The 71,711-nt window shown below is 49.8% G+C and overlaps 1 pseudogene; it reads left to right on the plus strand.

Moving 5' to 3' along the window:
* The first annotated feature begins 8,716 nt into the window (after nucleotides 1–8,716).
* Nucleotides 8,717–52,972, plus strand: LOC129138670 (small ribosomal subunit protein uS17-like; annotated as a pseudogene).
* The last annotated feature ends 18,739 nt before the right edge of the window (nucleotides 52,973–71,711 follow it).

A 71,711-nucleotide genomic window follows, 5' to 3' on the forward strand; every position in this document is an offset into this window, starting at 1 on the left:
GCCCACCCTCCAGGCCACAGTTTGCACACTGTTTGTCTCCCCAAGAAGAGCTACCCCTCCCTCCCTGGCTTATGCTGGGCTTTGTGCGAGATGGACCCTGAGATGGTGACTGGTGTATAGGATCCTGATTGGAGGCTGCTGTCAGGAACAATGCCTGTGAGGGAGAAAGGGCTGCAGGATGGGGCAGAGGGAGAAGCTGAACTACAGTGCAGTTGCAACAGAGGCCTCAGTCAACTCCAAGGCAAGTTCTGGGGCTGGGATGGCCCTTCAGAGATGTCCTAAATTGAGGCAAGGGGGTAAGTCCTTGCATAGTCTCCCCCGCCTATAAACCAGTCATTGAATGAGTTGCCCTCCCGGAAGGTGGCAGAGCGCTCCCTTGGACAAGGCAGCTCAGCCAGCTCCTATCAGCTAAGGACAATTCCAAGTGGGCAGCGGTCCCCACCCAAACCTTTGAAGGGGGTAGTTATATGGTGTGCTCCTGAATCCACCATCCCATCCAACAAAACTCCTGCTCATCCTTCAGTTGGCAGCTCAAGCTTGACCCATTCTTTCTGAACTCCTAGCCACTCCCTGAGCCCCTAGACTCGCCACTATTTCCATCCACAATGATGGCCCTGCTTCAGAAATGTCAGATAACTCCTTACCCTCCATCTCTAGACAGTGAGAAATGGAGATCACCTTTACCACCTGTTCCTGGAACAAAGAAGCCTCCCCTAGGTGCTGAGTAGATGGATGTTGCATGGGAGGTGCCAGTAGGCCCACGGGAATGTTCCAGCTTCCACAATTTCCTCTCTATCAGTGACTCAAAGTGTCTACGTTGTTTCTGCCGATGACATACAAGCACAGAGAAAGCTTGCTCCCACAGCCAACCTGGCAACCTCTCTTGGGCTCAGGCCAAGAAAGTCCTGTCCTTGTTCCCTTCCCTGTCCAGTGTTCTGCTGTAAGTCCACTTCCTAGCTAAGAGGGCCAAGCACATTTAGAAGCCTCCGTGCCAGGGAAAGCCCAATGCCATTGCCAACTGCACTACATCGCCGTTCTTCTGAAGGAAATTACTATTGATCCCACAGCTCTCCTCCCCATGCTGTTTGCCGGGGACAGCCAAGGATTCCCGTGCCAGCTGGGCTCCCACACGGCTCGACTGTTCCTGCACCAGATGGCCAGACCAACACCCTCTGGCTGCCGCACGCTCCCTGGGAGACGAGGCTCTGACGTCTATCAGCCTGGCTTTTTGTGCACAGGGACGCCGGGGTCAGGGATTACAGGGCCAATCACATTACACTAAAAATCTCTGCACAGCGTAAAGATTTCCAAATCCCAGTGGTTATCAGTGTAACCAACAAGGCAGGGAAACTGTTTCTATAGCCTTAACTTTCACTGCTCTTTTCACAAATATCAGTTGAATGCCTCCGTGGTCTGAGGGATGCAATGGTAAACAAGACAGTCCCTACCCTCAAGCTAGTTATAGTCTACTGGGGTATAGGTTAGGTAACCATATCATTTATTGTTCAAACTAGGACACTTTTGAGAAAGTAAAAGGGGTGTTTTTATCGTTAAACCAGGGTAGTAGGCATAAATAAGGAGGTGTTCCAGGCAAACCAGGATGTTTGGGCACCCCAGATAGAGACACAGCATGACCAAAATGGGGGGGAGTTCAGGTCATGGGGGCATAGTACTGTTAGGTGGCGCCACAAGGTGGCGCAATTGAAATACTCGTAGCTTTTCTTTGTTTTTGTTTTCTCTCTTGAAAACTAATTTTTCTTTCCATTGCCACAGAGCCAGTAGAACCCTTCCATGGTGTGCTGGAGCCAAAGGGTACTGGTTTGTGAGATCAGATCATCAAATTTTCAGGAATTTTTGCCAATTGGTTACTAAGCATAGCCATTAATAAAAATTAAAAGAAGTAAAATAAAAAATAGAATTATAATTAAAATAATTAAAATTTAAAATGGAGTAAGTCATATTAAAAACAAAGGTAATAAATACTGAAAACTCACACCTTCCTGACTGCTTTGCTACAGTTTACTATTATTTACTCTCATGAGGTTATTTACCCTTTCATGACTGTGTGGTAGAAATACTATGTAAAAGGCAGGGCATGGTGGCTCACGCCTGTAATCACAGCACTTTGGAAAGCTGAGGCAGGTGGATCACGAGGTCAGGAGTTCGAGACCAGCCTGGCCAACATAATGAAACCCCGTCTCTACTAAAAATACAAAAATTAGCCAGGTGTGGTGGCGGGCACCTGTAGTCCCAGCTACTCTGGAGGCTGAGGCAGGCGAATCGCTTGAACCCGGGAGGCGGAGGTTGTAGTGAGCTGAGACCACACCATTGCACTCCAGCCTGGGTGAGAGGGTGAGACTCTGTGTCAAAAAAAAAAAAAAAGAAAGAAAGAAATACTATGTAATGCTGTGTCCGTGTCTTTTCAACTCCATGGTCAGCACCATCACGTGGGCAGCTTGAGACTGGCTGTGGTGGGAGTATTTGCATCATGGAAATCAGCAGATACTACAAGTCAGGGCTTGGGGGGCAGGGAGCCAGTTGTTAAACATTTACTAGCACATCACCGGAACCATCATTTAAGTTCAATAATTTATGTGGCTGATTTCATGTACTCTGGGCAGTTCTATCACATTCCCCAAAATTATAATGTCCGCTCTCACCCAAAACAACACAGAAAGTTGGGGGAGGAAGGGGTTATGTTCTTCCCATAACCTAATCTGAACACTGAGGAAGGAGGAGCCCACACAGTTTAGTGCTAAGTGCCACAGTGCAGATAGGTGAATCAGGGAGTCCACCGCCAGGCTCTAGACTGCTGTGGAAAGCTTACCCCCAGGGACAGATGCCTAACATTTGCATATTCAAATTGACCAGTGGGGAACTCAGGATATCTTGTCTGTGATTGGTGGGATGACTTAGGGACTGCCCATGGGTACCACTTGTGCTGTGAGTCAGTGCCCCGGTAGCAATGGATGGCAGACTCAGCAAGAGGGTTAATTGACAAGAGTTTGTAAAGGGACTATTTACAGAGTTGTGGGCAGATTACAGAAACCACAAGGGATAGGGAAGTACCTTGGGACTAGCAACAATGGGAAGCTGCCACCACTCCCTGGACTGAGGGGGCCAGGAGTGGGGGCTGTTAGCAGAACCTGGAAAGAGCTGTAGGTGAGGGCTGCTATGGGACAAGGAATGCAGCCACCACCAAAAGGGCAGCCCAGCTGTGGAAATAAATACCCAACCTCTGACTCCTCCTACCTGCCTCCCATTGGCCAAGCCAACCAGAAGCCAGTGGTCAAGGCAGCCCAAGGGATCCAGTCCCCAAGGATCAAGGATCAGCCTCCTGGGCACAGAAAGTGGATGGGGTGAGGGGAGGGCAAATAGATCTGCCCAGCCAATATGTTGCTGCCCCTACCAGTCTGCTGGCTTGAAGAGGAAGTGCCAGAGACCACTCACCTGCATGGCTGGCCCAGTAGAACAAACCACAGGCTGGCTGTGGGCCTAGAGGCAGGCAGGCCAGCCGGAGCCTGGCAGAGATATACCAGAGTCAAAGGAGGGCCATCCAAGACCGTCCAGTTGACCTAAACGTGATGTGGAGAGGGATGTGTCTTAGCTACACCTAAGTCCAGAATTAAGCCTCTGCACAGGTGTGGATTTTACCTCGACGCTAATAAAGCTTAAAGTTCAGGGCCTTGACTCTCACAGTCCCCTTCCAAGGCCCTGGTAGGGTCCTAGCAGTTATCATTTGTACCTCTGCACTGTTTTTCTTCAAGAAGGCCCCAAAATTCACGTAACTTTTAGGCCCCCAAACTTGGATCTGACCCTGCAGCTGCATTAAGAAGAGATTGGGCTGCTATTCTGGTTTCTCCTTCCAGGGGGTAAGTTTATCCGCAGGGTACAGGAGGGCAGAAGGGACTGTACCTCCCCACAAGAGGGGTTTTGCCTCCGCTCTGCTTCTCTTGGAGGAGCATTTCCCAAGCTCCTCCTCCTCACCTCGTTCTGGGAGAGGGTTAATAGACGTGGGGGTAGGAGGCCTCTTGGGGCCAAATACTTCTGGAAAGATTGGCGGCCTCTCCACTGCCCCCCACCCACCAACCTCCGGAAGATTCACAATGTACATTAGCATAGTAAAGGCTCCAGATAAAGAAAACGTTTGGCTTTGTTTACTGTGGGGGTTGCCCATACTTCCTGGAGCTTAAGCTGAAAGCGAAAGGATGAGTAGGAGTCAGATAGTTGTAGGAGTCAGATAGTTTTAGGAGTCAGAGGGTTTTAGGCTTGAGGGTACAGCCCCAGCAAAAGCCTCGCAAAGCCCGGAGAACTGGAAGAAGTTGCTGCTGGAAGGCAGAGTTTGAGGTGGTGGAGCCGGGAGGGATGGACTAGAGGAGCCCCCCAAGCAGGCCTTTCATCCTGAGGACACCGGGCGACAACGCGCTCAGAGCTCTGAATCAGAGCTTCCCTGAATCACAGGCAGAGCTCCCAGCTCTCTGAAGGCTTGGCATGCTGCTGTTTGCATCCTTCCATCTGTTAGCGATGTTTCAGGCTGGGCAGGCGTTGTCCTCATAGAGTTTCTCCCCCATTGTCTCTGCCTCTGCTCACCCCAAAGCTGGCAGAACCACAGCGCCCAGTGGCCTCTGGCTGCAGAGGGCATGAGGACTTCAGGCTGGTTTCCCAGAAACAGGAGGGTTTGTAGATAACCCTGATACCCTATGACCAAAGGCACCGTTCCCGAAACCCCTGCCCATGGAGCTATAGCCTAGTGCTGCCAAGTAAAGTTTGGTTCTGGAAAAAACAATTAGCCTACAGGGGTAGCACTAGCTGTTTCTGAAGTTCTACAGCCCAGGCCACCACTGGGTGCTGGCCTCAGTCCCATGAACCTTCAGCCCTGCCAATGAGAAGAATTCACAGATTTATTGTCTTCTAGAAAGGTTGGGGGACACATTCCTCCATGCCACTCTCCGCTAGTTGAGGGCCTGTCCTTTCTCCCCAGGGAATAGTATCTCCCTGGCCAGAGAGGCAGCGGACCAGGCTTTGCTTTCCAGCCTCACATAACCACCCTCCCGATGTCAAATATGACACATTCTTCAAGCTAATGACCTCTGCCCCCGCCTTAAAAATAACAGCCCTCCACTTCATCCATCTTTGGGCTGATGACTGCTTTTTCTCGAGCAGGCACGGACTCTAGCAGTTCCTTTGTTTTCCAGTGATGCTTTTTATCCTCCATCTGATTTCGTGTCATCTGTGTCTGTGACTGAGCAGGGCTCCCCCGTCTCCTGGCTCACCCCGCCCATGCACCTTTGGACGTGAGTCTGGAGAGCCTCTGATTCCATGTACAGATTTGCAGGGCTGGCATTTGCCTCTCACATTGGTGCTCAGAGTGGCCGTGTGAAAAGAGGGCGGTCTGGCCGTGGGACTGACTTCCCAGAGCAACAGGGCAAGCTGGTGGGTAAGAACCAGCCTTTTTGCTGGCAAGGGACCTGGGCAGAGATGGGCCCTAATATACCCAGGAGCAACTTGAAGAATAAATACAAGTCATGAGCAGCATCACTGCCAGAGTGTGACAGCTGGCCACCTAGCCCTAGATGGGTACAGGGGAGTGTCTAGAGCCTGGAACCTTCTGGAACGGGGTAAAGGAGTAGCTGAGGGCTCCTAGCTCCACCCTTGGCTCTTTACATGCTCCTGAACACACAAGGGTCCCGCCTAAAATACCGGAGGGCATGGGAGTCTACGTGTTAGTCCCTGTGGCAATTTGAGTCCTCCAGGTAGAGGACACCAAGAGAGAGTAAGTGTGAGAGATGTATTGGGGGAGATTTCTAAGAAGGATAAAGGGGGAGGGAGGGGGGGGGACTTCGGACCAGGAGGCAGCTCTGACCCCTGCAGAAGGAGAGGGGAAGGAAGGAGGGGTGGGTAGGGAGAGCCTCAGCCGGCAGCGCAGCTCTGAGAAAGTCTCAGCCAGGCCGATGGGGAGCCCCAGAGCACAGACTGCCCATCAGAAACTTCCTGTGTCAGGCAGTAATGACCCAGCTCTAGTCCCCCTGCTATGCTCTGTCATCGGGCGGGAACAGCCTGGGGAGGGTGGCCTCAGCAAGAATGCTGCAGCAGATCCCGAAGGTGCCACAGCCAGAGGCTAGCAGACCATGACACTTCTTCCAGAAACTTTTCCGCTGAAGGGAGGTCTGGGCAGTGCCCTTGCATGGCTGCCACTGTCCTTTTGTGTGGGGGTAAGGGGGTATCAGTGAGGGGAACTCTGAACCCTGGTCTCATGACCTCAGTCAAGCTTTTCTCTGTCGTAGCTTCTTAGTGTGTGGATGAGGGGAATGAACTATACCACATCAGTCCCCATCTCTATGGGGATGCTTGACACCCTGGATTCTGGTTATTTCAGTCTTTGAGCTCCTAGAAGGTAGACATGGAATCAAAAAAGATACCGAAGGGCCTCCACCACCAGAGACAGACACATTGCAGTTGGAAAGGGTCCAGAGTCCTTTTCTACTTGCAAGTACAGAAGGGATGTGGGCCTGGCCCAAGACCACTGAGCTATCCAGTCATTGATTCCATTATTCCACAAAGATGTGGTAGCCACCTACTCCGTGCAGATGGCTACTGTGTGCCCAAGGGGGCCATGGGTCTCCTGAGGACCAGACGGGCTTCAGCAGGAAGACCTTGCTGCCCATCTCTCCCACCCAGCCTTGGTGATTCTCAAAACCGAGGGGCAACATTCCAGATCAACCCCACTTGGTCCTGAGGAAGAGAGAAATGGTCAGGGGCGGAGGGTGGGGGAGGTCTCAGGACAAATAATATAATCCCAGTGACTCCCCCGACACTTCTCCTGCACTATCACCTCACAAATACGTGCACTCACACGTGCACACACGCACAACCACACAGCCATCTTTGGCATCATTAATAATTTATCTTTGAAGAAGCCTGTACAGTTTACAAATATTAAAGCATTATCTCACTATTTTAATCACGACTGCTTTGGGGTATTCTCGTTCTTTCTGATAATGAAGCTAGGCTCCGAGATCAAACTTCAACAAGGTCAAAGGGATGGCAGGTGGTTCTTAACCTTTGGGACTGTCTCAGATCCCTTTAAGAACTCTCCCCTCGGTAAAATGCATCTACCCAGAATTTTGCCCACTCTTTCAGGGGTTTGCAGTCCCTACTTCAAGCCCTTGCAGGGCTCCGCCTCCCCACCCCAGTCCCGGTGCGGCTGAGTTGGACCGGGCAGCCGCAGGATAAAATCCAGAGAGGAGTCCGTGTGACGGCGCAGCAGGATTAAGAAATCTCCCAGACCAGGATGGGCACAGAAATGGTTAAGGGGGTGGAGGGTTTTGTTTTTCACCTCTGAGGACTCTGTTATGGGTCATTAAGAACACAAGACCGAACGAGCATTCCATTTGCTGGGCCTGCCTCTAGCGCACAGCTCTGCTTCCCGACAAGATAAGTCCTGTGCAGGAAGGAAATCCTGGGCCCAGGGAGGCAGATGGGAAATCACCCCAGATAAGGCGGCTGCTCCGAGTGCTGGAGTCACACAGGGCCTTTCTGCTGCAAGAATGGCACTGCCGAGAGTCTGCGTTTCTTGCCAGCTAAGGAGGAGGAGGCTCTTCGGAGGCGTCTCCTAACACATTGCCGTTCTAGGCAGCTCTGCAAGGGGAACCCCCCAACGGGGGTGCAGCACCGTGCCTCCAAGTGAAGGAGAGGCCCTCGGGTTCCCGGAGTCTGGAGAGGTGGCCTCCAGCGGTGCCCCGGCCGCCTCCGGCTAGGCCCGCACACAGTTTACCCCCACCCAGGCCTCCTGGCACCCCCGCCCCGCATCCACCACCCAGGTGGTACCTGTGCCCGCGCAGGTGAGGAAAAAGGCCTGTGGAAAACATCATTACTGATAAATAACAGTTCCTTTCAGGTTTAATGACACGTTGCATCCATCCTAAATCTCTCAAAAAAAAAAAAAAAAGAAGAAGAAGAAGAAAAGAAAAAAAAGAAAGAAAAAGATAAAAGCCCTCTCGAGGGACTGCGCCTCGCGCCTGTAAATAGGAACGACAGGCCGGGGCGCGCGCCGAGGCGGGCGCACGGCTTGGAGCGGGCGTGTAAATTAACCGGGGGCCGCAGAGTGAATACATTGCACGCGGTATTTATTATGCGGCCGGACCTCCGAGGGGTTCTCCGGCTCCCGGACGTGGCAAATCTTGTCCGGAGCGCCGCTGGCCGCGCTGCCAAGGGCTAGGACGAGAGGACCCGTGGCGGGGGGCGGGGGGCTTCTCCTCCAGTCCCCGGGAGCCCCGGGGCAGCCCCCTTACAGCAGCGGCAGTGGGGAGGGTTTAGGCGAGGAGAGACGCGGCCCCGGGCGCCGCTCGGGCTAGGGGCCGGGCGGGGAGGGCGGGGCGGTGGGAGCGGGCGGCGCGCCCGGCCCCTTAGCATTCCGCCGGCGCGCCCGCCATCGCCGCGTGCGCCCCCGCGCCCCACTGTAATTACCCCGATTACCAAATGAATCTCGCGCTTTTGTGCTCGCCGGGCGGTGGGTGCGGGGAGGCAGTTCTAATAGTTGTCATTAGGGCCGGGGGAGGCGGGGCGCCGGGGGCTGAGGGTGGGAGCGCGGGGGTGGGGGAGGCCCGCCATTCCCTCGCTGGCTCGCTTGTTCGCAGGCGGTCCCAGGCGGCGCGCAGGCCGCTGCTGGCTGCTGAGTAATGATTTTTTTTCTAATTGGAGGCGAACAGCGGCCCTAATGGATGGAGCCGCTCTCGGCGCGTTCGCTGCGCCCGCCCTTCGATCAATACGGCTCGCTGAGACCGCCGGGCCGCGCTCCCCGGCCCTTTGTGGTCAGAGATGCCTCGGGGGCCCCAATCCCCGCCACCACCACCGGCCCCCCATGCTGCCTCAGCCTCGCCCGGGGAGTTCCCAGCCCCGCCACTCCGAGACACCACCCCTCCTCCGGCCTACCCCCACCCCGGATACTCCAACCCCAGGCTCCTTCCCGCACCCCCGCGCCCGAGTTCCCCTCTCGGAACACTCTTACTCCAGCTCCCCCAACACTGCCCCCGCGTGTCCCCGCCGTCCCGAGCCCTCCATCCCTTCTTGTCCTCACACTATGCCCAGTAGCCTGGTCCCCGTGGCCTTTCAGACAGGGTGGGTTAGCAGGGAGGTGTACGGGAGGGCAGACCCGGGATTGCCACCCTCACCCCTTCTCCGTGACCGCGTTTCTGCCAAGCGCCCCAGGCCGGGAGGAGAGCCGGGCACAGGCGACAGCCTCCGAGAGTTTACGCCGGCTGGTCCGGGAAGGGTTCGCTGAGTCCAATTAAATCCCCACGTTCTTTCCTTCTTGAGCCCGCTCCATCTCGGACTGGCTCCAACTGGGACCCTTCGGCTTTTTGAAGGTACAGAAACTTGCGAGCACAGACACACTCCCTGGGGGCACCAGTTTCCAAGAAGCCCTCTGGAATGTTTAGCTCAGAAACCGGACAGCATGCACAAGTCCTCCTAGGTCAGGGGTCAAATGTGCCCTCTGTTTTGCAGGCCCTTCGTGCACTGCTTCTAACTAGCTGGTGACCTTGGACAACGACTCAGTGCCTGAGGGACTCTTTTTCTTACACCTTACAGAAGTTTATCCAGCTCTACAAGCTAGGCGGCTGGGATACAACATTAAAAGGAATGGTCAAACCTTCCCACTCCTTCCTGCAGTTTACAGACTTTCCTCCTTCCACCCTGCGGAGAGCGGCTCCTAGGAGGCCCAAGCTGCTCCACCTACCCTCCTTCCTTCATCTGCTCACTTTCTGTTGCTGGCTGTGATTCCTGCATAACATTTAGCATCACCTAACATAATAAACACTTGCTTGGTTTTTTTCTTTGTTTGTTTTTTGAGACGGAGTTTTGCTCTTGTCGCTCAGGCTGGAGTGCAATGGCGCGATTTCAGCTCACTGCCACCTCCTTCTCCCAGATTCAAGCAATTCTCCTGCCTTGGCTGGGATTACAGGAGCGCCCCCCCACCGCCCCACCACCACCACGCCAGGCTAATTTTTGTATTTGTAGTAGAGATAGGGTTTCTCCATGTTGTCCAGGCTGGTCTCAAACTCCTGACCTCAGGTGATCCACCCACCTTGGCCTCCCAAAGTGCTGAGATTACAGGCGTGAGCCACCGCACCCAGCCAACACTTGCTTGTTTGTTTATTGTGATTCTTCCCCCACTACTATGTCATCTCCACAAGGACTGGGATTTTTATCCATTTTGTATCCTCAGCACCTAAAACAGAGCTTGGAACATAATAGGTATTCAGTAAATATTAGCTGCATGAACAAATTGAAACAATTTGAACCTGGTGAAACCTCTTCCTCTCCTGCCCTGAGAAAGGATAAGACTTCGGCTTTTCACTTCTTGGACTCTGTGGCATATTGTGTTTTCCAAATAATGGCCACAGCAATGTTTCTGGTCCCACATGCTATTCCAGCACCGTGCCTCTACCCCCTTCAAGAGAAGTCTCTTTCCCCTCCACTTGAACCTGGGTGGGTCTTTGTGACTGTCTCCACGAATAGAATGTAGCCACATACATCCTAGTCTAAGTCATAAATGATTGCATGGCTTCCTTCTCTCTTTTTCTCTTGGGACTGTCACCCTTGCAACCCATCCACCATGTTGTAAGGGAGCCCAGACCACATGAAGAGGTCAAGTGTAGGTGTTCCAGCCAATAGCCCTAGCTAATGTCCTAGCCACCACCTAGCACCAGCCACCAGATAGGTGAAAGAGCAAGCCTTCGAATGATTCCAATCCCGGCCTTTGAGCCACCCCAGTTGATGCCAAGTTGCATCACCATTCAAGCTACCCAGCTGACACTGAGTGAAGCACAAATTATCCCTGCTGAGTACAGCCAAGTAGCAGATTCATGAACAAACTAAATGTTGATATAAGTCACTAAGTTTTGGGGTAGTTTGCTACCCAATAGATAGCTGAATCCCCCATTCCACTGACTTCTCTCCAGTCCTCTATTACCTAGGCACACCACAAACCTCCTTGTCACAGTACACAGAGTGAACTCTCTTCTGAGGCCCTAAGCTCTGTGCTCCATCCCTGCAGCCACCTTTTTGAGGATCCTCAGCTCCCCTGTCCCAGTAGCACAGCCTGGATAAACATCAGCCCACTATAAATCCAACAGGCCCTCCTGCCCTCCTCTAGGCTTGCTCCCAGGAGGCCCAGCCCAGCAGGAGGAAATCACTCAGCCTTGCTAAGCAGTAGCACCACCACCAGCCCTGCGAATCCTGCATCTTCCTGCTCAGCTCTCGACACACAGTTACTTCCCTCATTCTCCACTCAGCTGACTTCAGCCCCACACTCCACTTCACAGAGACCATGACCTCCCCCACCCCAGCATGTTGCCATCACACGTCTGTCCACAGCATCCTGTCTGCCTACCCTCTGGTTCCAGGTGTCTTTCCACCCATCTAGAGGCCAATCCCACTCTTGGGCTGTGGATGCTAGCTGCTCCAACTCTAGGGCAGCGCTGCACAACAGTTGCAGTGATGGAACTGTTCCATCTCTGTGCTGTCCAATAGAATAGCCACTAGCCACCTGTGACTACTGAGCACTTAAAATGTGGTCAGTACCACCAAGGGGATAAATTATTTTATCTTAGTTCATTTAGGTAGCTGAACGCTGCTAGTGGCTACTGTATTGTATAGTGCAACTCCAGAGATTAGTCCTGCCCTCTCCCAGGTCCTCGGCTTCACCCTCCCCATCAGCCATTTACAAGTCCTTCTCTCTCATCTCCTGCTACCTCCCACTCCACCCCCACCCACCCCCACTGCATTTTTCTCTGGTCCTTCACAGCCAAACTTCTTCATGGATTTGTCGCCACTGCCTCTTCTCCCATACCCGCACCTTGTCCACACCCTAGGTCTTTCCGAATGTCGTTTTCTTCCCCACCTTCCCAGCCCCTCCCCACGAAATGAACTCCCCACGTAATGAAATCACCTTAGAAGCTTCAAGGTAAAAAGTTACTTTTTCCAGGAAGCCCTACCGGACACCCCCATCCCAGAAGAGATTGGTTGTCTTTGCCATGTGTCCCTGTGGTGCCCTAAACAATCTCTGGGACTGTACATGTCAGTTTCTTGCCATTGCCTATTTAATTACCAGGCTTCCCTGCAGACTGGTTGTCCCGTGAGGGTAGAAGCCAAGCTCCCATGCCCATCATCACATCCCTGTGCTTGTGCCAGGCACATGATGGGTGGTCAGTAAATATTTGTTGAAGAAATGCCCTAAGGCGGAAACTGTAGCTAAACAAGTAAGTGACAGATGCTTCAGTGGAGGACCCAGTGGGTGGGTGGGAGCACACAGGGGAGTTCGAGGTTGGTAAAGGCCTCACAAAGAAGGTGACATCTGCAGGGGATCTGAAAAGACAAAATGAGTTTGCCAGGTGAGCAAGTCAGGAGATTATTCCGGGGAGAAAGATATCATGAGCAAAAACCCAGACATGCAGTGGCAATGAGCAGGAAGAAATGCAGACTGGGCGGAAGGGGTGAGAGAAGGAGGGCTGCGAGGAACCAGGCTGGGGGCAGAGTGAGGCCCAGAGGAAAGGGGCTTGCCTTGGAGGCCGTGCATTTTATCTTCAACCTGTTGAAGTTGAACCTGTTCAGCTTTGAGGCTTTTTGTTTACCCATTTGCATGAGAAGGGAACTCTGCAAGGAAGCTTGGAAGGGACCACGGTCATCTTGGAGATCCATTGCTCAGATCTCTCTTGCACACAGAACTTTCTGCAAGTGCAATTAGTTGACAACCTCCAGCCGTGGGTGCCTTCAGGCTCTGCCTTTTAGGGCAAGGCCATGCACTTCCAGTGACTGAGTATGGCCAATCCAGGCTAGATCACTTCTCTAGGTGATCTTTACGCTAGAACTTCCCCATGGACCTGGCTGAGACTCTCTGAGCTGCACTGAGGGGTGAGGCTTTCCCTACCAGCCCCTCCTTCCTTCCCCTCTCCCTTCATAGGAGTCAGACCTGCTTCCTGGCCTGAAGGCCCTCCCCACCTCCTCCTGCTCCCTCCTCACTTCATCTTCCATAAGCATTTCCCCCAGTAAACCTCTTGCATGTCTAATTCCATCTTAGCATTTGCTTCCTGGAGGACCCAACTGACACAGTACAGAATTACTGACACACACACTTTCCCTTTACTGAGTCCCCTGTTAAATACTTGCCATACATTGTCTCATTAACCCTCCCAGCAGTCCCATAAGGTAGGCACCATTATTATCTTCACTTGCAGATGAGAACAGGGGCTCAGAGAGGACAAATTACTTGCACAAGGTCATACCATCAGGGCTTGATGGAATTCAAAATCAGGCTTAGGCATGCCTGACTCCAAAACTCAGCTGCTCAACTCCTGCACTGTGACCCTTTAGGGACTGGTTGGAACAAAGTTGTCCTGGAGACAGTGGCCAAGCAAATGAGGTGGACTGGAGCACGTCATCTCAAGAGTCCTCCAGGCCTTACTTTTTCCATCTCTGTGGCTTTGGGACATGTAGGCACACACTGGTGCCAGGATTTACCTGTGCCGAGGAACCTGCCTGCCACACTGTGACCAGGCAAGCATTGGATTGAGGGTAAACAGATTAGGATTCCAAAATGGGGGCTTTGGTCAGCACCTGAGTGATCTTAGGCAAATGACGTGGATTCACCAGGAAACTTCATTTCCACAGCTATGGTGATCATCTGATTCCCGTGATGATCTGGTGCCCCTGATGTTTGATGCTCTTCTTTGCCACAGCCTGACTTCCTGTCCAAGATGCCCAAGGCAAAAAGTAGACTTTTTCTCTGCTTGCAAAGTGATTTGTGGTCTCAGCTCAAAAGCCTGAAAACTAATGTTTGCAGCCAGGGGGTTGGAATACCTGAGGACTGCTTAGGTAAATAGTCCTACCAGACTGCCTCTGGAGAAGGTTTTTGGTGGTGAGCAGAGGGGCCCACTCGAGGTCTGCTTGACCTGTGCCTGTACCTGCACCTGTTCACGACGAAGGTGCAGTCTCAGCCCCCTTGGGGAGAGGATGCGGTCATTGGCAGTGCCCCCTCAGCTGCGCGCTGTGGGATCTAACCAGTGATAATGCTGGTAAATGTTTAACTGGCTCTCTGGGGGAAAGTCCTAATTTCTAGTTTTTGCCAATTTCCATAGAGCAAACCCTCCTACTCTAGCCAATTCCAAGCTTCAGACTTGTCATCACTGAACACAGAGGTAGGAAGAGCTGTGCACAGTTGGCTGGGCTCTTGTGCGCTGGAGCCGGCCCCAAAACACCCCTCACTGGGTCTAACCCTGTGGCTGACTGAGGAATGGCTCCTCATGTATGGCCAGAGACTCCTGAGTACACAGGGCCAGGCCAGGGAGCAGAGGAATCGAAAGGATGGGGCAGGGGTTAGGGGCTTCGACTGGCTGGGTTGGGGGCCTGGGAAGAACATGTCACGCCAGATGCCACATCACAGCTCAGCGTGTTGCTGCACAGTCTGGCCCAGCGTGTGTTCATGCATTTGCTCTGTCTCTTTCTAGAGACATTCTAGAACTCAGTGCTTACATCCGGCAGATGCTCACTACATTTCTAATTGAAAAGTGTGTGCGTGCTTAGATCCAGGCCTTTCCCCCAGAGACAATAGAGACAGAGATACCCAGAGAGACTGACTGTAAAGACTGGGCCACAGCCTCGGCAGCTCTGAGCTGTGGCAGGGATTGCAGCGTGGGAGCTGGAGGAGTAGAATCGCTCGGGGAAGAAAGACAAGGTTCCTATTGAGTTAGGATGAGAGGTTCACAAACCAAAAGTGGTTATAGGGGCTCCCCTTCTATAGAGACTCCTTGGAGCAAGACTGAGGCCCCTGGAAGCTAAAGGCCATTGCCTGGCTGCTTGCCCCCAGGCAACCTTCCCCACACCTGCCCCCTCCCCACCTCTGCCTGACTGACCCTAGATCCTTTTTCTTTTTTCTTCCTTTCCTTTGTACAAAAAGGGAAGAGCAAGTCCGGCTCAAACGTGCTACTCTCCAGGAATTGCCGAAACTTACACTGAATGACACCCAAATCCCTTCATGGGCACCTCCAATAACCACCTTGGTGGCCGTTTTTCATACCCGTGGCTCATTAGGGTTTCTGGGGCCAGGCCAAGAAATTGCCAAAGACAAGACAAGCAACGCCTGCCTGGAAATTCCGCAGAGCCCACTCCCCTCAGAGGCCCTTCCTGCAGCGTGAGTGAGGGGGTGAGTTGCGCTGAGCTAGAGCCGCGCCTGACAAGTGACACGCCTGATGAGAGACGCGATGACGAGTCCCTGGGGAGGCTGTGGAGTCTGGTTCCTGCAGACACTGTCTCCCCTGAGGCAGTCTCCGCGCTTGAGTGCTGAGTGTGTGGTGTGTGTGTGTGTGTATGCACACACATCTTGCTTCTCCAAAGAAGATTCTCTGAGCTCCACAGCAAGCTTGACAGAGGCCCCCCTGAACACTCCTGGGGTCCACGGACATCAAGAACAGGCACGGCAGGCCAGGTGCGGTGGCTCACGCCTGTAATCCCAGCACTTTGGGAGGCCGAGGCAAGCAGATCACTTGAGGTCAGGAGTTCGAGACCAGCCTGGCCAACATGGTGAAACCTGGTCTCTACTAAAAATACAAAAATTAGCTGGGCGTGGTGGCGGGTGCCTGTAATCCCAGCTACTTGGGAGGCTGAGACACAAGAATCACTTGAACCAGGGAGGCAGAGGTTGCAGTGATCCGAGATTGCGCAACTGCACTCTGGCCTGGGTGATAGAGCGAAACTCCATCTCAAAAAAAAAGAAAGAAAGAAAAGAAAAAAAAAGAAAAGAAAGAAGGAAAGAACAGGCATGAGAAGCCAGCCACAGCCTGCTGAGTTCAGGAGGTCCCTCATGGAGTTGCCCTATCCTCACGTCCCTGTTCCAAGCACATACAGGGATGGATTGATCCCCTTGGGAGCTGCTGAGCCCTGCCTGGTACAGCAAGGCTGGTAAGATCCAGCCTGCAGGTGTCTGATTCGCCTGACTCAGCCCAAACCCAGATCCTGCCTGGACCATCAGCCCTGTGCTGGGCACTGGGCCATACAGAAATGAATAAAATAGTCTCTCTTTTCAGAGTGCTTGCAATCTAGGTACTGCAGACTATGTAAGGGTCATATGTTCCAAAGAAGCCAAGGTCACAAGAAAAAATTTTTTTTCCTAGCCCTCCTCTGATATTCCCACCCCCAAAAGCTTTCTGAAGGATGTGGCATGTGATTTTGAAAAATGCCTAGGCTGACAAAAGCCCACAGAGATGGAACAAGAGGAGGAATGTCTTCCAGCAGGGTCTCGTGGTTAAAGTGAAGAGTTCCCTTTGGGGGAAGTGGATGTAATGAAATGTGGAAGATGACAAAGAACCAAAGAAGCTCAAGGCAGGACTGTATGTCAAGTATTTGGTCCCCTGGGTTCCCCTCCAGACACCAACAAGCAGCCACCATCTTTTTCTTCATGCTCTGCAGGGAGTGTTACAAAGTCATACATGGTCCCCTTCTTAGATGGATCTGAATGTCTTAGAGTTCCTACCTGTACTGAGCCAAAAGGTGCAGCTCTCTTGCTATTCACCCTGGGGCCTGCAAAAACAAGGCTCATTTCTCTTCCACCAATGACCCTTCAAATATTTGAAATAACTGTGTTTTGCTTTTCTACTCCTGCCTAAGAAGTACCACCAAAACTTAATGATTTAAAACAACAGTGTGATTATAGCTCACTGCAGCCTCCAATTCCTGTGCTCAAGTGGTCCTCCCACCTCAGCCTCCCAAGTAGATGGGACTACAGGCATGAGCCACCACACTCAGCTTAACAATTGGTTCTTTTTCTCACAATTCTACAGGGTCAGTTTGGCTCAGCTGGATGGTTCTTCTGTTCCACGTGGCAGCTGGAGCCATGCAACTGCAGTCAGCTAGGAGTTTGACAGAGTATGGGACATCCCAGATGGCCTCATTCACATTTTTGGCAGTTAGTGTTACCTATTGACTGAGTTGCTCCTGTTCTCTTTCCCTCGGCCTCTCTCTTCAGTAGCGTAGCCCAGGCTTTTTACATGGCAGTTCTATTCAAGAAAGCAAAGACAGATGCTGCCAGGTCTCTTAAGTCCTAGACTCAGAAGTCACATGGGAACACTTCCATTGCATTCTGTTGGCCAGACCAAGTCACAAGGCCAGCCTGGGCTCAAGGGGAGGGGAAACAGATTCTTGCTTCTTTTTGATGAGGAGAGTGGCATGCACACACAGGGATGGGAGAAATTGCTGGCAACCAGTTTTGCAGACAGTCTGCCAGGAGCTTCCAACAGGTCCAAAGTCCTTTCTTCCAAGCCATCCCTTCCCACTGAACCCACGCTGGTTTGGGTACACCTCTCTTAGGCTTGCTGTAGAGCCTCCTTCAGTATAGTGAGGGGAATCATTTGAGCAGTACGGAATATTGAGGACTTTCAGAGGAGACTTGGGGATATGGGCTGAGGCCAGAGCAAGCTCTAACCTTTAAGGCAGCCCCCAAATTGACTAGGGCCAGAGGAGCGGGGGTGAGGGAGAGAGGCCTCCTGATAGAGGATGTTTAGAGCTCCCCCTTGCCCAAAAAGCCCCTAGGAAAGAAAGCTTTCTGGCTGGTAAAGACTCCAGAAAACCTGTCACACAGCAGAACAAAGTGTTCTTTAAAAACCCTAAAGACTCTCCATGTCCCAGCTGGTCACTTGGAGCAAACACTGCTGGTTAGGGAACTTGTAGTGCTTAGTTGGCAATTAATCACTTGGAGCTCTGTGACGTCCCTCATATTGTCCCGGGTTGTTATTTAACTCTAGCTGTGTTTACGCTGCCAGGCAGAGTAGAGCCTCTAAGACAGACTGCAGACCAGCCTAGAACACCCTCTTCCTGGTGAGAGAGTCTCTCCTCTCTCTCTTTCTGATCATTTTAATGTTCTTCTTTATATTCTTCTGTATTTTTCCATTTTTTTTCTATAATGACTACCTTATACTTTCATAACAAGAGAAAAAGGTTAGGGGAATCCCTGACAAAGATGTTCATTGCAATATTATTTATATTAACAGAAATTTGAGGACAGAATCAATGTCCAGCAATAAGAACATTGCTAAATAAATTATGATGAATCTATGGGGTGCAAAATTCTGAAGCCATTTAAAGCGAGGCTCTATAAGAGCATTTAATGATACAGGAAAATGCTCATGGTAGAACATTAGTGAGAAAACAAGCCAGCTTCCAAATTTTTAAAGGGTTTGGTCTAAATTGTGATGTATGGTAATATGAAAATAAGAGCTAGTATTTCTTTCTTTCTTTTTTTTCTCTTTTCTTCTTGGGACGGAGTATCGCTCTGTTGTCCAGGCTGGAGTGCTGTGGCACTATCTCAGCTCACTGCAACCTCCATCCCCCAGGCTCAAGCGATTCTCTTGCCTCAGCCTACTGAGTAGCTGGGACTAAAGGCACATGCTACCACGCCCGGCTGATTTTTTGTGTTTTTAGTAGAGACAGGGTTTCACCATGTTGGCCAGGCTGGTCTTCAACTCCTGACCTCAAGTTATCCACCCACCTCGGCCTCCCAAAGTGCTGGGACTACAGACGTGAGCCACCATGCCCAGCTACTTTTTGTATTTTTAGTAGAGATAGGGTTTCATCATGTTGGCCAGACTTGTCTCAAACTCCTGACCTCAAGTGATCTGCCCACCTTGGCCTCCCAAAGTGCTGGGATTACAGGCGTGAGCCACTGTGCTTGGCCAAGAGCTAGTATTTATTGAGCACTTGCTATGTGCTGTCACTAGCAGGAATTATCTCATTCAGTCAGCACAAAATCCCCATAAGCTACGTACAGTCATCCCTCGGTACCCATGGAAGGATTGGTTCCAGGACCCCCCCACCCGCCCCCACCCCTTGGATAACAAAATCCGGGATGCTCAAGTCTCTCATATAAAATAGTATAGTATTTGCATATAACCTATGCACATTCTCCTGTACACTTTAAATCATCTCTAGATTACTTATAATACCTAATACAGGCAGGGCACGATGGTTCACACCTGTAATCCTAGCACTTTGGGAGGCCAAGGAGGGTGGATCACCTGAGGTCAGGAGTTTCAGACCAGCCTGGGTAACATGGTGAAACCCCGTCTCTACTAAAAATATAAAAATTAGCTGGGCGTGGTGGTGCGCTCCGGTAGTTTCAGCTACTCAGGAGGCTGAGGCAGGAGAATCGCTTGAGTCTGGGAGGTCGAGGCTGCAGTGAGCCATGATCATGCCACAACGCTCCACCTCCTGGGCGAGAGAGCAAAATCCTGTCTCAAAAAAAAGTAAATAAATAAATAGAAACAAAATCAAAACAAGAATAAAAGCAAATGGGACCCCTGTCCAGCAAAACTTCACATACTGGATTTAAGGTTTGAAGCCTTCCCTTTGATCCTCAGACCGGCCTTGTTCTCACTCCTGCTGGTCTGCTTCCTGGCTCTCCTCCTGGGAAAGCAGAGGGGTAAGTCCCCTGATTCATCCTTGGCAGCTTTTCATCAGTATTTGACCAGACTTCGAAGGTCCGAAATGACGGCTGGGAGGCGGCTGTTTCCCAAATACAGAGCCATCCTTCCCTCCCTCCCAACCATGTACCGCCCTGGTTTCACTGCTCCAGCATCTGGTGGATACGTTGTCTTATCCCTAACTAAATCATCCACTGCTCTTGGCACGGACCGTGACTTACACACATCTTGCCGTCACCCACGTCACCCATGGCACCTGGTGTCTTGACACAGATAACAGCCTCTGAAAACACACCTACCCATTGGCTGCTCGACACATGGAAGCCCAGAAACAGTGCAGGCAGCTCAGGAGCTTATGGTGGGAGGGAGCCTTGTGCCAGACCCAGACATCCTACCTGGGTGGAAAGGAATGGAGGGAATACAGTACGCCTCAGATGCTAGCCACCAGATGGGCCCGTTAGAGGCTGTTGAAGCAAAAAGGAGTGCCAGAAACTCAATTCTAGCAATAGAACCTGGAGATGGGGCCTTTACATTAGGAGATTATCCACAGACTCACAGACATTCAGTCCAAGCCCCAATGGGATTCACTTTGTCCCTGTGAATGTCAGTCTGTATTTATCAGTTGGTCAACAAATATTTATTGAGGCCAAGGCAGCAAATTATAAGGTACTTGAGTTGGGATAGAGGCTTGTGGGGGTTGGGGAGGGACAGTGGGCCCCTCATTTTCCCCACTCACCCTGCCCTTCGCCCAACCACCACATACACACACTTTGGAACTTAGGGACTTAGAGATTGGTTCTTGTAGATCTTGGTGGTTTTCATGAACGGTTTACAGTCTGTTGGACAGAGTGGTATGTGGACCATTGTTCCCTGATTCCTGTCCCCTCCTGCATTTGAATTATTCACCATACTCCTTGGCATTGATCTTGCAGTTTCTTGTACATTTCTCCACCCCTTAACTTTGGGCCTGGACCTGTAACTTGCTTTGATCAATGAGGTGTTAGTAGATGGGTGGCAAGCAGAGGTTTGCAACGTGCTTGTGAGGTTGGCCTAGCCCAACCTCTTATGCTTCTGCTGTGTCATGAGAACAGGGCTCAGCTCGACAGCAGGTCCAAGGGGCCGACTCAGGCTTCTCCCCATGGACTTGCCCCCACCTCTGCCTGGCTCTCTGGCTGCTACAGCAAAGGCACCAGGCTAAGTATTCAAACATCAATGGTTTCATTCAATTCACTCAACAGCTCTAGGAGGCAGGGCCCACTTGACAGAAGAGAAAACTAGAACACAGTAAAATCACTTGACCAAGGTCACACAGCCAGGAAAAGCCAAGTGAGGATTTGAACTCAGCGGTCGGCTCCAGAACCTTCAAGGTGAGCCTCCGTTGATTTCTTCTGATCCCTGGGAACCTCATCTACCAGTAGGGTCTGGGCTCCCGAGCCAAGTCCAGGCCAAGGGGAACATTCCTTACTTGTGGCAACCTGGTAGTCGTGTCTTATCTTAATCCCTAGCCGGCAAAGACTCTGGAACATTCCTGTTCACTACCACAGCTGCCACCACACTAACCTGCCTCAGAGGGCCCCATGACACCTTCGGCAGGTACCTAGGATTGACCACCTGGGGGGCCCCACTCTCTCTCACACTGGAATTTGAGCCCTCAGGCAAATAATAAGCTGAACATTTTTTCAATCTCCTGCCAGTGCCATGAGCTCCCTCAGTTACAGCCACCATTGGCAAGCCCTGGACCCTTATCTGCAAACCCCTAGGTTCATCACAAGAGTCTCAGAGCAAAGCTCTCTCAGCCAAGAGCTGCAAACATGATGTCCTGAGCTTAAATTAGAAGGCAAGGTCCTCTGGCCAGGTGCAGTGGCTCACACCTGTAATCCCAGCACTTTGGGAGGCAGAAGCAGGCAGATCGCTTGAGCCCAGTAGTTCAAGACTAGCCTGGGCAACATGGCGAAACCCCATCTCTACAAAAAAATACAAAAATTAACTAGGTGAGGTGGTACATGCCTGTAGTCCCAGCTACTTAGGAGGCTGAGGTGGGAGGATCAATTCAGCCCAGGAAGTCGAGGTTGCAGAGAGCCATGATCGTGCCAGCCTAGGTGACAGAGCAAGACCCTGTCTCAAAAAAAGAAAAAAGGAAAGTGAGGTCCCTCTTGTCTATCACCCCTGAAATGTCCCTATAGTTTTCTGACACACATACATTGATACAGATAATGTATACACAGGTGTCATCTTAATTTTGGCCTCAAGGTCTTGAAGGGCTCAGCAGGGCCGTGGGTGTGGGGACTTATTAGTACTGTCCATTATCATTAGAATAGGAGAGTTATTTTAGGCAAACACTAACTCACACTAAGTCCAGAGGCTGGTGAAATAGTCCTTCACCTTTCTCATCAAGTCCTTTAAAGTCTATACAAAGCAGATCTCTGTGAGTTAGCACAGGGTTTAACTCTGAGTAACAAAGACCAGAAATGAAAGTGCCTTAAATGAGTCAAAAGTGTATTTCTCACCCAAATTCCCAAGCTAGGTGGTCTGGGGCTGGTGTGGCAGCTGTGGCTGTGCTCCATGAACCCTCAGGGACTATGGCAGGTAGAATTTTCCAGAACTGGCTACAACAGTATCTCCTGTCCCTCACGCTCTTCTGTATCATGAGCTTCATAGCCCACAGTGGAGAAGGGGCGTCTGATTCCCCTCTTAGGTTGAATCTAAGCCAGCTTGTGACTGTTTCGGCCAGTAGAATTTGGTAGAGTGATACTGCAAGATTTTTGGGTGGATCATAAAAGGTCATATGTTCTCCACCTTGTTCACTGGAATATTCTTGCTTGGGGCTCAGAGCCACCATGTAAGAGATCCAACTACCCTGAGGTTACTATGCTGTGATGACATCAAGCCACATGGAGAGGCCATGCATAGGTGCCCTGGTTGACAGTCCTAATCTTTGAGCCATCCTCATTCCAGGCTCCAGATGTGTAAGTGAAGCTGTGTTGGATCTTCCAGACCAGCCATTCAGTCAGCTGAGTACCACTGAGTGACGCCAGTCAACACCACTAGGAACAAAAGCATTGCCCAGCCAAGCCCTGCCCAGAGTCCTTTCCCACAGAATCTACGAGCACAATAAAATGGTTGTTTGGGATTTTTGAGACAGAGGCTCACTCTGTTCCCCCAGGCTGGATTGCAGTAGCATGATCTCGGCTCACTGCAACCTCCGCCTCCCATGTTGAAGTGATTCTTGTGCCTCAGCCTCCCGAGTAGCTGAGACTACAGGTGTGTGCCACCATGCCTGGCTAATTTTTGTATTTTTGGTACAGATGGGGTTTCACCATGTTAACCAAGCTGGTCTCAAACTGGCCTTAAGTGATCTGCCCGCCTTAGCTTCCCAAAGTGCTGGGATTACAGGCGTGAGCTATCATGCCCAGCCCTAAAATGGTTGTTTTAAGCCACCAACTCTGCAGTAGTTTGTTACACACCAAAAGTAACTGGGACAGAAATTCTGGTTCCATCCAGCTCATTGTTCTGCCACAGCTAGGGAGTGACCTTGTCCTCATTATCCAAAATGGTGTCTGGAGCTTCAGCCATTACATCTGCATTCCAGATGGTAGGATATTGGGAGGGATGAAGGAAAAGGGCAAAGGGCGTGACACAGCTCTCTCTTAAGGAAGTTCCTGGAGGATGCCTCAGGACATGAAATAAAATTGGCTAGTATTTAGTCATGTAGCCATACCTAGCAATAAGAGAAGCTGGGAAACATTGTCTTTATTCCAGATGACTGTATGCCCAACTAAAAATCAGGGGTTCTATTACATAAGAAGATGAAGAAAATAAACACAATAGTCTGCCACAGCATCCCCAAATGCCCTTGCTCTCTCCCTCCTCTCCCAGAGCCCCCGTATTTATTTATATACACTGTCAGCCTAGCCCAGGGTCCTAACATGAATATCAAGAAGTGAGTATCTAAAAGACAAATGAGTGTTTCTCCAGCTAATACTGAAGATCCCTCTCAAAGCATAATTTCTGATGCTAACAAAGTCTTTCTCTTTTCTTTTTTTTTTTTTTTTTTTTTACAGAGTCTTGCTCTGTCCCCTAGGCTGGAATGCAGTGGCACAATCTTGGCTCACTGCAACCTCCACCTCCCGGGTTCAAGCAATTCTCCTGCCTCAGCCTCCCAAGTAGCTGGGATTACAGGCGAGTGCCACCATGACCAGCTAATTTTTGTATTTTTAGTAGAGACAGGGTTTCACCATGTTGGCCAGGTTGGTCTCCAACTCCTGACCTCAGGTGATCTCCCAAAGTGCTGGGATTACAGGCATGAGCCACCGTGCCCGACCTTGTCTCTTTTCTTTCTAAAGGCCCCTTCCCAGTAAGGATGAGGAAAGATGGTAAGAGTCCGGGGCCAGGGGGAATAGGGATCCTGGCCAGCCCCATATATTAATTAATGAAGCAACTGTTAGTGTGTCCAACACTGGCTCATCTAATCCTTGCCCGAAAACATGGCACTACGATTACATTCAGTTAGCAGATGGGGAAAAAAAAACAGACTCAGAAAGCTTAAGTGACTCACCCCAAGTCACACAGCTAGAAGTGGCAAGGACAGCAGGGCTGGTGTGGCAGCTGTCACAGCTCACCCCTGAGCACAAGGTCAGGTGCCAAGTTCCTGGTGGTGGCTCTTTAAACAGCAAGTCCCAGCACGTCCCCCGTCACCGGGTCTGGCTGTGGTCTGCAGCCTCCCCTGTGGAGACCCTGCTTGTCTGTCTTCCCTGCACCCACAGGAACAGGATCGTTAGTGAGCATGCCTGAGGGAAGCCAGGGTTGTGTTAAACTGTGGCTACAGCCGAGACCTGTGGACATTGTTCTCTTTCAGTTTGGAACTGGGCCTCACTCCAGAGCTCGGTGCCTGAGCCTGAGCCTCCACTCAGAGACAAGCTCATCAGCTGCAAGACAGTCAGGGAGGTGCAGGCAGCCCCCGCAGCTTGTGAATCAGTGAGTGAGCTTAGATATAGAAAGAACCCCGGCAAATGATGAAAAACTTCTGCAGATGGCTGGTGGTGATGGTAGCACAATGTGAATGTACTGAATGCCACTCAACTGTACGTTTAAAAATGGTTAAAATAGTAAATGCTATGTTATGCATATTTTATCACAATAAAAAAACACCCCAAAACTTAGTGGCTTAAAAGAGCAATCATTTATCAGCCCATGATTCTGCAGATCTGCAATTTGGGCTGGGCTGGGTTGGGCAGTTCTTCTGCTGGACTCACCTGTGACCAGCTGGCAGGTCACCTGGGAACCGAATGGTCTAGGATGGCCTCATGCAGTGTGTCTGGTGGTTGGTGCTGGTTGTCAGCTGGGTGGCAGTGGTGACTGGGCCACATACCTCCACCTGCCTAACCCAGGCACATTCACATGTTGGCAGTTGTAAGGGTCCCAAGAACAGCGTGAGAGGGCAAATCTCAATGCACAAGCACTTTTCAAACCTCTGCTAATCATGGCTGATGGTGTCCCATTGGCCAAAGCAAGTCACCTGGCCAAACCCACAGTCAGTGTGGGAGGGAACTACACCAGGGAGTGAATCCAAGGAGGTGTGAGCAAATGGAGTCACTACCACCAGTCACACAACTTGTCCATGAGTTATTGTTGCAACTATCAAGCCTGGGTGACTACACAGGTGCATTAATTTTCAAAACAGAAAAGAAAGCTGGTTGCCCAAATCAGCATCTACTTTAGCCATTGAAGACATGAGATGGCCCCAGGCAGGAGTGCAGTTTTCAAAAATGAAGGGAACATTCTAGCATGACGTCGTTTCTTGGAGATCCAGAACAGAACCCACATCCCCAGCTCTTGGGGATTTCTGTGAAGTTTCGGAGAGCAAGCAGGGTGCCCCCAGCTCTTCCTGGTTGGTGGAAGCGCCAGCCTCTCCAAGTGCATCCACTTCTTAAAGGCAAATCATGATTCCCAGGCCCCGCCCCATCAACACAGATATGCTAAAAGCAGGGTTTGAACTAGAGATGGGTGGTGAGAACCAGGCCAAAAAATGACTCCTTCCGCAGTGTACTGGATTTCCTTTCTGCCCTGTCCCCGGATAGAGCCCCAGAGGAGAACGGCTGTTTGCTTTCTTTCCAAAATGAGCTCAACTTTCCTTTGGGAAGAAGGAGGTGGAGTTGTCCTGCCCCCATTACTGAGCAAATCAAGAATGGAGGGCCAGCCTCTATACCCCGCCGGCTGACAAGGAGGGCAGCCATACCCACACAAGAGTCAGACAGTCTGGGTGACCCCATCAATCACCCCTGTGTGACCTTGAGCAAGTTACTTGGCCTCACATGGTCAGTTTCCTCATAGAAGTGCAACAACGACAAGATTAACCCCTCTTGAAGGGCCATCATGAGGATCCTATGCCCTAGCTCTTGCATGAGACAGTCCAGAGCACATAGAAGATGCTTACTAGCCACAGCTTGTCTTTTACGGTGGCTCTCTCCCAAGCCACAGGAGAAGAAAGCTTCTATGAGCTAGGCCAGGGTAACAGACCAACAAGGTCATTTGCAAACCCACATCTGGGCAGCAAATCTCACAGCCCACCTTTCATCCAAAGGGCTTGATCATGGCAGCGGTGCTTCCACCCCCCTGACGCAAGAGAGACTCCCTCTGCCTTCCCCAGAAGCCATCACTAAGTCTCCACCTAACATTGTGTAAGGATGTCCCAACCATCCCTCCAAACCCTACTTCCACTGGCTGTGACAGGTGGCCAGACAGGAAGGAGGTATTACCTTGGTGTGAGAGTGGAGGGTTACAAGCTACCTTCAGGGTGCTACCTTGCAGGTTTCAGAAAACAGGCCAAGCCGCAACCCCATACACCACCTCTCCAGCATGCAGAAGCCGTGCTGCTGAAAGCATTTTGATTTTCCTCTTCCCTTGGCTTATCCTTTCCCCCTCAAATGCCATCTGGGGGGGAAATAGAAACAAGAGAGCATTTTAAAGACTTCTTGCGGTCTAAAAGCAGCAGTCCTCCAGGATGAAGCATCCTTAGGAAACCAATGACTCTGATTCTTTCAACCCTATTCCATGAAGCAGAACCCCCAAATCGTCCCCCTCTGATTTTACATCCCCTTGGGTTTGCCAGATTTTACCACCCAGCATCCTCCAGTGTCCCAAGCAGACCCGCAGCACACACCTGATTAAGCAGGTGCCAGACCCCCCCACCCTCACCCCGGGGCAGGTTTTGCGTGTTGACTCTCTCGGAAAGCTGCCCCTACCTGGTTCAGCTGGTTTATTGCAAGTTAATTGGTCTCATCCCTCCCCACTCCCCAACTCCATCACCTTTGGTTATTTATTGCTATGTACAAGTTACATAATGTTTTCTCTTTCGTTCATGAGGTAACAAAAATGTCTCTGCCTTTTGATTTTTTCTTAGACAGGGCTGGAGGGAGGAAAACAAGGGGTGACCCAGAAGTCTGCATGTCACCCTGGCCCTGAGGAACACTTAGAGATTCCCTCGCTTGGGTTCTGCCCCAGAGGATGGAAGAGATGAACTGCCACCTTTACCAGTCAAGCTGAGAAGCCTGCAGGCCCTCTGAGGTTCTGGGTGGGCTCCCGGCCTCCCCCTGGCTAGGGAAATATGGCCATTGGTAAATTGGGGAGAGAGGTACATGGACACAGGGCTGGGGTGAGGGGGCAGTAAAGGACCCTGATAAATCTGTCCTGGCTTTAAAGCTCCAAATAGGAGCTTGCCTTCATGGGCTCCTTCCTCCAGGTTCAGAAACCTGGACAAATAGCTCCCCACTTCCCAGGGTCAATGACCAAATCTGGATGGAGGGGGAGGGGAGAGCAGGCTGGGGGTGTGGGGGGTGGCGGTGCTGCTACTGCTGCTGCTGCAGCCCCCTGTGTATAAAACTCCCTTTGTATGCAGGTCGCCGGCTGCTCCCCATGCCAGGTGCAGCTGCCAGGATTCTCAATGCGGTTTGAACACAATTTGCCAGTGTTGGTTCAGCTCCGCTGGCTTCCAGTTGGGGGGCCATATGCTGTCTTTAATCTGCCTGTGCGATTCTCACCGATGTCAATAGGCGCGGGCGGGTGGGTGGTTCAAATGGCCCGAGAGCTGGGACTGGGGTGGTGCTCTCCCTGCTACCAGGCGGCCTAGCTCTCCACCCCACCAAGGACCACCAGCGGGTCCTTGCAGGAGGCCATGGCAGCAGGCGGCAGGGACAGGCAGGGCCCAGTCACTGGCAGCTGCCCCTGTGTTTGGCTATGGCACGTGGGAGCCTCTCTGTTCGGCCATCCCCAGAGCCATCATTGAGCCTTCCCCTCGACAGAGATCCCTGCCAAGGAAGTCGGCCAGGGAGGTGCCAGCGCTCAGTCCAGACTTCACATTTCCCTCATTCTTTCTTTAATTGGATTTTTGGTCCTGCTGGGCAAAATAAGCTTTCCACTGGCAAAACACTCTTGCCTCTTCGGAACGCGCGGTGGTGCCCGGCGGCTCTAGGCAGACCGTCGCCTGCCTCCCCCACCAACGCATTCATTCCCTCTCCCCAGGGACACAAGAGAGCTTGGCGTGCACACACATGCACTCACACACACACACATCCCCTCTGCCACGTCCAGGCAAAGTCAGCCTCCCTCCAAGAACTTGATGTAGAGATCTTTGCAAACAGTTACTCTTGCTTACCAGGTCACGATCCCACATGGAATGGCCCGGAGTCGGGTGCTGTGGTTGGAGCTGGGGCTGTTGGGTGGGCATCAGGCCCTGGCCCAGCTGTTGGCTGCCCTCTCCGTGGCTGGGCTGCCCCCTCCCCTTGTAGTTAGTCCCTCCTTCCCTGAAGCCCTGAAAGTCCCAATTCTGTTACTCAGACACAGATTAAGGTGCCAAGAAGCAATCTTCTGTCTTTCCTTGACAATCGGACAGGCAAGCTAGGCCTTCGTGTGTGTTTGGGGTGGAAGTGTGTGGTGGCGGTGGGTTGGGGAAAGGCTGACGGAGGAGCAGGCAAGCAAGCTGGAGTCGGACTGAGAATGTCATTCAGAGAAGTGGCATTTTACTAGCAGCACTCAACATGAGATATTTAGATACTCTTACATCTTGGACTGAGCATTAGGGAAGAAAGGGAGAGGGGGAGGAGAGAGAGGGAGAGTGGAAGAAGGAGGACCAGGAAGGGAGGAGGGGAGAAGAAAGAGAAAGGAAGGAGAAGGGGGGGGGAGAACAGAGTGGGGAGGATGAAGAGGAAAAGGGGAGGAAGGAGAGGAAGAAGAGGGGAGGAAGGGCAAGAAAGAGCCACCCCCAACTCTCACCCGCCTTTACAAGAGGTGTGTTTTAAATCCTCACAGGCAGCTGTGAGGACCGGCAGAGCTAGCCCCTAGCCTCTCCCAGGTTTAGCCAGGCACGTTAAGGAAACCCTGCATCCCCAGACACTCTCAGAGCTTTCAGTGGCCAAGGGAACCCAGCAGTCCTCTCTCCATCTCTGGGATCCCGCATTCCACACCCCGTCCCCCACCCGCCACCGGCTGGGCCTTCCCATCCAGTGCCTGAGAGTATTAGAGACCTCATCCCCGGGTAGTTAAGGTGCCTATTAAAATACACCAAGCTCAGCCCCAACAGCAGGCCAGAAAGCTGCTGATGGTCAAATACATCACAATATTTCAAAGTCCCTGTTAACAAGCACCCATTAAAATTTGACAACCAGGTAGTATCGCAGAAAGCGCTCATTCTGAAAAAAACGTGAGAGCTTTCTGCTGCTTCAGCAAGAGAAGGCTGGTTTACCTGTTCCTTGCATTTTAAGCCCGGGAGCACAAGGCCTTCCTGTCGGGGTGCTGCCTGGTTAAAGGAACACTGGGTGTTTATTCGCCAGGCCACATCTGAACCCGGCTTGTTAATGAGTCTGCTGTTGTAGGCTTGCTGTCGGTCAGCCTGCCTTTTTTTAATCAAAGGATAAAACAAGTCGGTTATCAAGGATTAATGACTCTTAGAGCATCCATATGAGGCTTGTATTTATCTTTTAAAAGAAAACAGAAGGAAGAAAAATGACCAGATTTTGTTTCAGTAAGCAGTTTAAATCTGCTCTGGTAAGTTGAATTCATTCATTCATTAATTCAGTCATGTGTCTGGGAGAAGCCAGCAGGAGCCCCTTCCATCATAAGAACTTCTGACTGTGAAATAAACCCCGAGTAACCAGATTAACTATGAAGTATGTCTCCGTCAGGTTTTAGGCATTAGTTCAAGTGTAGTTTCTGTGCATTTCGGCTTACTGCAGCAAGTTGCCCATTCTGGTATTCCAGGCAGCTCTTCAGGAGGAGAAAGGGTCTCTGTTTCCCCTCTCCAGCTTCAAAACAGCTCGTGTATGCAATGACAATATTGCCCAGTGTTGTTTTAACTGGGAATATCAATATTTTAAATAAATTCCCATATGACTCATATAGCTTTGCATAGCACAGAGTGTATGAATGTCTCTTTACCTCTGAACATGCAGAGGTATATATGCACATACCGGCACGTGTGTGCGCACACACACCCATATCACATATACATATATGTGACCATGCAGAGCATATGGCTACCGAAATACTCATTTTAAACAGTTTGAGGGCTTCGTTTACAACATATATTATAAAATTGGTATCTTTTATTTAGCATCCCTAGATACAGTTTGGCCATAAAACACACACACACACACACACACACAATATTGGCCTTGCTCCCACTCGAACTGGGCCCTGCTGTTTTCTAAGTTGGCTGTCTTCATACGGGCCTCCTTTTTATTCTCCATCCTTTTCTGAAAGTCTATATGCTCTGGTGTAGGAGAGCTAGTACTCTTGCATGAGGACACTTGAAATCACAGCCAAAAATGTCAAGGCGCTCCTTCTCACATCAGCAACAATGGCACACACTCAGGTTACAATGCGGCCCATTTTGGAAAGTAAATGATGTTTCCGGTGCTGCAGCACATCATTCTCTGGCTTCAAAGAAAGGCAAATACTCATTCTGGAGTAGGCTGGGGATCAAAAACAAATTCAGAAAACCCTAGTGAGGATCTGTCTACTGTAGTTTCACCTCTTTGGGTCTCCTGGCTCTTCCTCACCGGCAACATGGTAGTATTAACATCTGATCTACCACCCCACTGGGGAGAAAAGGAAATTGGATTTAAAGGAAATGCTTCAAGGGGATTATTTCTGGGTGGGGTAACTAACAGTTCAGTTCCCATGGGAAGGATGTCACATGGAGGACCTGAAACCTGTGCTGTTGTGCCGAGATTCATGTTCTGACTCCTGTGTTAGGCAGAGAGGCTGTTGGGAGTGGGAATGTGGAGAAGAAATCCTGGTGAGAGGTTCTAGAAGCCTTGTTCTCACTAATAAAATGGTGAAGCCCCAGAAAAGCTTCTAGTCAATTTCACCAGGAGGGAGTTGGAATGCAGATGAGGGCCCATTCAGCAGGCACCGTGCCAACCATTCCTTCTAGTGAGCAAAACTTTCAAAATAGTACAGGGCTTTGCCCACCTGATAGCAATTAATTACAAAGGGAAAACTCATCACTTTACATTGGAGAAAGCTGGCAGACATCATCTTAACCCAATGATGAAGGTAACAAACTGGCATCCTTTTATGGTATTCTTGCCAAACATTCATAATCTGAGTTGAATCATAAGGAAAAATCAGGCAAACTCAAATTGAGAGACATTTTGCAAAATAACTAGCCTGTATGCTTTGAAAACGTCAAGGTCAAGACTCAAGTAAAGACTGAAGAACTAGTCGGGCGCGGTGGCTCAGGCCTGTAATACCAACACTTTGGGAGGCCAAGGTGGACGGATCACCTGAGGTCGGGAGTTTGAGATCGATCTGACCAACATGGAGAAACCCCGTCTCTACCAAAAATACAAAAAAATTAGCCAGGCGTGATGGTGCATGCCTGTAATCCCAGCTACTCGGGAGGCTGTGGCAGGAGAATGGCTTGAACCCGGGAGGTAGAGGTTGTGGTGAGCCGAGATCAGGCTATTGCACTCCAGCCTGGGCAACAAGAGCGAAACTCTGTCTCAAAAACAACAACAACAACAACAACTGAAGAACTGTTCCAGATAAAAGGAAACTAAAAAGACATGACAATGAATTGGATCTTGGGCAGAAATCTTTTTTTTTTCTTTGATATAAAAGGATAGTAGTGAGACAACTGAAGAAATGCGAATGTCTGTGCATTAGATAATAGCATTATTGCAATGTTAATTTCCTGATCTTGATAATTGCACCATGGTTATGTAAGAGAATGTCCTTGTTTCTTAAGAAATTTATATTAAAGTATCAGAGGTAAAGGGTCACCGTGTCTGCAACATACTCTCAAATAATTCAGAAATAGACATTTCAGGGTTGGGGGATAGAGGAGAGAGGAATAAAGGCGATTGGTAAAATATTAACCTTTGGAGAATCTGGGTGAAGAGTATATCAGAATTCTTTATACTGTTTTTGCAACTTTTTTGTGAGTCTGAATTTTTTTTTAAGCCAGGGGTTAATAAGTATATAAAGGACTTTGGATTTCTCTTTGGAGCAGCAAGGTAAAAAGGAGCTGGGGAATGGGCTAGAGTCAGACTTGGTGAGTGTGACGACCCACAAGGGTCAGTAGACAGAATGGCCATGACCCAGCGGAGAGGAGACAGGACAGGGCCCTGCCCTGATGCCGATCTCAGCCAAAAGTTGCCCTGGAGTTTTCCGCAATATGCACACTGATGTAGGCTGAGTAAGTGTTCTTTATGGCTCGGTGCCTATCATGGGGCTCAACACTTAGTAGCTGGTGGGTCTGTTTTGTAGCTGAGTGAATGAATGAATAAATGAATGTGATCCTCCCTCCGCATCACATGCCATGGGGCAGCATGCTCCACTGGTCCGACCAGAGCTTTAAAGGGAGGTTTGTGCCTCCATTTACTAGCCCTAGTTGGGTGAGAAGGCTTGAGTGGCAGTGGGAGTCAGGACTCCCTGCATTCATCTGAATGCTTATGTGAGATTCATTATTTAAGCGACAGTGCATCCTCCAAATAAACACGTGTGTCTTTGCAGCTTGCAGCCCGGGAGCTCTATTAAACGCACAGCGGCAAAAGGCCCAGGCCCGCGCTGCTGCGTGCAATTTCCAGCCAGCTCGCTATTCTTTTGTCACCGCCTTTTTATTGGTTTTCTCAAAGTGGTTACAATGCTGTTATTGTAAAACCTTCACACCAGAAGAGCGAGAGGCAGCAGAGATGGGGGAATGGAGCAATTTCTGCCAGGAGAGCCTTCAGACCCAGGTGGGGGAGGCTCCCTGGCAAAAGTGGGAGGAAGTAGAGTCTTTTCTTTGCTCAGGTCCACTTGACCGGCTAAGAAATCTACCGGGAGCCAGGGCAACCCTTGAATTCCCTGTAGGGTATATGGCCTTGGCGTTTTCTGCTCCTGGGGAGGCCCCTCTGCGACTCTCAGCAGCCCTTCCCCTTCCCAGTCCAGCCAGTTTCTGGGTGCACAACCAGGCCTGGCCCATGGCAGGGGACAGAAGTCACGCTCTTGGGGGCTATGACTTTGCCAGTGTCCCCATTTCTCACCTGCAGGAAGGACTCTTTTTCTCATCCCACTGGGGTATAGGTATTGAGGTATATAATTTGCATGCAATAAAATGTGCAAATTTCAAGTGTATGCCTCGATGACTTTTTACACAGCGCAGCTCAAGAAATGGAGCAGCGCTGTCCAATAGAACTTTCTGCAAAGTAGGAAATATTCTCTATCTGTCACATGTGGCTTTTGAGCATTTGAAATGTGGCTAATGCGTCTAAGCAACTGAATTTTTAATTGTATTTCATTTTAATTTCATAATCACGTGTGCCTAGCGGCTACCATATTAAACATAAATATAGAAGATTTCATCATTCCAGAAAGTCATCATTCCAGAAAGTTCCCTTCTGCCCCCTCCAGTCACTCCCCAAGAAGTAACCACTTTTCTGACTTCTATCACCATAGGCCAGAGGTTCTCCACTTGGGCACTGTTGACCTTTGGGGTGGGATGAGTCTTTGTTGTAGAGGACTGTCCTGTGCATTGTAGGATGTTTAGCAGCATCCCTGGCCTCTACCCACCAGATGCCAGTAGCATGCGTGCACACACACACACCCCAGTTATAATAACCAAAACTGTCTCCAGACATTGCCAAGTGTCCCGCAATGGGGGATGGGAGTTGTGGATTCACCCTTGATTGAGAACCCCTACCCTAAATTAGTTTTTCCTGTTCTTAAACGTCCTATTAATGGAATCATACATTATGTAATTTGTGTCCAGCTCCTTTTGCCCAACATAATGTCTGAGATTCCTCCAGGTTGTTTCGAGTATCTGAAGCTGATTCCTTTTCATTGCTGAGTACTATTCCATTGCCTAGATATACTGCAGTTTGTTTATTCATTGGTCTGTTGATAAACATTTGGGTTGTTTCCAATTTGGGGCTGTTATGCATAAAGTTACTATGAACATTCATGTACAGATCTTTGTGTGGGTGTAGGTTTTTATTTCAATGCCCAAGAGTGGAATTGCTTGGTCACAGGTACGTAGATATTTAGGTTTATCAGAAACTCTTCTCCAGAGTGGCCATTTTCCACTCCTACTGGCAATGCATGAGAGTTCCTGTTCCCAAGCACCCTTGCCTCTGTCTTTTTAATTTTAGCCATTCTAATGGATTCTAGGGCAGCCTAACAAAGCCCACAAAGCCATCCACAGGAGCCAGAGTAAAAGTGCAGCTGTAATAACAAAAGTGTGGCCAGGTGCGATAGTTTACACCTATAATCCCAGTACTTTGAGAGGCCAAGGTGAGAGGATCAATTGAGACCAGGAGTTTGTGACCAACCTGAGCAACGTAGTGAGACCCTGTCTCTACAAAAAATATAAAAAGTAGCCAGGTGTGGGGGCATGTAACTGTAATCTTGGGAGGCTGAGACAGGAGGATTGCCTGAGCCCAGGAGTTTGAGGTTACAGTGAGCTGTGATCATGCCACTGCACTCTAGCTTAGGCGACAGAGCAAGATCAAGGAAAGGAAAGGAATGGAAAGGAGAAAGGAGAGGAGAGGAGAGGGGAGGGGAGGGGAGGGAAGAAAGGAAAAAGTGTAAGCAGTGGAAGGGAACTTGGAGACCCCCAGCCTTTGGCCTTCATGAGCTCCGAAACCAGGGAGCCGAGTATGCCTTGGAGCCACTCACAGTGGGCAGTAGGGGAGGTAGGTTGCTTCCCAGCAATGTTCTTTCTGCTCCACAGCTTGTTGGAGGCAAGAGGCCTCAGCATGACCATCCCACAGGGAAAAAGAAAACACAGACAGGGAGACAGAGTTTGCATCATGAATGAGAATGACAGGAAAAAATGTATTTTATAGGAGACCCTCAACCCCTTCCCACACACACAGACATGCATGCATATGCACACACAGACACACACACACACAGACACACACACACACACACACACGCTCCCCTCCATGAGAGACATGGGACAGCAATTCCTTTGCAAAAGGTGGGGTGATGATGAAGAAGGAGAGAGGGATAAGAAGGGTTACTCAGCTGTCACATGGGGAGTTCAAAATGGTTTGGCTAAGGACTTACCAAGTTTTGGAGGGCATGCCCTGCACATGTTGTAAATTAGACACTAGAAGATGGGAAATCTGTCAAGGAAATAAATCCCGACCCCTACCTCGGTGAAGCTTCTGGTCTAATTTTCGATGGAAAATAAATAGTGCAACTCCGAAGTTGGAGATAATATAATGCCACCAGGACCTGGACACAGAGAGCTGCCTGTGTCAGGACTGACAGAGTGTGACAGGTTAATCCAGAGGGGCTTACCAGAGGAAGTCAGGAATCTGAAGGAGAGAAGCGCCCGGAATTAACCACGAGACAGAGAAAGCGCCCCACCATCCTAATAAGGATAGTGTCTTAACATGTTCTTCTGTTTGGTGCCATTTCAGAGGGCCTTCTTAGCTGCAGTGTTCCCCTAAATCTCGGGGAAATGTTATTTCCTCCTCCAAAACACTAACTTATTTTTAAAATAGTAAGGAAACTCCCAGTGATAAAGCAATCTATCTCTGTTACTAAAGTAAGTGTAGGAAGGTCCCTGCCAATGTTATCCCGTAGAGGTCAGGGTTAGTGGTAACGAACAGGGTGTGCTCTGAGGATGACGTCACCTGTTCCATCAATCACTTGGGAAGAAAACGTCTGGAAGTGGAAAGTGGCCCTACTGGTGTTCAGAAAGTGGACCTTAGCCAACTGAGAGAGAACATGGATCTAGATCTCTTGTGCCAGGACATCTTGAAGCTGGAATATATATATATATATATTTTTAGACAGAGTCTTGCTCTGTTGCCCAGGCTGGAGTGCAGTGGCGTGATCTTGGCTCACTGCAACTTCCTCCTCCCAGGTTCAAGCGATTCTCCTGCCTCAGCCTCCCCAGTAGCTGGGATTACAGGCATGAGCCACTACTCCCAACTAATTTTTGTGTCTTTTTTTTTTTTTTTTTTTTAACTAGAGATGGGGTTTTACCATGTTGGCCAGGCTGGTCTCGAACTCCTGACCTCAAGTGATCTGCCCACCTCGGCCTCCCAAAGTGCTGGGATCACAGGTGTGAGCCTTTAGGGGCACTCACCAGTGGTAGGGCTCAAAGTTAGCATCTGCTTGAGGAGAAGAGATGTCAGTTAGCCAGGAACTTGTAGCAGGAGGGACGTCAAACTGAAGATGAGTCAACTCTAAGTTGTGAGCCAAATGCTCCAGGTTCGTGTTTCTCTGTTTATTTTCTCTTTGTCCGCCTCCAAACTATTTATTAAAATGTGAGCTCCACGAAGGGCAAGGGCTTCATCTGTCTTGTTCACAGCTGTATCAGCAGCTAGAAATGTGCCTGGCACATGGCTCACTAAATATTTGGTGAACGGATGAATAACAAGACCTAATTGAATGCTTAGACCTTGGTTCAGCTGAGCTACTCAATAAATCTGGGAAGGCGACTACTACAAAACACAGAAGGCCTGATCAGGGGGCGGCAAAGAAACTCGAAGCACCTATGAAGCCGCTGTGACAGTCTCAGGGAGACCAGAGCGAGGAGCCCAGGGAAAAGGTGACTTCTCTAAAGTTTCAAGTGCCAGCCGTGTTTTCAGCCGGATATCGTTTGGATGTTTGTCCTCTCCAAATCTCATGTTGAAATGTGATCCCCAGTGTTGGAGGTGGGGCCTGGTGGGAGGTGATTGGATCATGGGAATAGCCCCTCGTGAATGGTATAGCACCATCCCTTCAGTGATAAGTGAGTTCTCGCTCAGTTAGTTCATGCAAGATGTGGTTGCTTAGGCCAGGCAGGGTGGCTCACGCCTGTAATCCCAGCACTTTAGGAGGCCGAGGCGGGTGGATCACGATGTCAGGAGTTCGAGACTAGCCTGACCAACATGGTGAAACCCTGCCTCTACTAAAAATGCAAAAATTATTCAGGCATGGTGGCACGCGCCTGTAATCGCAGCTACTCAGGAGCCTGAGGCAGGAGAATCGCTTGAACCTGGGAGGTGGAGGTTGCAGTGAGCCGAGATCACGCTACTGCACTCCAGCCTGGGCAACAGAGCAGGACTCCATCTAAAAAAAAAAAAATCTGGTTGTTTAAAAGTGTGTGGCTGCCTCCCCTCCCTCTCTCTTGCTCTCACTTTCAACATGTGAAACATTGGCTCCCCTTCGTCTTCCACCATGATTGTAAGCTCCCTGAGGCCCTCATCGGAAGCAGATGCCAGCACCATGCTTCCTGTACAACCTGCAGAATCAAGAGCCAATGAAACCTCTTTTCTTTATAAATTCCCCAATCTCAGGTATTTCTTTATACTGACACAAAAACAGCCCAATTCACAGCCTGTCTGCATCGACTCCACTTCTATCACCAGCCGCTGGGAGAGGTGGGTCCTGTTTTACTGAACAGTGTCCCTAACATGGCCTCCCTTCCTTGGATAGGCCCCGGAACCTTCCAGGGTTAAACAAAAGCAGGTTTCCAGGATGGAAAAGCTCCAGGCAGACATGAGACGCTAAACACCCAAACTTTCCTCCTGGAATTCCCCTTCCTCTTGCAGTTTGTACCTTGATACCAAAGGCCACCCCTAGGAGAAAACACCCTTCATGACTAGTCCTTCAAAGGACAGAGTCCTTTTCTTTGTTTCACCTTAGCAGAGTCGAGACAGGCAGATAAAAATGTCTTGCTTTGTTAAAGAATGAAGGAGGAGCAGAAACATAAGGGGCATAAAATCATGTTCATGAGTGAGGCACGTCTGGACACACAGGGGCAACTTTGATTCCAGACCTGCCTCCCGGAGTCAGATAAGGGAGCTGAAGTGCCAGCCAGTGGCCTCAGCTTTCTTAAGTCCTCCTACTCCAGCTTTGGACAAGCCAATGCCATCTTCCTCCAAGAGGCAGGCACCATCTCTTTTCCAGGGCCTGCGGGGAGCAGTTCCCCTCTCCTTCTGCCTCAAGGATGGCACCTCCCAGCTTCCCTAATCTCTCCCCCTTAGTGTGGGGGTGCAGCTAGTCTGTGGATGATTTGCAGGACAGTGGTGGTTGACAGCCAGCAAATAATAGAGCTCCCTGGGTCTGTGTTATCTAATCCACCTACCCCTGGAGCTTCCCTTAGCAACTCACTCCGGAAGCACCCCTCCCCCAACACCATCTGGAAGTGGTTTCAGAAAAATCTACTCATTATTGTTAAAAAGCAACATGTAGGCTTTTGCAAGATACAGTTACAACAGCAGCCCCTAGATTGTAAGTTCCCGGAAGGTAGGGATCTTTCCCTTGTTTGCTACTGTGTAACCATCACCTGGCACATAGTAGGAACTTGATAAATGACTTTCAAATAAATGCAGAATTAATAAACTCACAATCAAGGTCTTCCAATTATTTCTGCATAACAAATTACTCCAAAATTTAGCAGCTTAACAACCGTTTTATTATGCTCGAAGTTTCCATAAGTCAGGAATTTGGACGGGCCAAAGCATTGTGGATCTCTCTCTCTGCTCCACAATGTCTGGGGTCTCAGTTGAGAAGACTTGAAAAGAGCTGGGGGCTGGAATCATCCAGAAGCTTCTTCATTCACACATCTGGTACTTAGGCTGAAATGACTTGGAGACTGGGCTCAGTTGGGACTATGGATCTCTGCACCTATGTGTTGTCCCTTCATATTAATTGGGCCTCCTCTCAGCATGGCCGGCTGAGGGTAGTCAGAGTTCTTACATGACAGCTATTCAGGGCTTCAGGGCAGAAGCTGTGTGGCCTTTTATGACCTAGCCCTTTCATTCTCTTAGTTGAAGCTGTCACCAGCGTATCCAGATTCAAGGAGAGAAGGACCCCGCTTCTCATTGGAAGGAGTGTCAGGAAACTTTGGGGTCATGTTTTCGAACCACCCCAAAGGGTGAAAGATTAGAAAGCTCTAATGATGTTACATTCATTCCTTCAACAGAATTTACGTTGAGCATCTACCACATGTTAAGCTCTGGGTTGAGTGATGTGCAGGGATTTAGTGGTGAACAAAATAGACATTGTCTCTGCCCTCATTAAACAAATAGATACACAAACAAATGCATAATTACATATCATGATGAGTGCTATTAAGCTGGGGGTGGGGAGTGCCCTGAGAAAGAACAGGGAGACTTAATTTAGATTGCAAATGTCTTGCATACAAGGTTTTGTGTGCAAGCAGTTTCTTTGGGAGGTGATTCCAGGAAGTGTCAGTAGGGCAATGAGGACATGGAGAGAGAGCCAGGGGGGCAGTCAGAGGCCGTATTGATAAGTAGGCTCCCACCCATTTGTCCGCATTTGTTGGGGCAAATGGGGCTGGGTCCTGCAGGATACCCCTGGTTGACAGTGTGGAACACACCTCAGATCATCCCTCCTGAAGGATGAGGAGGCTGGAGCATTTACCTACGGAATCCTAACAGTCAGAGTTGAGGGTGTTAGGGAGGGCTGCCCACTCACGCAGCCAAAGAGAGCCTCAGGCAAAGGACACCAAGTGCTGGCAGAAGCAGCCAAGAGAATGGGGAAGGAGCCTGCCCAGGGGTCAGGGAAGCCCTCCATGAACAAGTGATCTTCTTAAAGAAGGAGTTCAAGGGTCAAGAACTTAGGATTTCTAGATGGTTCATAGATTTTTCTGTGTTATATGTGGATTTTCACCAAATGCAACCCTAATGCCAGCACTTAGCACAGTGCCTTAGATAGTAATATGGTTTTGGTTTTCTTCCTGTGTAATGATTGTCCCCACTGACCACCCTGTCCCCACCTGCCCCTCTCCTTTGTGACTAATGGGAAACATTGGCAAAATTGCCCACAGGCAGGGAGGCAGGTAGGCAAGGTGGGGAGAGAGTTTTCCCTTTGTGTGAGTTAACTGCCCGGAGTTGCGGGCGTCACACCCCACCACTCTGACCTCAGCTGAGCTTAGTGAGGCAGAGAGGCTAGCCTAGCTTAAGCTGTCACTAAACAATTCTTGGGAGAGATCTTTCATGCCTAGTCAGTTCCTCAGGAGGGGAGTCTGTGTAGAGAAATCCAGTGAGCAGTACCCTTGTTGAGGGATGGTCACATTAGCCAGACACATGGCTCTCTGGTCCCGGCAACCTGAGAGAGATTCCCAGAGACCCCTCGCAGTTCCTCAGCAAAAGCTTTGCAACAAGCTTTGCAACACCAGACTCCACGGAACAGCAGGTCTGCAGTGAACTGGGAGAGACGCTACGAAAACACTAATCAGCCACCGCAACTGGGGGAAAAAAAATCAGTGAGCAACTGGAAAAAAAGCATTTTTACAAAGACAGTATAATACTCTTTCATTTTCAAATAGCTAAATAGAATTTCTGTATAATTTTCAAACAGTGTTTGTCTTAATGACTCTTTGAAAGCCTCCTTTTTCCAATTTGACTGCTACTGAATACCAAGTAGATGCCATGCCCTGGGTGAAGCATTTTTTGTAAGGTAAAAATCATAATAATGACTGCCTGTGTAGTGACTTTCAGCGCTTGACACAGTGCGTAGCTAAAGCAGGAACATGGTCCCTAGCCACTTGTCGACATATCTCTTTTTTGTGCACTCTCCTGCCTTTGGATTCTCAGCTGCTCTCCCACCCATCCCCAGGGCTGGCCTAAGTCACCGTCACCCTGAGGACAGCAAAACAGTATGTGGGGGAGGGGCAGGAGAGGGAGAGGAGGGGGAAGAGAGAAAAAGGGAAGGGGAGAAAGGAGAGGAGACAGAAAAGGGCAGGGGAGAGGGGGGAAGAAAAGAGGGAGAGAATGGAGAAGGGGAACAAAATGGAAAGGGGGGAAGAGGAGGGTGGGGAAGGAGAGGAGAAGGGGAGAGGGATGGAAAAGCAGGCAGAGGGGAAGGGAAAAGAGGAAAGGAGAGAAGGGGGAAAGGGAGAAGAGGAAGGGAGGGGAGGGGAGAGAATTCTTCTGGGATGGAAAAGGCAGGAAGTGAAATTCCTAACCCAGTGATAAATAGAATCCCAGCTGCACCAAGAACAGAGCAGTGGTAAAATCATTCAAACTCTGAATTCCTGACAGTGGAAAATAAACTCATCTTTGCTGGTGAATGGAAATTTAGGGAAGGCAACCGGGTGTGCTCTGGATTCCACAGCCCCATCCCTGGTAGAGGGCACAGAAGCATTGGAGGGTTGAGAAAGGGCGACTGGCAGCCTTTGGGCCAAGTTGCTTTAAGTCCAGAGAGGCTGAGAAAAGCAGCTCAATGCTGCAGAAGAGAAGGTGGAAGTTGGAAGTAAGAAAATGAAAGAGCCAGGTGGCCCATGGTGGAGAGGTGCCCAGAGCTGGAGACAGAACCCAAGGAACCCTGGTTCCTGGGGTGACCTTGAGAAAAGACCCGGCCAGTCTTAGACAAGGTGATGAAAGGAAGGAAGAAGGCTGCTGAGCTGAAGAGAACAAAAATATTTCCCCAACCCCCATCCCGCTGGACAGTGAAGCATCTTCAGGGCCCCTAGCCTGGGTGCCGGACAAAAGACTTGGAGGTACTGGAATATTGGGTCTGTGCCCCAGCCCTATCCGTGCCCAGTGTTGGGCACCCCCAGAGGCTAAGCTTGGCCAAAAGCTCCTCAGGCTTCCTCATCTCACTTGTTCATGGGATGGTTCCACCCATATGAAGAGTAAGGCCTGGGTGGTGCCTCTCCTCCTGACTCCAGCCTCCTTCCCCGGCCCCAGTCCCATCCATACAGGGGTGCTGGCCTGGCCCCCTCTGGTGGGAGGACAGATAAGCAAAGGGGTGGTGGGGACACTCTAGATGCTTCACTCACATCCCCTCGGGCTCCTTCCCCCACCCCATATAGCTTCCCCTCTCCTAATTCCCACAGCCTGTGCCTGGGACTCTTTGGAGGCCTGCCCGGGGCACATCCCCCTCAGAGCCAGAGGTACCCAGGAGTTTCAATCCCCACACTCACGGTAGCTCCTAGCTGGTGCAAGGGTGCATGCAGGTACAGCGCTCTTGCCTGGAGTCAGGACAGGCTCTGAGTTGACACTTGCCCTCCAGAGCTCCTCCTTTGGGAGGTCATGAGGGTGGAGCCCTCATGAAGGGGGTCAGTGCCCTTATAAAAAGCGACCCCAGAGAGCTCTCTCTCCCTGTCTCTGCCATGTGAGGGCACAAGGAAAAGTTGGCAATCTACAGCCCAGAAGAGGGCCCTCCCCCAAACCCGACCGTGCTGGTACCCTGATCTCGGCCTCTCAGCCTCCAGAACCATGAGAAGTACGTGTCTGTGGTTTATCAGCCCCCCGGCGTGTGGTACCGTGTTACAGCAGCCTGGATGGACTAAGACCCTTCTGCAGAGGGACTTTGTCTGAAACTGGCTTCCTCCCCTTCTTGGTCCTGCCCTTCCATACCCTTCCGTGTTTCTTGGGAGCACTTCCTTAATAAATTGCTTCCACATGAATCTGCGTCTCAGAAGCTGCTTCTGAGAAAACCGAAGTGATGGGGCCCCTGGGCTGCACAGTTGTTACAGACGGCACCTCCTCCAACCCTCAGAACCAGACGGCCACAATGGTATTGACTGCATTGCACAGAGGAGGAAACGGAAACCCAGAGAGCAGAAGGGACTTGCCCAGGATGGTGGAGCTGGTGAGCAGAGCAGCCTACATTAAACCCAGCTCCAAAGCCAGCCCTGGGTCTTTGATGCCCCACAGAAAATACACGGGAGGAGCCCTGCAGCTCCTGAAAGGAGCTAACATCTCCCAAGCCCCACTTCCAGGGGCGATCTGGGGCCAGCCAGGTACTTAGATGGACAGATGACCAAGGAGAGACCACTCAAGCCCTCAGTTTGAGAATGCATTCCTCTGCGTTCACAGGCTTACCTGGAGCCAGTTCCCCAAAGCCCCACTGGACTTTTTAAGCCCCCAGAGGCCTTCAGACAGGAACCCACTGAGTCTTCAAACCCCCAGTCTCCATGGGGTTAAGACAATCCCCAAAAGGCAGGACTTACTAGGAGTCGTTCAGAAACTGGCAAAAGCACCCTCTGAATAAATGTTCAGGGTTCCATCCGGAGACGCCCACGGTGACTAATGAGTCATCAGATAGCCAGCTGTCACCACAGAGTGCTATATATAGAAGCTGGAGGGGTGCCTGGTACCTAAAGAAAGGGGAGGAGCACACACCTAGTAGGTGGGGTCTCAGCCAGGAGGCAGGCCTAGAGCACCTGGAAACTGCACCCTCAGCTCCCTCTGCCCCCCCAGCAAAACAGAATCTGGGTCAGCAATTCCCCGGCACAGAATGCCGCATGAACTGGAAGCAAGCAGCAACAGGGCCGGACGTGGGCCATGCCAGTGCATTAATGATGATTACTGCTAATGATGGTAATGGGAGAATAATGGCTCAGTGAACTTCCCGCACATCACCTCATCGTCTTCCCATCAGACATACACACTGAGGACGCGCTTGTATTGCTGCCATTTAGACAGCCGAAACAGAACTTCCAGACCTCAGGCTTGGTAGGCTGGGCCTGTGCTGTCCAGGACAGGGGCCACTAGCCACGTGTTTCTACTGAACACTTGAAATGTGGCCCGGCCAAATTGAGATCCTCTGTCAGCATAGAATGCACACCGGACTTTGAAGATTTAGTTCCAAGAAAAGAATGTCAAATACCTTGTTAATAATTTTTTCCTGGTTTCATATTGAAATGATAATATTTTAGATACATCGGGTTGATCAAAATATATGATTAAGTCAATTTCACCTGTTCCTTTTTACCTTTTTTATGTGTCTTCTCGAACATTAAAATTATTAATACATATGTGGCTCACATTTGTGGCTTGCATTATATTTCTATTGGACAGTGCCGGGTTGCAGGCTGGAGGCCAGAACCTTCAGGAAATCCTGGCTATGCCCTCTCCTGACAAATAAAGCCTGCTTCCTGGTTCAAGGCTGAGAGAGGCCAGGGCTGCTCTCCAGACAACGCCAGTGGCCAGCTGCAGCTCCATGTACCGATCACAGAAGGTCCAGGTGATGCACAAAAGCCCCTGAGGGTCTGTGAACCCCAAACTTGTCCCTTATATCTTCTGAAAATGCACAGCTTTCCGGGGGAAAGATGATGAATTCTCCCTGGCCCTGTCTTCTGCCTTCCCCACTTAACCCCCAAGAGAGCTCCATGCTGTGTGATTGCATAATGAGGCCATGGAATAAGGCCACTTCACAAATGAAGCAGCTCTTTCCCTCACATATGCAAACAGCAGAGAGAGGCAAAGGAAAGTAGGGAGATGAGAAACAGAATGAGAAATGCAGACGAGACAGGCAATTCACACCAAGAGAGAGAAACTGTATCCCAGAGACAGACACACAATGTCACACACACTCTGCTCACTGACACCTGGGGGGAGGGGGAGAAGGGTGTGTGTGTGCACGTGTGTGGCGTGTTTATGTGCATGCATGCATGTGTGTGGAGCTAGAGAGCACTAGAGGCCGGGCACGGTGGCTCATGCCTGTAATCCCAGCACTTTGGGAGGCCGAGGTGGGCAGATCACCTGAGGTCAGGAGTTTGAGACCAGCCTGCCCAGCATGGTGAAACCCTTTCTCTACTAAAAATATGAAAATTAGCCAGGTATAGTGGCGTGTGCCTGTAATCCCAGCTACTCGGGAGGCTAAGGCAGGAGAATCGCTTGAACCCGTGAGGCAGAGGTTGCGGTGAACCGAGGTCACGCCACTGCACTCCAGCCTGGGCGACACAGTGAGACTCTTTCTCAAAAAAAAAAAAAACGAAAAAACAAAAACAAGAGAGCACTAGAGAAAGGTTCTAGAACGAGGCAAATCGAACAGAACAGGGAAGAGATGAGCACAGGAGGCGAAAAGAAATGGAGGTTCGGGGAGTTGACAGCCTCCATTTTATAGCAAGGCCTGCCCTTTCTTTCTATGTCAGTTTAAATTATTTACATCAGGACAATGGAAAGAATATAGATAGCAAAATAAAAAATGCGTCGGGGCCAGGCGGGCCCAGGATTCATGTGCGGTGGAAACAGAGCCCAGGGAGGAGGAAGGGCTGCCCGCCCTGCACCCAGGAGTGGGCTGGGCTTTGGGTGGCTGCAGTCAGGGCTGCTTTTCCAGTCACTCAGTACCTACATCAACTCCAGAGTGTTGACAGAGCTGGAGCCAAACTGCACACCCCCAGGGGCAGACCTGGGACATTTAGGGAGCTGTGTGAGTCAGACAAGGCCTGGGGACACCCACAGACCACAACCCCTCTGGGGCCAGGCTGAGGGCTGCCTGGTGTTCGCCTGCTCCCAGAGAGGCTGACACTTTGTGCCAGCCTCCTGCCTATCCTGAGCTGACCCTTCACTGGCAAGTCCAGGGTCCCGTGGGTGACCATCAGTTAATCAAATCAAAGCAGCCTTCTGTGCTGCCAGGACAGGATGGGGAGAGGTTCTCCCTCCCCTTCCTAGGTAATTAGGAAGTGACTTCTGGAGGCCTGGGCCCACCTTGGTCACCTCACCTAAAGGAAGATTCTGTCACAGGGATGCAGGACGAATGTATCAGTCTCCTCAGGCTGCTGCAACAGAAGACCACAAGCTGAGTGGCTTAAACAACAGATATTTATGTTCTCACAGTTCTGATGGCTGGAAGTCCAAGATCAAGGTTTGGTTTCCCCTGAGGCCTCTCTCCTTGGCTTGCACACGGCCACCTTATTGCTGTGTCTTCACACGGTCTTTCCTCTATGCGTATACCCTGCCAGTGTCTCTCGTGGGTCCAAATTTTCTTCTAGGGACACCAGTTGTATTGGATTAAGCCCACCCTAATGGCCTCATTTTAACTTAATCACCTCTTTAAAGGCCCTAACTCTAAATATAGCCACATTCTGAGGTCCTGGGAGTTAGGGCTTCGATAGATGAATGGGGTGTGGGGCACAGTTCAACCCATAGCAATGAAGTACCAAGAAAGAGAAGGCCAGGTTCACACCAGGATGGGGAGAACAGTTCAGGGCCATGACCCTCTCAACGTCTGATAATCCCACTGTCTCCCTGCCTGTGCTTAGGGCCTCCTCCCGGTAAAGCTTATAGAAACCAGAGGCAACATTTCTGCAGGACAGGGGTTTGGGAGAATGTTGTTCCCATGGCTGGTAGTTGCTGTCTTGCCCAGGAGCAGGAGTTGTGTATCCCCAAGTCCCAGTTCAATGCCTGGCCCAGCAGGGAAACTCTGATGGGGGCAGAACAGAGGCCATTAGGCAAGGCTCTGTGTCCTTACTCATTTAGAGTCTTATTGTCAATGGAAGTGACTCCAGAATAAATTTGGGCTTCATTCACAGAGAGTTGAGGCCCTCGCAGATTTAAAAATAATAAAAGAAAAAGGCCGGGTGCAGTGGTTCATGCCTGTAATTCTAGCACTTTGGGAGGCAGAGGCGGGCGGATCACTTGAGGTCAGGAGTTTGAGACGACCAGCCTGGCCAACATGGCGAAACCCTGTCTCTACTAAAAATACAAAAATTAGCTGGGCATGGTGGCAGGTGCCTGTAGTCCCAGCTACTCGAGAGGCTGAGGCAGGAGAATCGCTTGAACCCAGGAGGTGGGAGCTGCAATGAGCCAAGATCATGCCACTGCACTCTAGCCTGGGCGACAGAGGGAGACTCTGTCTCAAAAAAAAAAAATAAAATAAAATAAAATAAAGAAGGAAGGAAGGAAAGAGAGAAAGAGAGAAAGAAAGAAAGAAAGAAAGAAAGAAAGAAAGAAAGAAAGAAAGAAAGAAGCCAGGTGCAGTTGCTTACACCTGTAATCCCAGCACTTAAGGAGGCCAAGGCAGGTGGATCACTTGAGGCCAGGAGTTCAAGACCAGCCTGGCCAGCATGGCGAAACTCCATCTCTACTAAAAATACAAAAATTGGCTGGGCGTGGTGGTGGGTGCCTGTAATCCCAGCTACTAGAGAGGCTGAGGCAGGTGAATCGCTTGAACCCAGGAGGTGGAGGTTGCAGTGAGCCGGGATCACACCATTGCACTCCAACCTGGGTGACAGAGCGAGACTCTTTCTCAAAAAAAAATTTAAAAATAAAAATAAAAGTTTAAAAAATATATGACTTCAGCCCCAGGTATAGTCTGGAGGCAACTGCATGAGACAGAGAAAGAGACAGAGAGAGAGACAAAGATACAGACAGACAAAAACAGAGACAGAGAGAAAAAAAAAAACTAGCTAAGAGCAGTCAACCCCCAGAAGAGTGAGAGATAATAATAACATGGTAGTCGTGTTTTTTGTCACTACGTTTTGGAGTGATTCATTATGCAGCAATAGATAACTGGAACACAGGCCAAAACACAATTGCGTGGGCACACGCACACACACAAGGTACACAAAAATCCTCCTTCACAGGACCTGTTTTGAGGCTCCTGGCAGCCAGCCTGGGTGCTGGTGCTCACGCCACAGACTCTGGGGCCAGCCTGCCAGGATTCACACCCCTTTCCCACCACTTCTTAGCTGTCCAGCCTTGGATGGGGAAACCAACACCTCTGCCTCAGTTTCCTCATCTCTGAACTGGAAACCATACTGGAGCCCTCCATCTGGGATGGCTGGGAGGATTAAATATGCTAACCCACATCAAATGCACGGGGCCATGCCAGGCATGCAGTTGGCACTTGATAACTGTTTGCTGGAATGATATGACTCAACATCTGCCTTTCTGCTTCCTAACAGGTGGGCTGAGAAACACGCCATTTCCGGCAGACACGCCGCTGACCATCTTTTTCCATCACACTGAGGTCACCAGCACAGCCTCACACTTATTTGTTTTGTAAAAATGTCAGCAGCTGGGCCAGGTCCCCTCCCCCAGCCCCTGTGGAAAGTCAGCTCCCTCTCCCTCTGCAGGCGCTTGAGATCTGTCCCTGCCACTGTCATCTCCCGCCTTTGCCTTGCAAACCACAGATTAGCAGAAGACAAAACGCTGGCTAAGGGCTGACCTCAATACCTGCTTTTAAAGTCCCTTGGCCTGGCCCAGCCACAGAGCTGTGGGACACAGGATGAGCAGGAAGCAGACAATAACAGTTGGCTGGGCTTGCAACATCCTCTTGCCTCTCCTTTTGTGGGATGGCTAAATGGTGCAGCTTTCGGGATGCCCTGGTGCCTCCTACGCATGGAGGACCCACTTTCCAGAGGCAACTCCCACAGCCAGGAGGGGGCAGGATCATGGCAAGGTGCCCGGCTTTGCCAAGTCCTCCTCACTGCCCTGGGCTCCCCCAGGGTACCAGCGGAGCCAGAGGCCAGGTTCTTCCCATGAGGAAGCAGGGGGTGGAAGAGAATAAAGTCAGCAGCAGACCCCTTTTCTGTCTAGTCAAGGCCCGCCTGGCCTCCAGAAAGGTCTCCTCTGCCTTTTCCTCTGGGGCAACCCCTTGATTGTGCCCCATACTAAATCCCCTGTCATGGGCATTCACGCTCCTCTGACTTTCCAGCTGTGTCACTTTTGGGGGGGCTATTGCCACCCGTGGGCCCTGTTTCTCACTCTCCATTTGTGGTAACTGGCTGCCTTACCCAGCAACACAACCCTCCCCTCCCCTTTGACCCTCACATCTCCCTCCAGGTGGCCTCTGCCAGACCTAAAGCAGGTGCCCGGGCATCTCCTCTCCAGCCTTGTTGGGCTGCAGGATGCACAGGATTTCGATAAGTTCACCAGCTCTCTTACGCTAAGTAATCCCTGCCCCAAGCCCTTGGGTCGCCTTGAAAAACCATTCTTAGTCTCTAATGAACCAATTGGTTCTTTAGAAAAGACACCTGGAACTTTCTTTGCAGCGATGAGCCATGTTTGTCAATGGGAGCACTATTCATATTTGGGCCTGGACAAATCCCCATTGTGTGGGACAGTCCCTCCCCCATTGTTGGATGTTAAGTGTCCTTGGCCCCCTGCCTGCTAAACTCCAGTAGCACCCTCTAGTCATTGTGACAGCCAAAAATGCACCCCTATTTCCAAATGCCCCCACCCCCAGGTGGAACAGTCCCTGAATAGGGAAGCACCATTCATCTCAGGATAAAATTCTTTCTCCGCCACAACAATCACCAAGCAGCATCTCCCTGCAGGATCAGTTATGCGCGCTTGATCAGCCCAATCTCCCTCATGTTATGCAACCCAGAGTCAACGCCGCTGCACAAGTCTATTCTGTTTCTGCGTTCACAGGCTCATACTGTGAGCAGGGACTCCAAAGTACACCGAGGAACTCGGTCCCTAAATCTATCCTCTTTATTATAGATTGTGTGTGGGTTGCCCCTGACAGATAATTCTCAGCAAAGCGTTTACTGAGAAATCATTTGTTTAATTTCACACGCCCCCTTCCATCACTGGCATTACTTTAAAAAATAAAAATAAAAGTAAAAGAGCAGCCATTGTTGGAAGAGTTCCATTGGAGCTGTTTGTTTGTCAAGGTCCATTGAGTCAAAATTCCCAGTTTAACTTTGAATGCTCAACGCTTCTGCCTCTAATGTGAGGTTGGTGTTTGTACCTTAAAAAGGGAGGGGAAATTGAGTCTTTGAAAGAAAGAAAAAAGGGAATAAAATAATCCTCCCTCTGTAGTGTCTATACTTTTTAACATAACATGGGAGTGCAACTACCTTTTTACCAAAACACGTCTCCAGCTTGGCGTGAAGTCCCCACATCTGGATCCGCCAGGAGGGAGGAACATCCATTCTGACAGGGACATAGCCTTGCACACACCTGCTGACACTTCTGCATCGCTGTGAGTCTAGCTGTAGTAGCTACATTGGGTCGTTTTCCTTTTTAAAACAATAGTTCTTAACACCAAGAGCTTCTTGCTGGTGTCATAAAATCCCCGTCTCACATTGAAGACCTAATCCTGAAGGTTTTTAATCTCCCAGAGTCCACTTGTGATGATCTGATGGACCCTAAGGCCTCTCTTCACAGAACAAGACAGACACGTGTGGACACATAAGGTATGTCCACATGCGTGCACTCACTTCCACAGAACTTTACACATAATCACAAAGCCTCCTAAAGCCTGCCCTCAGGCAGTCAATTAAGAACCCACCACTGGTTCCACACATGAGGAAATTGAATGTAAAAGCAGCTTTGGTGGTACATACAAATATGATTCAGTTTCATGTGGGAAAGCGACCAACTCTCAAACTGTTCTTCCTGAAACAAGCCACTAGCCTCGTGTAAAGACAATAGCCCCTGTAGATGGAGATAGTGAGAAAAAGCTTCCAGAGACCACTGTCGCTCCTGAACACTCCAAATTTATGTGGACTGCTAAGGAGAGAGACCAGAAAGCAAAGCAACCTGGAAAAACTCAAAACCCGTTACCCCAAAGTAAAACAATTCCTGTCGATGGCAGTTCCTGTAGATAACAGCACCACATTGCCTTGCACTTGCACAATGCTTTACCCGGCTCAAACAGCTTTCACCAGCATTATTCAGCAGTCTCACAACTGCTCTGTGAAGTCAGGACCACTATAATTGCCCCCATGTATGGGTTGCAACAAAGGAAGAGGGCTCAAAGAGTGGAAGTGATGCCTGAAAGGACACGTTGGTTGGTAATGGTAGTACTGACTTAGTCTGTTCTGGTTTCTATAACAAAATCCCTTAGACTGGGTAATTTACAAACAACAGAAATTTAGTGGTCACAGTTCTAGAGGCTGGGAAGTCCAAGATCAAGGCATCGGCAGATTCCATATCTGGTGAGGGCTCTCTGCTTCATAGATAGTGCCTTTACCCTGAGTCCTCACGTGGCAGAAGGGACAAACAGGTTCCCTCAAGCCTCTTTTATAAAAGCACTCATCCCATTTATGGGAGTGGAACCTTTGTGACCTAATCACCTCCCAAATACCCCACCTCTTAATACCATCACACTGGGGATTCAGTTTCAACATATGAATTTTGGAGGGGCACCAACGTTCAGACTATAGCAGTAGGGAAGCCTCAACACTCAAGTGCTTGTCAAATCATGCTTGCATCGTGCTTTTGTGATGTTCTTCTTTTACATGCCATTGCTGATGTTCCATTGGCCAAAGAAAGTCATGAGGCTAAACTCAACATGAGAAGGGACTACCCATGGATGTGGATATCAGGACGTATAACTCATTTGGGGGCCATATTTGTAACCACCTACCACACACACGAGTAAAAGCATCTCCCCTCCCACATAATGACCGAAATATCATCATTTATCTTTCAGACCATTGCCCTCTTTTTGCTTGCGCTTTGAGAAATCAGGCGTGGCTTTATTGAATATCCTATGACCCAGCAATTGTATTTCAAGATATACAGCCGAGAGAAACAAGTGCTTGTGTGCACCAAAAGCCCTGCATGCAAATGCACGTAGCAGCTTTATTCACAACAGCCTGAAACTGGAAACAACCTAAATGCCTGTCAACGGGAGAGCAGATAAACTAATCATGGTATACTCATACAATAACACACTATACAGCATTGAAAAAGAACAAATTACTGCTACATATAACAACATGGATGAATATCCCAGATGATATTGAGCAAAAGAAACCAAATTCACGAGAATATGTGTTGTATGATTCTATTTATTTGAGGTTCAAAAACAGATAAATCAGCTGGGCGCGATGGTTCACACCTATAATCCCAGCACTTTGGGAGGCCAAGATGGAAGGATCACTTGAGCCCAGGAGTTTGAGACCAGCTTGGGCAACATAGTGAGACTGTGTCTCTATTAAAAAAAAAAAAAAAAAATTAGCCAGGCATGGTGGCACGAGTCTGTAGTCCCAGCTACTCAGGAGAGTCAGGCAGGAGGATGGCTTGAGCCCAGAAAGTCGAGGCTGCAGTGAGCTGCGATTGCACCACCACACCACTGCACTCCAGCCCAGGTGACCCTGTCTCCAAAAAAACAGACAAATCAAGTCTATGTTGTTACAAGTCAAAATAATGGTTACCTTTGGGGGGATAGAAAGTGGGAGGGGACACAAGGGAGCTTCTGGGACAGGTGCTAGAAATAGTCTCTATGTCAACCTGGGTGACTGTGGGTCTGCACATATGTAAAGAGTCATAGACTTGTACACCTAAGATTGGTGGACTTTACTGTGCTTATAGCTTAACTGTTTTTCAAGTACAACATTAAAAAGTAAGAATGGAATTCAGGTGCAGGCTTGGGGCTGGAGCCCAGGCTGCGGGGTCCGCCCCGGGCCTCAGGGGCACGTCTGGGAGGGCAGGGCCCAGCGCCCAATTTCGGGAGTTAATTCCAGGCGTTGGTGATTTCCTAGGGATTAACTGGGGCAGAGGGTGCATGCTTTTGGGTGTATCTAGATGAGTGCTTCCTAAATCCTGGGGGCTCCGCACTTTAGTGGAGGCTCCAGCATTTTAGGAGTTACCGTCTTAAAATCCACGTTTAAGAAGGTATTTTTGGAGTTCTCCAGTCTTAAGGGTTAATCCTGTGGAAACTGACTCCTAAGGGCAAATCCAAGGAGCCTGCGGTTTTGGTATTTAATTCTGAATCCTTATGAGTTACATAAGGAGTGAATCCTGGGTGGGTGACCTTGGGTCTTGGAGAATGATCCTCGCTGAAAGGTGTCTGGGGTGTGAGAGGGGTGATTCTGGTTTAGAGGATGAATTCTGCAGGCCCTGGGAGGCCTTCTAGAGCATATAAATTGAAATAACCCCGGGCTTAGATCTGAGTATGAATTACAGACGGAGTGAGCCTACCAAAAGCAGCCGACCATCTTTCAAAACAAGAAGAAGCTCCTGCTGGGAGAAACTGGCAAGGAGAAGCTCCTGCAGTACTACAGAACATCAAGCTGGGCTTCAAGACACCTGAAGAGGCGATTGAGGGCACCTACATTGACAAGAAATGCCCCTTCACTGGTAATGCCTCCATTCGAGGGCGGATCCTCTTTGGCATGGTGACCAAGATGAAGATGCAGAGGACTGTCATCTGCCGAGACTATCTCCACTACACCTGCAAGTACAACCACCTTGAGAAGCACCACAAGAACATGTCCGTAAACCTGTCCCCCTGCTTCAGGGACATCCAGATCAGTGACATCATCACGGTGGGCGAGTACTGGCCCCTGAGCAAGATGGTATGCTTCAACGTGCTCAAGGTCACCAAGACCACCGGGCACCAAGAAGCAGTTCCAGAAGTTCTGAGGCTGGATGTCTGCCCACTCCCCACAATGAAATAAAGTTATTTTCTCAGCCCCTCCCCCACCTAAAAAAAAACAGTAAGAATGGGTTTCCTAGTGTGGCTTCTCTAGACAGGGTGGCAGCCTTGGGAGGGTGTCGAGGTGGAGAGTGGGAGGCCCTCAGCCTGGCATCATCTGGCCTGCCCTGTGCCTTCTCCCAAGCCAGCAAGGAAAAGACCTTGCTCCTTGCTTGGGCCCTGAAGAGCTCCACGTGGCACGGTAGTCAGTGCGGGTTACTTTAGACTGGGGCACAGTGGTGATGGCCACACAGGTTCCCCTGTGGGAAATGCTTTGAAGAGCCTTTGTTCCCAAGAGTTGATCAAGAAAACAAGCTGGTAATGAACAGTAGAAATAACAATACTTAATAATGGGCAGAATCAAAATGGATTTCAATCCTGGCAGCTAATTTACCAGGAAACTTATTCCTGAGGCAGGCAGCTCTCTCCCCTCATCGGACTGTAGGATAAACAAGGAAGTGGCAGGACCAGGAGAGGCAGGAGGTGGGAGGAGAGGAGGTGGAGGGAGAGAGGAAGGGGGAAGAAAGAAGGGAGGGAGGAGCAGCGGGGTCTGAATGAGGTCTTTGGAAATGTGCAGAGACGCTGGGGAGTGAGAGTGGGCAGGGGTTAGGAACGGTAGGAGCCCCCAAATCTCAAAGATGCCTCTCAGAGGCCCTGCAGCTTCCCCTGCCCCCATGATGGCTGTGAAGCCCAGGGCTCCTCCTCCAGATCTCCAGCTCAGCCCCTCCAACTCTTCAACCCTTGGTACATATCCTCCACTGTTACTGCCTGCCCCCAAGAGCTAAGGAAGGGGGCCTCAAGACCACACAACAATGGAAGGAAACCCCTTGTCAGGGAAGGAAGATTCTAACTGGAGCCCTCAATGCTCCAGAAAGATTATCTTTCCGGTTCCCATTGTAAAGAGAGCAACTCACAATCACCCCACTACCCATAAGCTCTCACTGCCCTTTTCCTCCCCCACCCCCACCCCCCAAACAGGCTGATTTGTTTACCTTTTATCACTCTGTTAAAAAATTAGTTCTTACAGGTCCTTCTCCCAGGATGAGGGCAAAAGACAGCCTGGGCCTCCTCTGTTATTTTAAGGCAAGATATGTCGGCTTGAAGTCTGCTCTGAGATCTTGTGGGGAGGGCGGCAGGGCTTGTTATATGAGGGTCAAGTCTATTAAGACCTGCTGGCCAGGCGCGGTGGCTCTCGCCTGTAATCCCAGCACTTTAGGAGACCAAGGCAGGTGGATCACCTGAGGTCAGGAGTTCGAGACCAGCCTGGCCAACGTGGTGAAACCGTCTCTACTAAAAATACAAAAACTAGCCGGATGTGGTTGCACGTGCCTGTAGTCCCAGCTACTCGGGAGGCTGAGGCAGGAGAATTGCTTGAACCCGGGAGGTGGAGGTTGCAGTGAGCCGTGATCACGCCCACTGCACTCCAGCCTGGGCGACAGAGCAAAACTCCATCTCAAAAAAAAAAAACCTGCTCACATCCAGGGTCTTCGGATCACCTTGTCCGTGGCCAATGAGAAAAATGCTTCCCTTCCCTCCAGGCCTTTTCCTGCCTGTCCCCAGTCCCTTCAACTGTCCCTGGCTTCCCAGGGCTCCTCCCCTCCCCCTCCAAACTTGCTACTTGCCAACACCATCTACCTTCCGCACCCCCATATCCCACTTTTTTATTCAACGTCCCCATCAGGTGTAGGAGAAGCTAAAGCCCACGTGTACATCTCTGTCTCTGACCATGAATCCATCGAGGTGATATGCCTGAACCCCAAGGCCGGTGGACGGGCACTGGGGGAACTCTTCAATTTCCACTACTTGAGTGCTTGCTTGCCTACATTGACAAATGGATCTCTCACTTTTCAACTTGAGCAGAGTGGATTCTTCTTGCTAAAGGCTGAAGTACTTGCTGAGTTGCAAGTTTTAGAAAATGAGGCCATTGTGGGGCTATTTCTGAGGGAAAGGAAGACCTGCAGTGCCAGCGCCAGCCCCGTCCACCTCCCACAAGAATTGGGCACCATTATTTTTACATTGGGGAAAATTCCATCTCCTATTTCAAGAAAAATAACTGAATCTGGCTTCATCTTCTGCCAAAGTATACACTGTGAGGAGATGGCAAGGGTTTAATTCTTAGAGACAGTGGGAAGCAAGTGACCAAAAGGAACTTCAGGATGAAGATGACTTTTCAGTATCTAAGAGGGCTTTGCTGGTGAAGCCCCTGCAGTTAAGGTGTCAGCTATGGGATAACCGGGGGTGGGGGTAGGAGAGACCCCCTCACCATGGCATCCTGCTGGGAGCATAGCCGGTCTGTGTGAGGAGCAGAGTCAGCCTCCCAGGAAAGGGCAAAGAAAGGTGGGGTTCATGGTCACTTTTGAAAACCAGCTTCCCAGGGCTTTGCCTATAACAAAGTATCATGCACTGGGGGGCTTAAACAATGGAATTTTATCTTCTCACAGTTCTGGAGGCTGGAAGTCTGAGATCAAGGTGCCAGCAGGGTTGGTTCCTTCTGAGGCCTCTCTCTTTGGCTTGTAGATGGCTGTCTTCTGGCTGTATATCTTCACAGTCTTCCCTCTGTGTGTGTCTGTGTCCTAATTTCCTCTTCTTATAAAGACACCAGCCATATTGGATTAGGGCTTACCCATATGGCCTCATTTTAACTTAATTACCACTTTAAAGACCCCATTTCCAAATACTGTCACATTCTGGGGCACTGAGGGGTTAGGACTTCAACATATGAATTTTCAGCGTATGCAATTCAGAACATAAGACCACTACAGGGTTTTTCCTTTGCTTCCACAATTACAACCTATTCAAACTGCAATCGATATAGTGCTGGGACTGGGAGAAGCTGCAGGGTTGCAGATCACACATAAAAAGGTCCTCGTCTACCCCAACCCCAGGCTTCTTTCTGCCTAAATTCTCCTCAGCATCCAAGTCTTGCCTCTGCAAGAAGCCCTCCCTGTCCCCTGAACTCACATGGAGTTTTCCCTTTGTCAAATTTCACAAGGAAGGATCATTCAAGTCATGCTTTCTGCATCCTGAGTGTAAATCATAAATTCGCTTTTTTTTTTTTTTTTCGAGACAGTGTCTTTCTCTGTTGACCAGGCTGGAGTGTAATGACACATTCACACCTCATGGCAGCCTTGACCTCCTGGGCTCAAGTGATCCTCCTGCCTCAGCCTCCTTTCTGAGTAAGATCTTTGAGAATAAGCCACCCCCATCCTAACACACACACACGCACACACACACACACACACAAGTGGCCAGTATCTATTTCCTCCCTCTCCCAGCCAGGCAGTTTAGGGAGCTGGAGTTGGCTGCACACCCAGCTCTAGGGATCAACCAGATTGGCTTTATTCAAAAGGGAAGATACACATGACCAAATTGGTCCAATCAGAGTGAATATCAGGATTCTTGATGGGAATGCTGGAACACAGGGTCTCTCTTCTGGGCTGGGTTTGGTTGTACAGCATGTGAGTTCTAGAGTAGAGCAGCTACAATTGGGTGGGCAGGTGGCAGGAATGGGGGCTGGAAGTTCCAGGAATCTGGATGGGGTTGGGGGGTGGGGGCAGGGAACCACTACTGTGTGTAACCATGAAACCCATCCAGAGGAAACAGAGCAGATAATGGGTGCTGGTGGCATCATTTAAGCCCTAGATGAAGCCATACCTGAAGTAGGTTACCTCTGGACCATTCAGTAACATAAACCAATCAATTTCCCCTTTTGCTAATATTGAATTGGGTTGGGTTCACAATGGAAAAATCACTAAATGATATAATTTCTTTGGGATCCTCCAAAGAGCCTAACCCCAGGATAGTGTGGACACTCAATAAATACAAGTATGCACCACATAATGACGTACCAGTCAACAACATATTGTATATACGACAGTGGTCCCGTAATATTATAATACTGTATTTTTACTGTAACTTTTCTATGTGTAGAGATGTTTAGATACACAAATACCACTGTATAACAATTACCTGCAGTATTCAGTACAGTACATGCTGTACAGGTTTGTAGCCTAGGAACAACAGGCTATACCATGTAGCCTAAGTGTGTAGTATACCACATAGGCTCATAGAAATATATGCTATGATGTTCATACAATGACGAAATCCCCTAACCAAACATTTCTCAGAACATATCCCCTTCATTAAGTGACACATGACTGTACTAGAGCATTACAAAGCCTCAATCTATGAAGGCTTTGTAGATAAGAAAACTGTGACCAGGGGTAAAGGGATTTACCAAGTCTCAGGAGCCAGTTAGTGGCAGAGCCTGGATGACAGCCTAGATCTCCAATCTAGTGCCATTCCCACTGCACTGGAAGGGATGTGGGCCACTGTTCCTCCTCCCTTGATCCGCCAACCTAGTCCCTGCAGGAGAGGGAGGAGCTGAGAAAGCCAGTGTGAAGCCACAGCACCCTCAACCCCCCAGATAGGAAGACTTGGTTGCAAGCCAGGAGGCCAGAGGAGAGGCGAGGCAGGAAATTGAGTGGCTCCACGTCAACCACACGTTCTGAGTCACCTGGGGGCTGTCAGTAAGAAGATAGTGCAAAGATGGTGAGCAGCTGCCAACCCAGGCAGCAGGCATGTCGGTGTCCTCAGGACCCCAGAGGGCCCCATTGCAGGCTCTAGGGAGACCTCTACCCTCAAGAAGGCTGTCTCCGAAGGGGCGCGGTGGCTCATGCCTGTAATCCCAGCACTTTGGGAGGCCAAGGTGGGCGGATCACGAGGTCAGGAGATCGAGACTATCCTGGCTAACATGGTGATACCCCGTCCCTACTAAAAATACAAAAAATTAGCCGGGCGTGGTGGCGGGCGCCTGTAGTCCCAGCTAGTCAGGAGGCTGAGGCAGGAGAATGGTGTGAACCTGGGAGGCAGAGCTTGCAGTGAGCTGAGATCGTGCCACTGCACTCCAGCCTGGGCAACAGAGTGAGAATGAAACTCCGTCTCAAAAAAAAAAAAAAAGAAGGCTGTCTCCAAGTGGGGTGGTGGGCTTAGCAGGCTCCAGAAGGGGCAGAAATGTGTGTCGGGGCAGAGTCACGTGTCTGGCAGCTGGGCTGTGAAGACTGGCAGGGGTGGGGAGTGGATTGTGCAGAATAGAATATCTGGGATACCTTGGGCATCTCTCTCCAACATGGCAGCTTCGGGGTAGCCAAATTCTTAAATGGCAGCTCAGTGCTTCAAAGACATGTGGGAGGGAGGGAGAGAGGGAGAGAGGGCGAGGGGGAGAAGGAGTGAGAGAGAGAGGTGAAAGCCATATCACCTTTTCCAACCTGGCCTCACAGCATCACCTCTGGTTCATTCAATTCATTGGAAATGTCTGGTCCATATTCAGAGGAGAATTAGGCTCCACCTGGTTGGGAGGACTGTCAAAGAAAGTCTAGATATGGTATTTTATTTGTTGTTGTTTGAGACAGGATCCTGCTCTGTCATCCAGGCCGGAATGCAGTGGTGTGACCATGGTTCACTGTATCCTCGACCTCCTGGGCTCAAAAGATCCTCCTACCTCAGCCTCCCTAGTAGCTTGGACCACAGGCATGTGCCATCGCACCTGGCTACTTTTTTTTTAGAGATGGAGTCTCTCGCTAATGTTGCCCAGGCTGGTCTTGAACCCCTGGGCTCAAACGATCCTCCCACCTTGGCCTCCCAAACTGCTGGGATTACAGTTATGAGCCACTGCACGTAGCTGAGACATTGTTTTCAACCATGATAGAAGCCATACCTGGCAGACAACAAGGAGCCGGTGTCCCTAACCCTGTACAATGCCAGCGCTTCCTGGCACTGCCTAAATCTGGACCTTCTGAACACGAGGGATAAAGTGAATGCTATCTTGGACATACCAATGTCATGTGGGGTTTTTTGGTTACTCTCAGCCAAAGCTAATCCTAGCTGATACTGAGCACATGAACTGCCACGTCCTATTCCCGGCACGGAGCAAGCTCTCAAGCCAAAACTTGCTAAGTGAGAGTGGGTGGGCTGATGGAAGGAGGGAGGGAAGGAAAATGCAGCAGTGAACACACTGGACTACAGATCTCAAATACGCTGTTCCATTGGCCAGTAGATTCACTTGTATTTGTTACGCTGTATCCCAATATCTATTTGTTAAAGTGAAAAAACATGCAAAGAAAACCTTAAGTTAACATATAAGGAAGTAGAGGCCAAACAGTAAGTGCCTGTGGATGGAATGGATGAATAAATGAGCAATTACAGGACATAAACAGGCAAGGGAAGGTCCCCAAAGCAAAGGCTTTCAGATTAGTCAAGGTGCCCAGGCTGGCTCAAGGCCGCATTATGAAAAAGCCCTTTGTCCTAGAAGCCTCTTCTTTTACCTCTCTCCTCCTACTCCACTTTCTCATTCTTCTCCTGCTTTTCCCCCTCCTCTTTCCCTCTTTCTCCTTCTGTCCTTTTTTTTTTTTTTTTTTTTTTTTTTTTTGAGACAGGATCTCACTCTGTTGCCCAGGCTGGAGTGCTGTGGCACGATCTTGGCTCACTGCAGCCTCTGCCTCCCGGGTCCAAGTGATTCTCCCACCTCAGCCTCCCAAGTAGCTTGGATTACAGGCACACCCCACTACACCTGGCTAATTTTCTATATTTTTAGTAGAGACGAGGTTTCACCGTGTCAGCCAGGCTGGTCTCGAACTCCTGACCTCAGGTGATCCACCCGCCTCGGCCTTCCAAAGTGCTGGGATTACAGGTATGAGCCACCGCGCCCGGCCTTCCTCTTTTTCTTTTTTGTCTTCCCCCTTCTTCTTCTCTTTCTCCTCCTTTCTCTTCCCCCCTTCCTCTCTCCCTCCTCTTTTCCCTTCTTTGTCCTCCTTCTCCCTCTTCTCCTTCCCCCACCCACCTCTCTCCTTCCACAGCCACCTGGTATATATTCTTAGCCCCGTACCCACCCACCCCCACACACCAAAATCTAGGCATTTCCTGATGTCCTGGACAAAGGGAAGGGAAAACCAATCAAACCATCAATCCCAGTTCCCTGACAGGCCTGGCAAATGTGGTCCCAGCACTCCGTCCATCCTCCTCTCCCTTCCCCTCACCACTTCCCTCATGCTCCAGCCTCCTCACCACCCCCTCCTATTCTGGTCAACTCCTACTCGTCATTCACCATCCTGCTCAGATGTCACCTCCTCTAGAAAAGGCGTCAACCCAAGCCGACACAGCAGGCCCTATTGGGGTAGGTGCCTCTCCCGTGTGCTTCCAGAAGCCCCTGCTCACCTGTGTCAGAACACGCAGCCCACTGGAGTGGAACAGTCTGCCTTGGTCTCCACCAAGAGCCGTGGAGTTGCAGGGAAGGTGCATTCCCATTGCAGAACCTCCAAGAGCCTGCCCTCCAGAAAACCTGCGAGAGTGACTCTACCAGCTTAGTCATCCCTGAATTATGGCAAAGACTAACCCTAAAGTAGCATTTCCTGGGTTGCAGGACATGGGGTAAGTGTCCTCTTGGTGTCTCTTATATCAAGGTGGCTGGGCAGCCCCTATATTGTGTCTGGACCCAAAGAAGCACTGGATGTTCCTTGGGCTGGTTCCCTAGAATTCGAGGGCTTTTCTTTTCTTTTTTCTTTTTTTGAGAAAGGGTCTCAGTCTGTCACCTGGGCTGGAGTGCAGCGGCATGATCATGGCTCACTGCAGCCTTCACTTCCTTGACTCAAGCTATCCTCCCATCTCAGCCTCCTGAGTAGCTGGGACTACAGGTGTGCACAACCACGCCTGACTAATTTTTTAATTTTTTGTAGAGATGGAGACTCACTTTGTTGCCCAGGCTGGTCTCAAAATCCTGAGCTCAAGTGATCCTCCCACCTCGGCCCCCCAAAGTGCTGGGATTACAGACATGAGCCACTGCACCCAGCCGAATTCAAGTTTTATTTATTTATTTCAATTATTTTTTTTCTTTTTGAGACAGGGTCTCACTCTTTCACCCAGGCTGGAGTGCAGTGGCATGATCACAGCTCACTGCAGCTTCGACCTCCACGGCCCAAGTGATCCTCCCACCTCAGCCTCCTGAGTACCTGAGACCACAGGTACTTGACACCATGCCCAGCTAATTTTTTGTATTTTTCATAGAGATGGGGTTTTGCCACATTGCCCGGACTGGTCTCAAACTCCTGGTCTCAAGCCATCTACCCTCCTAGGCCTTCTGAAATGCTGGGATTACAAGCATAAGCCACCACACCTGGCCTCAAATTCAAGTATTTAACATGTTTAAGCCACATCTTTTCCACTCTGTCTCCAGACACCTCCGTTGTGACACACTGTATTTCTCAATTATGGCCACAGTGATATTTCTGGTCCCATATGTTCTTCCAGGATCTCCTTACTCCCTCAAGAGGTGGTGTCTTTTTCCTCTCCCCTTGAACCTGGGTGGGTGACTCTTCCAACCCATAGAATATGGTGGAACTGATGCCATGTGTTTTGTGATGCTAAGTCACAACATGCAAACAGCTTCTGCTTGGTGCCCAGGAGCTCTCTTTTGGGACACTGACCTTTGGAACCTAGTCGCCATGCTGTGAGAAAGCCCAAACTACACAGAGAGGTCGTGTGTAAATATGTGACCAACAGCCCCAGCTGAGGGCTTTAAGGACAGCCAGCATCAACTGGCAGACCTATGAGTGAACAAGCCTCCTTTCCAGGATGTGAGTGTTGCCTGACAAGGAAACCCCCCTTCCCGTGTCTGCAGTAGCAGAGAAGCCCTGGGGCAGAAAATGAAAGGCAGAGATGACTGGTACTCACTTTGGGTGAGATGCTGTCAGTGTGAGTTGAGTCAAAGCCCTCACGGAATAGTCCACCAAGGCCACAGCTGGAAGCAGCAGAGGTGAGGCCTCAAGGAAGTGAGCCAAGGCACCAGAGGCAAATGATCCAGCAATTTCTTTAACCCCCTTTGCCTCAGTTTCATCATATGAAAAATGGAAATCCTAACAGGGCACTTGTGAGGATTGAACATGATAACCCATGCAAAGTGCCAGACACATTGGAAGTGCTCAATACATATTAGTCTACTAAGAGAAAGGGGCCAGTTTCAGTGGCTCACACCTGTGATCCCAGCACTTTGGGAGGCCAAGGCAGGCAGATCACCTGAAGTCAGGAGTTCGAGACCAGCCTGGCCAACATGGTGAAACCCCATCTCTACTAAAAATACAAAAATTAGCTGGGTGTGGCGGCAGGTGCCTGTAATCCCAGCTACTTGGGAGGCTGAGGCAGGAGAATTGGTTGAACATGGGAGGCAGAGGTTGCAGTGAGCCGAGATCGCGCCACTGCACTCCAGCCTGGGCGACAGAATGAGACTCCGTCTCAAAAAAAAAGAAGAAAGAAATAAAAGAAAGGAAAAAAGAAAGGTTTTTAAGGTCCCAGGAAGACTTCTGTATGTATCACAGACTGGCTGCTCTCGGGAGCCATAGACTTCCAAATGTGAACAAAGAAGGTGCTTTGGAATTCTGAACTTAATTTTTTAGATGCCTTGGACTTGGAACGTTGATTTTACACCATAATATAAAGAATGGGGGTGGGATAATGAGAGCAGTTTTTCTGCCACAGGGAGAGGGAATCACGGTTCCACCAGTTCAAGAGGATGGCTGGCTGGTAGAAGGGTCTACGTGCCCATGGGAGCCCTGTAACCGGCCTGGGACTCTTCCCGCACAGGGACGGGAGACGCATGAAAACCCCAGAGAGGTTCACAGGAACAGGGAGGAGAGGGGACGGAGCCTCACGCCATGGCAGCCAGCAGCAAGGGAAGCCTGCACATCGCGCAGAGGAGGTCCACTTTTCATCTGGCACTGCGGCGGTAAAGTAGCTGTGGCTAAATGCAGTGTCTCAGCAGCGATTGCAAGGGTGGCCCAGGTCCTCACACCCCAGCACAGTAGAGAGAGCAGCCAAGGGCACCCAAGCCACCATGGCACCAAAGGGCGCCTGCCTGGGGCATGTAGCGGAGTACCATGCAAGGCCTCTGGACTAGAGGCTGTAGCCAGCCACAACATCAGGTTCCATGTTCAAGTCCAAGAGGGACAGGCACACCTTGTCCAAGTCCACTCAGCCCAGTGGGTAGGGCCAGGATGCAGAAAGCAGCATGCGGACACATGTCCCTTGCACAATACCAGGACAGTGTAGGACCAGCCTCTCCTCCACGCCCCACACCGCCCCCTACCCCCACCCCCAGCCTCCCACTCCCAGGGCTGCAGCTCATGCCTGGGAAGAATGAGTGAGGGAGAATCCTGAAGAGACAGCATTTGCCTAAAAGTGACCATGATTTAAACCAGAAGTGACTGTTACCTTGACTTGGCAAGTTTAAGTTGTCGACCATCAGCAGAAACGGGGGCTGAAGATCCCAGTTAAAGCTGCAGTTGGGGAGAAATAAAGAAAAGCTACATCTTAGCACACCTGAGTGTCAGGAGAGTGGAACTTAAACCTGCTACGCAAGGCTTTACTCAAGGCTTGGGAATAACAGGAGGAAATTAAGCCAGAGCGGAGCTGACACATAAATAATCCAGTTGACAAGCTGCGACTTGCTCTCCAGGGGCCAGTGTCCCTGCAGAAGGCACACGCATGGGAGGGGGCAAGGAGAGGGAGAAGGGGAGGAGGTCAGGAGTCTGTCCAAAGGAAGACAAAACGTGTGACTCTCCTTTTTGGATCCTGCTGCCTCTCTCAACAACTCTTAATTACTAGCAATCAGCTCTTAATTACCTACAAGAGAGACCAGGGAAAACAGATAAATGAAATCCACAGATAATCCCCAAACCCCAATTTGGTCGATAACATCATCAAGCTTCCCCAAGTAACCTCTTGCCAGGACTCCTGATCTCCTGACAAGTTGCGGATCAGAATGATCCCCAATTCTCCCTCTTTCCTTGCCCTTGCCCTTGCCCGTGCCCGCCTTCTGTTGATGCAGAGAGAAGCGGGTGGACCCTAAATAATTCCCAACTGGATATTCTTTCCTCCTGTCCCTGGGATGTGGCTGCCAGGGTCCCTGGCCAGGTGCCAGGCTCCAAGCCTCCTGGCACTGGACTGTTTTCACTGTCTGTTTGCCCAACAAACAGGAATGCTGGCTGAGAATTCAAGCCACCTTGGAGGACAGGAAGAAAGGACAATAGGTTCCAGGGCAAGGGATGCTGAAGGCACACTGTGCAGGGGGCTGCTGTGGGCCACCACATGTCCCACAGACCCAAGGGTCTCTCTGTCCACACCTAAGTCAGGATGGCTGCCTAGAGGCAGAGGACAGAACCAAGACAAGTTAGAACCGAGAGTGAGCGCTAAGATGGACGAAAGATGGCCAAGTCTGGGGGCTCCCCATTCCTGTTTCCTGACTTTTCCATAGTCAGGCAGTCAGGAATTATTTTTCTTTTTTTTTAGAGACAGGATCTCGCTCTATTGCCTAGGCTGGAGTACAGTGGCACAATCATGGCTTACCGCAGCCTCGAACTCCTGGGCTCAAGCGATCCTCCCGCCTCAGCCTCCTGGTAGCTGGGACTACAGGTGTACACAATCACACTTGGCTGATTTTTTTATTTTTTGTACAGACAGGGTCTCACTTTGTTGCCTAGGCTGGTCTCGAACTCCCGGGCTTAAGCGATCCTCCCACCTTGGCCTCCTTCCCAAAGTACTGGGATTACAGACATGCAGTCGGGAATTCTTAAATGTTCCCTGTCTGAGCAGGCAGGCAGGGCATATACCTTAGGTCTCATGCACGAGCTGGCAGAATCCTGGGCAAACTGCCTGTCCTGCTTAAAAAGAATGTCCTGGGTTCATCGCCTGGGGAAAAATGTCCAAGACTGACCCAGCAGCACAGCAAATGGGCCAGTATCAGTTAAAGAGGAAAAAAAAAAAAGGAGCAAAGGGAATCCATAGAATCAACAGTACCCCCACCCCTCCCTTTCCCACTCTTTCACCCCACTCACCCCACCCCAGCAATGGCCAAGGCAGCTAGGGGCTGGTGGCCTCTTGGGTTCAGAGAAGTAGCCACAGTTGAGCATGAACCTGAACATCGCTCTCCCTTTTCTGACTTTTCTTTTTTCCTACCGTCCAGTGAACACAGTGGACAAGCCAATCCTCATTCCCGCAGGCCTCGTTAATGAACCTGCAGCAGCAAATGTGCCTTGTTATTGCTGGAAACGTGGAAGCAGCACGTTCCCCAGCAACGTGCAAATACCACACAGGAAGAGCCCTCTCCCCTCTCCCTCCCCCTCTCCCGTCCCCCCCACCTCTCCCAGCGTGGCACAGCCGAGGCTTCAAGTGCCTGAGTCCCGCTAAGCAGCCTATCCAGGGCGTGCCCCGACCCTTACCCATCGCCCCCCTAGATTTCTGTGGAGTTGAGTCGGCCAGGAGGCGGCACAGGTGGAGGTCCCAGAGGGAAGGTTGCCTACTGCAAATCGGAGGCTAGACAGTGCATTGAATGGAAGAACACCGGGCCCAGGCTGAGGCTAAGAAATACTACAGGCTAGGGGCTGCAGTGGCGGGGCGGGGGGTGGGGGCGCAGGGATGCTGCTGTGGCGTCACCTCTTCACGACGCCCCTCTCAACCTTGACTGGGTCACAGTCTCTTCCACACTCTAAATGGGCATTAATGCAGCCAACGCTAATTCAATTTCATCACAGGGAGACAGGAAAGATTTTTCTCCAGTCCTTTGCTTCTGCTACGTCTGTCTCCTCCTATGGGGACTGTTGGTTCTTCTTCATGAGGTTGGATTTTCAGGCTTTTTGGCCTTTCCTTACTCCATTTGATGACCATTTGAATAAGGGAGAGACCAGGAGGGAGAGACAGGGAAACAGCCAGGCCCCAGGGACAAAGCAGTTTCCTACAATCCAAAGCCACCATGATTCCGGGGCGTCATTATGCATCTCTCCTGTGACCTGGTGACCTGGGACTCCAGATAGCCCATGACACAGAAGATGAGATGTACCAACAGCCCTTCTCACCAAATTGATGTGAAATCAAATGATGCAGGGAAGTTTTTAGAAGGGAAAAGAAAAAAGAGAGTGAGAAAGACAACATTCGATTTCCCCTGCTGAGGAGGCTGACAGCACTCTCTGCCAAACAAAAATTGCCTGCCTTTCTCAAAGCCAGCATTCTGGAGCTGTTTTCTGATTATTTCAATCAGTCTAATAACGTGGAGGTTTGAGACAGCTGCTTTTGCGGTTTGGAGGGTCTGGCTTTTCTGCTGGCTCCTGCAGAAGCATAATTGTTGCTCCCTGAAGCTCACGTGCAACTAGGGAAAAAGAGTTTGAATGGATTTTTCGACCCCAGAATATAACCATCCTGGAATGTGTTGCAAGGTCAAGCAGTCTTTTCGAGCTGACTGGCTGGATCGGAGGCCCAGTTGCCATCTCTAGTTCACTGTTCTGCATTCTCAGCTGGTTTCCTCGCTGATAATAAGAACTGGCTAAATGTGGGTTCTGTTCATTCCTGTGTGTAGTCCCCAGGTCTCGGAGCCCAGTGGGGTGTGCTGTCTGGCTGCCTGGATTCTGGGAATGATGGCTCCCTTCGTGGCTTGTTTCTTCATGGCAGGCTTGTGCAGAAGGGTCGCCAGCCATGCCCTAAACCTCTATAAGAGCACAGAGAGAACAGAGTGCACGCTGCCCACCATGTGCCACAGAGCCCAGAGAAAAGGGCACAGTTCATTTTAAAGGGCAATGTTGAACTCAAGGTGGCTTTAAAGGCAGCCAAGGTTGGAATAAAATTTCTATTAGGCCAAAAAAAAATCAAAATATCAGCGGAGCGCTGTGGCTCATGCCTGTAATCCCAGCATTTTGGGAGGCCAAGGCGGGTGGATCACTGAAGGTCAGGAGTTAGAGACCAACCTGACCAACATGGTAAAACCCCTGTCTCTACTAAAAATACAAAAATTAGCTGGATGTGGTGGCACATGCCTGTAATCCCAGCTACTTGGGAGGCTGAAGCAGGAGAATTGCAATTGCTTGAGCCCGGGGAGGCGGAGGTTGCAGTGAGCTGAGATCGTGCCATTGAACTCTAGCCTGGGCGACAAAGTGGGGGAGACTCTGTCTCAAGAAAAAAAAATCAGAATATCATCATAGAAAGTTAGCCAGTGTATTATACAGGACTACATTTATTAGAATGCTGTCAAATTTTGAGTACCTGCTGTGAACAAGAGCCGTGCTAGGTGTTTTTGTATGCATCACCTCATTTAATCCTCACAACAAGTGATGCAGATATTACAATCGCCATTTGACATTCCAGAAATCTGGAAAACTCTCCTGTGTGTTCATATTTTTTTTCTGCAATTGCAAATCTTCCCTTCTCTGGGCCTCTGTTTTTAAAACACTTGCAATCCTAAATAAATCTTAAAACAGCACTGTCTTCCTGAATGCCATTATCTGATGGGAAGGGTGGGTGAACTCAGGCAAAGAGCAGACTTCCAAGGCCTCCTCACAGCTATCTGCACCCACCTCCTCACTGTTCGGGGAATCCATTTTTGATTTTCCTTTTTTGGCTAATCTGTCCCTGATTGGAAATTTCTTTCTGACACTAATGCACACATGCACGAGTTGATTAATATCTTCCTTCTTGGTTGCAAAGAATTAGCAGCAGCCTAACTATCCTCAGTATAATCTCGTGTTCATTATCCTGTAGGTTTTCACAAAATGGGGAGGAGACTGTTGCTGACTCTTTTTTTTTTTTTTTTTTTTTTGAGATGGTGTCTTGCTCTGTTGCCCAGGCTGGAGTGCAGTGGCAGGATCTCAGCTCACTACAACCTCTGCCTCCTGGGTTCAAGCGATTCTCCTGCCTCAACCTCCTGAGTAGTTGGGATTATAGGCGTCCACTACCATGCCTGGCTAATGTTTTAATGTTTTATATTTTTAACAGAGACGGAGTTTCACCATGTTGGCCAGGCTGGCCTCAAACTCCTGACCTCAAGTGATCTGCCCGCCTTGGCCTCCCAAAATGCTGGGATTACAGGCGTGAGCCACTGCGCCCAGTCAACTGTTGCTGACTCTTGAGGAGCCCATGTCCACTGCCCACTACAGGGGGTGTAACGGCAATCAAACAAAGTGTTTGCTGAACATCCCAGTGCTGGGCTACCCAGAGCTCACAAAACCCACCACCAAACCAGGGGACGGTGTTCTGTCCACACTGAGCTTCTCAGGGCCTTCACAAGAGAACCCCCTAACAAGGCAAAGCTATAGGGCGAGGAGGCTGGCCAGCCCCCTAAATGATACCCAGAACACATACATCCAAAGATGTCTCCCTCACTGCTAACACCTTAAGAGGCCAGAAACTTATTTCAATAATGCAGTCATGGCTCAAAACCGCATGCAATTCCACTTTTAGAACCACTGCCAGAGGCAGCTGACAGACGACATTGAAAAAAGGAGTTTCACTGGATAAAGCTTAGTCTCATGTTTGCCCTCGTTGCCTAAAGTATTATTCTCTGGGTATGGGTAATCTGTTTGGGGGGCGATCCTGGGAAATAGGGTTCAGAGAGTGGAGAAAGTGAGACAAGAAAGGGGAAAAAGACAAAAAGAGTGTGTTAGTGAACAGGTTACCTCCATAGACAATGGAGGCCCAGTTCCATTTGGGCTCCTCCGGGAGATGGTGTGGTCACTCCAGGACACACCTCAGACTTCTCCCGCTGAGTCGTAATGAAAAGGAGATATTGATCCATCATCTCCACTGCCTCACTGGTTGAGAGTCAGACCTGAGGGCATTTATTCCCCAGCTGTTTCAATGCCATCATCTCGCCTGCAAGCCACACCTGGCAGAGATGCTCAGAAAACCATCTGCAGGTACAAGAACTGTCTGCAGGGGACCTCTGGGGCGGGCAGAGGGCACATGGGCACCAACAGCACCTGCTATAGATCTGAATGACTTTTGAATTGTCAGCGAGAAATTAAATCCATGTTTGGATGATAAAGATTGCTATCAGCAGAGATCTTTAGAGAAATAATAATAATAGCTGAAGTTTATTGAGCGTTTATTGTGTGCCAGCTGCTGTTCTAAGCACTTTATATGCACTAACCCATTTAGTTCTCACACATATGTATAAAATAGGCACCATTATTATATTCTTTTGACAGATAAGGAAATGGATGTGCTACAAACTCCAAGACAATTCCACAAACATTTTGGAGCAGTGAACCCATCATTGGAATAAACAAACAGCCATCCAGGTGATAGTTTTAAGAAGATAAATTAGATTGGTGTATATATAAATATATGTATATGCAAATGCATTTGAGTATGTTTGGTAAAAGCAAAACTAGTCTCATGACTTATACATGAACCAATGAATAACCAATTGAATTTTGGCCACCCTAAAGGCCCTTGGAGTTTAGAAGCAGGAAGAGAATGTGCTAGAAATATCAAGGGAAGCTTTATGGAAAGGACGAGCCTAGAGCTGTAATTAAAAGGTGAAGAAATAGCATGAAATAAGTCCTAAAGGCAGATGAAGCAGAGTGGGGAGGGGACCAACTCATCTGGCATATGAGTCAAGATGGCAATGGCAATGTTCACCAAATATCTCCAGCCCTCTTCTTTCCCAGCATATGGTAGAATTATATTTTCTTGCCCCTCTTTGAAGTCAGGTGTGGCCATGTGACTTGATTTGGTCAAGGAAATGTCACCAGAAGTTACTTGTGTCCTGTCGAATTGGAAGCACTGAATCAAGATGTGATTCACTATGTTCTCTCCCCCCTTTGGAGGGAACTCACAGACCACAAAAATGGACTCTCCATCCACCTGGATACCTGAGTAACTACCATGAGAAAAGCCTCCCCCTGCTGACCTGTGAAAACATGTAGCACGAGCAAGGAAGAAATTTTTTTTGTTGTGTTGTAAGTCACTGAGATTTTGGAATTGTTCTAACAACATAACCTAGCCTGTCCTGATATGCTAGGCTTATGCTGCCATAACACAACTGCAAGATCTCAGTGGCTTAAGAAATTTCATGTCCACACAAAGTTCACTGCAAGTCAATGGATGAAGAGGGAAAAGTGTTCTGCTCCATATAGTCACTCAGGAACTCAGGCAATGGAGGCTTTACCATCTGGAACACTGCAACTGATCACCCCAGCAAGGGTTAAGAGAAGTCAGAGGGTCCTGCAGAGCCTTTTCATTGTCTCAATGTAAAATTCTCACACGTCACTTCCACATATATTTCATTGACCAGAGCTAGTCACATGGCGCTGCCTAATTGCAAAGGGGCTGTGAAGTAGGATCTCCCCACTGTCCAGGAAGGAGAGAACTGGCTATTTGTGAGCACTAATAATGTCCACCACAGCTGGCTTCAGAATACTGGCAAGTGATGCTCAGCCAGGGATATGGAGAGCATGAGCACAGGTGAGGAAGGCTTTTGAGAACCAGAATATGACCCATGCAATGTCAGGGAGCCACTGTAAGTATATGAGCAGGGCAGGGACTTGAGGAAGGTTGAGTTAAAGTATCACTGGACTAGCAGTCTAGTGTTGGGCAAACAGGCATGGTGGGGGTAAATGGAAGTGAAGTGGGGACCCTATGCTTATAGGCAAGGAGATTTGTTGTGAGGCTGTTATATTAACCCAGGCCTGTGCTGATAGTTAGGATGTCACCTGGTGTTATCAGAGGAAGAGCAATAAGGAGTGAATCCTGTAGCATTTAAAAGAGTGGGGAGGGGTATGGTGTATCGAGAGCCCAGTCTTTGACATCAGATAGACTGAGATTCAAATTCCACCTCTGACACCTACCAGCTTCTTGCTCTTAGGCAAAATATATCATCTCTCTAAGCCTCAGTGTTCTTATCTACAAACTGAGGATAATAATAATATTTACCTTGTACAGCTATTATGAGTATTGAAAGACTAGAGATTATGTTTGTAAATTGACAGTGGAAGTGGTGATGATGGTGGAGATGGTGGTGGTGGTGGTGGTGGTGGTGGTAGTGGTAGTAGTGCTGGTAGTAGAGATGGTGGCGGAGATGATGTGGGTGGTAGTAGTGATGGTGAATCATAAAAGGACTGAGGTTAAGGCTTTGGGCAGGGAAAGCACCTACAAGGAGGAGGCAAAATGAAGAGGCTCCCCGTATACAAAATGTAGAAGTAGTAGTCAGAAGACAGAAAGTCAGCTATACAATCCAAGGTCCTAGAAACCAAAGGGAAAACGAGTTTCAGTAAAAAACTCTAAACTCAAAGTGGACAAGGAAGATATGAACAACAGCCATTGGGTTTTAAAAAAATAAAGTGACTATGACCTGGTGAAGGAGTATGTTGGTGGCAAGGGATTAAGAGGGACTAGACATCTGAAAAGCAGGGCCCAGCTTGTGTGGCCCTCTCTCAGAAGGAGTTTGGTAGTGGAAGGATGGAAGATCAAAGAACCTGTATCAGTGAGAAATGCCTTCGGCTGCAAGTAACAGAGTATATATATATATATTTTCAATCAAAGATGTAACAAAAGAAGGCAATGGAGAGAAAGAGAGGGGAAATATGTACAAATGCTTTGCATTCAGAGTTGAAAGAATCAGCCATAGGCAAAAAAAAAAAAATCAATAGCTAAAATTAAAAATAAGGCTCTTTAATTTTTAATTCTTTTCTTTGCCTAAGAGCTCTTTACAGAGCATTTACATTGAAGAACCCCCATAGTTGGGTAAGACTGAGCTATTTGTCTTTGCTACCTGTCCCTGAATATCTCCCCTAGTGGCCACCCAGGAAAAAGACTAATTTCCCAGCTACCTGTTGTCATGTGACTAAGTTCTGGCCAATGGGACATATGGAAGCATGG

Source organism: Pan troglodytes, chromosome X (genome assembly GCF_028858775.2).
Source record: "Pan troglodytes isolate AG18354 chromosome X, NHGRI_mPanTro3-v2.0_pri, whole genome shotgun sequence".
In the NCBI taxonomy this organism is placed as follows: Eukaryota; Metazoa; Chordata; class Mammalia; order Primates; family Hominidae; genus Pan; species Pan troglodytes.